The following is a 72,089-nucleotide window of genomic DNA, read 5'->3' on the forward strand; positions in this document are numbered from 1 at the left end:
GGTCAGCGTTTCAGGGTGGCAAAGTTGTTAACAGGTGTGGCTACACACCCTGACCTAAGGTGTGGTTGTTTTGTGTTTTGGACTTTAAGAGGGCCTAGGCAGATAAATCCACTCCCCCTTGAGCAAAGGTGAGAGAATTATAAAAATACTTCTGCTCCTTCTTTTGAATTAAGATGTTTGGCCTAAGGAATGACTGCCTTTAGGATCCTTGGTCTAGGGTCGGTTCACTGCATGAATAACAGAATGTTTTTCTCAATAATTAAGGATTTGATGGATGAAAGTATTGAAGCAAGTAACTATTCTAGTTGTCCTTGGCATTGTGTTAAAACAGTCTTTTGTCTTCTTCCCCACCCCACCCCCGTTATATTGGGGTATAAACATAATGGGAAATTAAATGCAGGCAGATTTACAGTATTTACTGGAACTCCCTGCCAGTACTATCCTATGCTTCTGCTTTATTATTTTCACTTGTGCCTTCATTCTCTTTACTTATTTTTCTAATCCCCATGCCCTTACCCCTGGTAACTGGTATACTTGTCAAAGATGGTCCCTGACAAACACTGGCTATTGGGAAGTCCGGCTATATGTGAGGCTGTGTTCCAGTGGGAGATGTTCTCCATGCAGGATGTAGCAATACTGCTCCTCTCCAAAAGAGCCACCACAGCTGGGCCCTGCTTCATTCTGCTAAGAGAGCTTCAAAGCAGACATGTCCATGGCTGTTCTGTTCCACTTCCCTAAGGGAGTTTCCCAGTAGAGGTGCCCAATGCTTCTCTGTTCCACCACACTAGGGAGTTTCCTAACAGAGATGCCAATTTTTTTCTCAGCTTCAGCCCAAATTGTTACTTCTCTGCTTCACTAGAGTTAATGGGAAATTTTCAGAAATGTTGAAGTCGCTGGTGAAGAGTTGCTACTTCTGCCCTGCTCGTTTAAGGGAGTTTGCCAGCAGAGGTGACCAAAGCTTCTCTGTTCCAATCCACTACAAAGTTTCTTACCACTACGGTGAAGGTCTTCACCCAAAACTCATTCAAGAAATTTATTTGGAAGGGAAGAATCCAGGAGAGGGGCTGTCTCTGCCAGGGCAGAAGCCAACTGAATATGTACAAAACTTATATAGGACTTCTTAGTCACAGAGTATTCCCAGGGAGAAGGTTCTCGGGGTGGGAATTGGTTAGATGTCAATCCCTGATCTTGAACAATGCAGAGATTGGCTGGATTTCATGCTCAGAGGTTGGTAGATCTTGAGCTTAAGGATTAGCTCGTTTTGTGCTCAGTTGGTCAAGGGTAGAGTGTGTTTCTTTGGCTTTTGTTTTAGGGTCAAAGTGTGTTCTGTCACTTGCCCTTTATAGTCTTTTAAGTCTGGTTTCAGGGTCAGGTGTTTCTTTCATTGGCTCTGGATTCAGAAACAAAGTGTATTTCCTTGTCTTGGTTTTAGAGTCAGGATGTATTTCTTTGTCTCCAGTTTCAGAGTCAAAATTATATATTTCACTGGCTCTGATTTCAGAGTCAGGATGTTTTTTTCGCTGGACCATTTACCCTACACATAGGACTTCATAAATTCGTAAATTCATTTTACCATGAGTTTGTAAGTACAAACAGTATAAAAATGACATCATAATGCTTGAAAAGATTGTTAACACTGTCAAATTTATTTCTATAGAAGAAATAGCACTGTGTTGTAGGCAGAAGATCCTTGTTCATTCCTGGCTGCCTAGACCCAAAATAATCACACAGAAACTATATTAATTAAACACTGCTTGGCTTATTAGCTTAGAATTCTTTTTTTTTTTTTTTTTTGGTTTTTGAGACAGGATTTCTCTGTGGCTTTGGAGCCTGTCCTGGAACTAGCTCTTGTAGACCAGGCTGACCTCGAACTCACAGAGATCCGCCTGCCTCTGCCTCCCTAGTGCTGGGATTAAAGTCATGCACCACCACCGCCCAGCTAGCTTAGAATTCTTATTAACTAACTCTGACATCTTAAATTAACCCATTCCTATTATTTTGTATTTTACCACAAGACTTGTGATTTACCAGTAAGATTCCAGGGCATCTGTCTCCAGACTCCAGATACATGGAATCTGACTCCACTTTCTTTTCTCCTCTATCTCTGCTTGGAATTCCTGCCTTGCTCTATTCTTCCCTGCCATAGACCCAAAGCAGCCTTTTTTTTATTAAACAAAGGCAAGAAAATATTTTCACAGCATACAGAGGGGAATACCAAATCACTTTTTAGCTGATTATAAATGTTTTAGCTAGAGATCTGACCAAATACTGTATAATAAGAAGCCCTCTTTTTTATTTCAGGTAGTCAATGTCTACTGTAATATGCAAAGATTTTAAAAGATTGCTGCAAACAAAAATTTTACTCCTATATAAAGCACAAATTTTACCTCACTGAATACATTTATAGGGTTTCTCTGCAGTATGATTTTTTTCTCATGATTTAGATTATTCATACATACAAATGCTTTATCACACTGATTACATTCATAGAGTTTATCCCCAGTGTGTGATCTTTTATGCATTTGAAGAGGACTGTGATGTACAAAGGCTTTACCACACTCATTACATTCATAGGGTTTATCTCCAGTATGTGTTAGTTCATGTCGTTGAAGATGACTATGATAAACAAAGCCTTTACCACACTAATTACATACACAATGTTTCTCTCCAATATGGGTTCTTTCATACCTTTGTAGATTACTGTGACATGCAAAGGCTTTACCACACTGGTTACATTCACAGGGTTTCTCTCCAATATGGCTTCTTTCATGTGTTTGAAGAGTACTGTGATGTGCAAAGATTTTAAAACATTGATTACATTCATAGGGTTTTTCTCCAGTATGAGTTCTTTTATGCTTTCGGAGGTAACTGTGACATGTAAAAGCTTTACCACACTGATTACAATCATAGGGTTTTTCTCCAGTATGGGTCCTTTCATGGCTTTGAAGATCACTGTGATGTGCGAAGGCTTTACCACACTGATTACATTCATAGGGCCTCTCTCCAGTATGGCTTCTTTCATGATTTTGTAGATTACTGTGACATGCAAAAGCTTGACCACACTGGTTACATTCATAGGGATTCCCTCCAGTATGAGTTCTTTTATGCTTTCTGAGGTAACTGTGACATGCAAAGGCTTTACCACACTGATTACATTCATAGGGTTTTTCTCCAGTATGGGTTCTTTGATGCCTTTGAAGATCACTGTGACGTGCGAAGGCTTTACCACACTGATTACATTCATAGGGCCTCTCTGCAGTATGGCTTCTTTCATGCCTTTGAAGATCACTATGACGTGCAAAGGCCTTACGACACTGATTACATTCATAGGGCCTCTCTCCAGTATGGCTTCTTTCATGATTTTGTAGATTACTCTGACGTGCAAAAGCTTTACCACACTGGTTACATTCACAGTGTTTCTCTCCAGTATGGGTTCTTTCATGCCTTTGAAGATCACTGTAACATGCAAAGGCTTTACCACACTGGTTATATTTATAGGGTTTCTCTCCAGTATAGCTTCTTTGATGCCTTTGAAGATGACTGTGACATGTAAAAGCTTTACCACACTGATTACAATCATAGGGTTTTTCTCCAGTATGAGTTCTTTCATGGCTTTGAAGATCACTGTGATGTGCGAAGGCATTACCACACTGATTACATTCATAGGGCCTCTCTCCAGTATGGCTTCTTTCATGATTTTGTAGATTACTGTGACGTGCAAAAGCTTGACCACACTGGTTACATTCATAGGGTTTCCCTCCAGTATGAGTTCTTTTATGCTTTCTGAGGTAACTGTGACATGCAAAGGCTTTACCACACTGATTACATTCATAGGGTTTTTCTCCAGTATGGGTTCTTTGATGCCTTTGAAGATCACTGTGACGTGCGAAGGCTTTACCACACTGATTACATTCATAGGGCCTCTCTGCAGTATGGCTTCTTTCATGCCTTTGAAGATCACTATGACGTGCAAAGGCTTTACTACACTGATTACATTCATAGGGCCTCTCTCCAGTATGGCTTCTTTCATGCCTTTGTAGATGACTGTGATATGCAAAGGCTTTACCACACTGGTTACATTCATAGGGTTTCTCTCTAGTATGGCTTCTTTCATGTGTTTGAAGAGTACTGTTATGTGCAAAGGTTTTAAAACATTGATTACATTCATAGGGTTTTTCTCCAGTATGAGTTCTTTTATGCTTTCGGAGGTAACTGTGACATGCAAAGGCTTTACCACACTGGTTACATTCATAGGGTTTCTCTCCAGTATGGGTTCTTTCATGCCTTTGAAGATCACTGTGACGTGCGAAGGCTTTACCACACTGATTACATTCATAGGGTTTCTCTCCAGTATGGGTTCTTTGATGCCTTTGAAGATCACTGTGAAATGCAAAGGCTTTACCACACTGATTACATTCATAGGGTTTCTTTCCAGTGTATGTCTTTTTATGCATTTGAAGATGACTGTGATGTGAAAAGGCTTGACCACACTCATTTCCTTCATAGGGTTTTAATCTAGTATGTGTTTTTTCAGGCATGTGAAGATGACTGTCACATGTAATGGCTTTAATACATTGAGTATATGCAGAAGTTTTCTCTCTAGTTTGACTTTTTTCATGCCTAAAATGATAATGGTACATGTAAAAGCATTACTACATTTAATACATTGTTGATTTTTTTATCTGTATGAATTAATTTTACAATTTAGTCCTATTTTAAAGAGGAATTATATGTTAACATTTTATTACCATGTTTACAATTTTGTTTTTCCCCATTAAGGCTTGCTTTTCATCTTTGAAGATACATGATTCACATTTACAGAATCTTTTTTCTACATGAGAATTTTCATGTATTTGAAGAGAACTGAAAAAACTCAGAGCTTTACCACCCTTATTGCATTCATGTGTCCTCTACTGTGAGTGATACTACATTTGCTAAGTGAGCTAGGACAAACAGAAATATTTATACAGTCCTAGTACTCATGGTGCTTTTCTGAAATGTGAGATGGTTGATATATTAACAATGAGGCTATAAAACTAGTTACTTGTATACTTTTACATCAAATTCAACAAGTATAGTCAACATGGAGACTGCTACATATCTTCTGTTTGTTCTGAGAGAGAGGTATGCTATATCTTTTCACATCCCTATGCTCATGTGGCTTGTATCCAGAGTAACATATGATATACCTAGTAAAGGAAGAATAACAAATACAAGATTTCCACATTGAGTTCACACTTTATGTCCTCAGAGACTTGTGGCATCTGGATTAAGGCCTCTCCACAACAGCTGCCCCTTGATTCATGACTCTAACTGCCCCCTCACTAAACTTAACACAGTCACAAGTATATGGGTTAAACTACCTTTTCTATGGACTATTAGTGTAATACAGAGTTTTAGAGATATACTTATCAACTTTTCAACATATTTATCTTTTATAATATGAATAATGTGAAATAAACAGACGATTTTACAGTGTAGTTCTCAATGTATTATGATTCAAATGGTAATATAAGTTAAGACATTGTTTCCTTGACTTCTTTCTTAAAAGAATGACTTGTAAATGCAGTTCACCTATCTGAAATTAAGGTATATGATTTTGTGAGAATTTAATAATTATCAATGCATGTTATTATATACACTGCTGCTTTTGTTTAAAACATATAGGATGTATTACAATTCTTCAGAGATATATTTGTATATTTATAAATGAAAATTACCTTTCATGTCTTCTAGAACTTTGACAATGTTCTTCAACATTATGGTCTTCCCAACTGTATCCTAAAATATAGTGCCAGACATTATATATTAAAAATTGTAAAAAAAAATTTAGCTACCATTTGTAGCAAACCTTACAACCATGCCTGATTTATTTACCTCATTCTTCTTTCTCAATCATATTACAAAAGAGCATCCATTAACCAATGAACAGTTGCCCCCTTATTTGAAACATGAAAGACAATTCAGCCATACCTATAGTAGTGAGGTTTCTGTAGGTCTCCACCATCACATCTTTGTAGAGATTCTTCTGTGAAGGATCCAGCAAAGTCCATTCTTCCCAATTGAAGTCGACATGCACATCATCATAGGTCACTGCATTCTAAAATATGCCATACATGTGTACAACCAAAAGCATGATTCTGACAACACTGTAAAGGTATACTTCTTTGACAGTATAGTTATATAATTATGGTGCTCCCCATACTTATTCCATGAAACAGACATCATAATTTAATCACTAAGTCACTTTAGAAGCAAAATGAATAGGAGGCTCACCTCTGTCATTTCTGACCCTTTGAATGAGATATCACCTTACAAGAGAAATGCCTACTAAAAAACAATGAAAGATATGTAAACAGATCAAGAGTACAGAGTACAGATAAGAGAAACTGTATGAAAGATTAATTCCTACCTACAAAAAGAAAAATAAGATGAAAAAGCCAGATGTATTGAATCATACCTCTAATCCTTGTACTCAGAAGGCAGAGGCATGTATATCTATCTTCCTCTGAGTTGAATACCAGCCTAGTCTATGCAATCACTTCTAGGACAGCAAGAAATACATATTAAATATCTGTTTCACATGAAAAATATCAAACAAATATAAAAGAAATAACTCATAGGTTTTTGCTGAAGTTTCTACAAAGAGTTATGCATTCACTTGAACTCTTTATTCATTTACCCAGAAACCTGAAGTGTCCCAATTTTAACTGCAATGTAAATAAGATATTATTAAAAGCACTGTGTGTTTAAAGTTACAAATTGGCAAATGAAAACAATAGCAATGAATATGCTGATTATAAATAATCAACACAGAGCAGGAAAGATAGATCAACAGTAAATAGTCCTCCTGGTCTTGCATACAGGTGGGCTCAAGGACTTACATGGGGGATCATAACTATCCATTGTTCCCAGCATAGGGTTTCTAATACCATCTTTTGATCAATGTAAAGACCAGGTACTCACATGGTGCATATCCATGCATACCGGTAAAATATGTAGAGGTAGGCAGAGTAGACAGGATTGAATTCTGGAAGGAAGAAGGCAGAGTCATAGAGAACCACCATGGAGGTGCCAATATCAGACATGCTGCATCTTTCCCGGTAAGCCACAACCTTGTGGTGATATCCAGATTACTAGAAATGGGTTAAATCAATATATGAGAGTTAGCCGATAAGAGGCTATAGATAATGAACCAGGTAGTGTTTAAATTAATACAGCTTCTGTGTGATTATTTTGGGTGTAAGCTAGCCAGGATGACAAGCAATCCCATCTTCGTCACCAAGAAGGGAACAAAGGGCCACCTTCCTCCTACTACAAAAATATTCATTTTAGTAAATCAATCAGAAGAGATGGAGAGGGGCATTTTATATTCATAACAGGAACAGTTCATCAGGATGAAGTCTCAATCCTGAACATCTATGCCCCTAATATAAAAGCACCCACGTACATAAAAGAAACATTGCTAAAATTCAAGGCAGCCATCAAACCGCACACACTAACAGTAGGAGACTTCAACACTCCTCTCTCACCAATGGACAGGTCAATCAGACAGAAACCTAACAGAGAAATAAGACAATTAATGGAGGTAATGAAACAAATGGACTTAACAGACATCTATAGAACATTCCACCCAAATAGGAAAGAATACACCTTCTTCTCTGCAGCTCATGGAACCTTCTCGAAAATCGACCACATAGTCAGTAACAAAGCAAACATCCACAGTTACAAAAAAGTATTACTAACCACCTGTGTTTTATCAGATCACCATGGATTAAAGTTAGAATTCAACAACAAGGCTATCCCGGAAAGCCTACAAAGTCATGGAAACTGAACAGCCAACTACTGAACCATACCTGGATTAAGGAAGAAATAAAGAAAGAAATTAAATTCTTCCTGGAATTCAATGAAAATAAAGAAACAACATACTCAAACTTATGGGACACTATGAAATCAGTCCTAAGAGGAAAGTTCATAGCACTAAGTGCCCACTTAAAGAAAACGGAAAATGCATACATTGGGGACTTAACAACACACCTGAAAGCGCTAGAAAAAAAGAAGCAGACTCACCTAGGAGGAGTAGGAGACTGGAAATAATCAAACTGAGGGCTGAAATCAATAAAATAAAAACACAGAGAACAATCCAAAGAATCAATGAAACAAAAAGCTGGTTCCTGGAGAAAATCAACAAGATTGACAAACCCCTATCCAAACTAATCAAACGGCAGAGAGAGAATTTGCAAATTAATAAGATCAGAAATGAAAAGGGGGACATAACCACAGACACAGAGGAAATTCAGAGAATCATTAGATCTTACTACAAAAGCCTATATGCCACAAAACTGGAAAATGTAAAGGAAATGGATACTTTCCTAGATAAATATCATTTACCAAAGTTAAATCAGGACCAGGTGAACAATCTAAATAGACCTGTTAGTCGCGAAGAATTAGAAGAGGTTATCAAAAACCTCCCTACCAAAAAAAGCCCAGGACCAGATGGTTTCAATGCGGAATTCTACCAGAACTTCCAAGAAGACCTAATACCTATACTTCTTAATGTATTTCACAATATAGAAACAGAAGGGTCATTACCAAATTCCTTTTATGAAGCTACAGTTACTCTGATACCAAAACCACACAAAGACTCAACCAGGAAAGAGAATTACAGGCTGATCTCACTCATGAATATCGATGCAAAAATCCTCAACAAAATACTGGCAAACCGAATCCAAGAACACATTAGAAAAATTATCCATCATGATCAAGTAGGCTTCATTCCTGAGATGCAGGGCTGGTTCAACATACGAAAATCTATCAATGTAATCCAGCATATAAATAAACTGAACGAAAAAAACCATATGATCATTTCATTAGATGCTGAAAAAGCATTCGACAAAATTCAACATCCATTTATGTTAAAAGTCTTGGAGAGATTAGGGATACAAGGGTCATACCTAAATATAATAAAAGCTATATATAGCAAGCCGACAGCTAACATCAAATTAAACGGAGAGAAACTCAAAGCCATCCCGCTTAACTCAGGAACACGACAAGGCTGTCCACTTTCGCCATACCTCTTCAATATAGTGCTGGAAGTTCTAGCAATAGCAATAAGACAACATAATGGGATCAAGGGGATTTGAATTGGAAAGGAAGAAGTTAAACTTTCGTTATTTGCAGATGATATGATAGTGTACATAAGCGACCCCCAAAACTCCACCAAAGAACTTTTACAGCTGATAAACAGCTTTAGTAATGTGGCAGGATACAAGATCAACTCCAAAAAATCAGTCGCCCTCTTATACACAAAGGATATGGAAGCAGAGAGGGAAATCAGAGAAGCTTCTCCATTCACGATAGCCACAAACAGCATAAAATATCTTGGGGTAAATCTAACCAAGGAAGTGAAAGATCCATTTGACAAGAACTTTAAGGCATTGAAGAAAGAAATTGATGAGGATACCAAAAAATGGATGGACATCCCTTGCTCTTGGATTGGGAGGATCAACATAGTAAAAATGGCAATTCTACCAAAGGCAATTTATAGATTCAATGCAATCCCCATCAAGATCCCATCAAAATTCTTTACAGATCTGGAGAGGACAATAATCAACTTTATATGGAAAAACAAAAAACCCAAGATAGCCAAAACAATCCTATACAATAAAGGATCTTCTGGAGGCATTACCATCCCTGACTTCAAACTCTATTACAGAGCTACAGTAATGAAAACAGGGTGGTACTGGCATAAAAACAGAGAAGTCGACCAATGGAATCGTTTAGAAGACCCGGATTTTATCCCACAAACCTATGAACAACTCATTTTCGATAAAGGAGCTAAAAGTATACAATGGAAGAAAGAAAGCATCTTCAACAAATGGTGCTGGCACAACTGGATGTCAACCTGTAGAAGAATGAAAATAGACCCATATCTATCACCATGCACAAAACTCAAGTCCAAATGGATTAAAGACCTCATTATCAGCCCGAAAACACTGAACCTGATAGAAGAGAAAGTGGGAAATACCCTACAACAGATGGGCACAGGTGATCGCTTCTTAGGTATAACCCCAGAAGCACAGGCATTAAGGACCTCATTGAATAAATGGGACCTCCTGAGACTGAGAAGCTTCTGTAAAGCAAAGGACACTGTCACTAAGACACAAAGGCAACCTACTGACTGGGAGAAGATCTTCACCAACCCCGCAACAGACAAAGGTCTGATCTCCAAAATATATAGAGAACTCAAGAAACTAGACTTTAAAATGCTAATTAACCCAATTAAGAAATGGGGCACTGAACTGAACAGAGAATTCTCAACAGAAGAAGTTCAAATGGCCAAAAGATACTTAAGGTCGTGCTCAATTTACTTAGCAATCAGGGAAATGCAAATCAAAACAACTTTGAGATATCATCTTACACCTGTCAGAATGGCTAAAGTCAAAAACACCAAGGATAGCCTTTGCTGGAGAGGCTGTGGAGGAAGGGGTACCCTTATCCATTGCTAGTGGGAATGCAAACTTGTGCAACCACTCTGGAAAGCAGTGTTTCGGTTTCTCAGGAAATTCGGGATCAACCTACCCCTGGACCCAGCAATACCACTCTTGGGAATTTACCCAAGAGATGCTCTATCACATGTCAAAAGCATTTGTTCAACTATGTTCATAGCAGTATTATTTGTAATAGCCAGAACCTGGAAACAACCTAGATGCCCTTCAATGGAAGAATGGATGAAGAAAGTATGGAATATATACACACTAGAGTACTACGCTGCGGTAAACAACAATGACTTCTCGAATTTTGCATGCAAATGGATGGAAATAGAAAACAGTATCCTGAGTGAGGTATCCCAGACCCAAAAAGAAGAACATGGGGTGTACTCACTCATAATTGGTTTCTAGCCATAAATACGGGTCACGGAGTCTACAATTGGGGAACCTAAAGAAGCTAAGTAAGAAGCTGAACACAAGGAAAAACATATCGTTATCCTCTTGGATAAGGGAAGTAGACAAAATTGCCGGGGAGAAAAGTGGGATCTTGGGGGTGGGGTGGAGAGGGGGTAAGGGGAGATGGGGAGAGAAAAGGTAGAAGGGAAGGAGGGGGGACTTGGGGAAACAGGAGGATCGGGATAAAGGAAGGTTGGATAGGGGAGCACGGACCCACGATTCTTAGTTAAGGGACCCACTTTAGGGTGGGCAGGAGAATTGACCCTAGAGGGGCTCCCAGGTGCCCAAGCTGAGGTCCCCAGTTAGTTCCTTGGGCAGCTGAGGATAGGGAACCTGAAATGACCCCATCCTAGCGCAATACTGACGAACATCTTGCATATCATCCTAGAACTTTCATCTGGCGATGGATGGAGATAGAGACAGAGACCCACACTGGAGCAATGGACTGAGCTCCCAAGGTCCCAATGAGGAGCAGAAGGAGGGAGAACATGAGCAAAGAAGTCGGGACCACGAGGGGTGCACCCACCCACTGAGACAGTGGAGCTGATCTACTGGGAGCTCACCAAGGCCAGCTGGACTATTACCAAAAAAAGCATGGGATAAAACTGAACTCTCTGATCATGACGAACAATGAGGACTGATGAGACGCCAAGGACAATGGCATGCAGTTTTGATCCTACGCAATCTGCTGGCTTGGTGGGAGCCTAGCCAGTTTGGATGTTCATCTTCCTAGATATGGACGGAGGGGGGAGGAACCCTGACTGCTCTTTGGACTGGAGAGGGAGGGGGAGAAGAGTGGGGGGAAGGGGAGAGGGGTGGGAGGAGGGGGAGAAGAGTGGGAGGAGGGGGAGAAGAGTGGGAGGAGGGGGAGGGAAAGGGGAAGCTGGGAGGAGGTGGAAATTTGTTTTTTTTTCTTTATTCTTCTTTTATCAATAAAAAAAAGAAAAAAATATTCATTTTAAAATAAAAATTCAAAACAAACAAAACAGGCAGGAAGAAGTTTATGCACCTGCAATCCAATGACTCAGAAGGCACAGGCAGTATTAATGTCATGAATACATGCCATTCTGGGAAACATAATGAAACCTTCTGACAAATTTTAAAATTCAAGATATGGGCGAAGCTCAGTACAATAGCATATGCTTGATAGGAACCATCATACAACAATATTAAAACAAAAGCCAGGAATGCTGGCCCACTTTTAATCCCAGCACTTGGGAGTCAGAGTCAAAAGATCTCTGAGTTTGAAACCAGCCTGGTATATAGAGCTAGTTTCAGGACAGCTAGGGCTACAAAGACAAACCTTGTCTCTAAAAACAAACAAACAAAAATGAAAACAGTGGGCTATTAAACCACCTAGGCACCAAATAGCAGCTAATTCTACTGAATCTTGTGTGATTTAGTGTTAGAATTTATGATGGTGGGGAAGTTATGACAGCAAAAGAAGAAAGCTGACTGATTAGTTTCAACCACAACATGGTAGGCACAAAAAACAGGAAATGGGTTGAGGCTACAGAAACTCATATTGTGGGATTCCCTTCTGTATGCTGTGATTATCATTAGTTAATACAGAAACTGCTTTGGGCTTAAGCAGAGCTATGGGAAAGAACTTAGCTAGGTGGGGAAAACTAAACTGAATGCTAGGAGAAAGAAGGTGGAGTCAGAGAGAAGTCATGGAGCCCCTCCAGAGACAGATGCTGAGATCTTTACGTAAGCCACAGTCACATAGCAATAAACAGATTAATAGAAATTGGTTAAATTAATATGTAACTGTTAGCCAGTAAGAAACTAGAGCTAATGGGCAAAGCAGTGATTTATTAATACAGTTTCTGTGTGATTATTTCAGGGCTGAGCAGCTGGGAACTAACAAGTGGCTTCCCACAACAAACTGGTGCTTGTGTGGCCAACTAAAATCCACTTAAAATCTTAGAGAGCTTGGAAAAGAATTCTAGACACTAAAAAAATAAAGTTTAGCCACATTTATTTCCCCAAATGGGGTTTGCTTACTGGTGACATGCTGCGGTTCCTTTAAGAGAGTTTTTTCTGATTTCGAGATAACAGGAAAAAACCTGCACCATTTTGAAATGCCAGCTTTCTGGACTGTGCTGCCACCGTGAACTCTTGACTTTCTGGAGGACCAGCTATGGGCTCTGTGAGCAGATTTCTACTGGCAACTTAGATCCCCTATATGCCTGAAAATGGGGCAATGTACGTGGCTCTCAGAGGCAGCAATCATGCCTCTGCCATGTTGACTGGATGGAGCAAGCAGGCAGGCCGTATTTGCTCTACCAATGGCACAGCTTAAGTTCCAAAGTGCTTAGCATTTTAAGAAGTGCTCAAAAACAGTAAAGAATTACAGACACACAATAGGACAGATTCATACATAAAAGACCTCTAAATGAGACATGTTGTGTTTAAAAAATGTACATAGGCTTGGGAGAGAGAAGAAAAACATAGAAAGTTAAAAAAAAAAGTAAATGGTTTATAAAAATGAAACAAAGTCTTTAAAGAGACAGAGTATAGACAATCATAAATTAAAGGAGTAAAGATAATAAAATAAATATTAAAACGTAATAGAATAAAAAAATAAGCCACATAAACATGGACTATATACAGAGTCTCTGGATTATTTATATTATTGTGTTTTCTATAATTATTTTGGCTATAAAGGAGCTAAGTAACCAACATATATATTTTAAAGGTATCATGTCTTCAGGATTTGGGTCTAAGGATTTGTTGCTTTGCAAAAGAGGTTCTCCTTTTTTTCCACAGAGGATGAGAACCTGTGGAATCCCTCTAGACTAATGTGGTTTGATGAAACAAGACCGCCTAAAAGGTCACTATGAACACACCCAAAAAATTACTTCACCAAATAAAGAGCAGGAAGCAGTTTGAAGAGAACTATGCCCATATTCCCAAATACTGTTCATAAATGTTTGTTTGCATTTAAAAGGGAATATGCTATAGAGATTTGCATTGGTATGGATCTTAGTTTATTGATACTAATTTAAGGTCAATTTTATTATATGCATTTCTGCTCTTGATTAAGGCATTGTATTTGTCTAGCTCATTTAAAAATGTAATGTATAATTAAAATATAGGTAAATAGAGAGTCATCTATAATAGTAATAGTAGCATGTTAGTTAGATTTTCTTGATGTATAGAAATGTATTTCAGATAGATAGGGATTATTCAAATCTTTCAGAGACTTTCACAATATTACCTTTAAAATGTTTTAAGAGCTTAAGACTTTTCATGACAATGAGACACATCTGTTCCTGGCAGCAGCAATCTACTTCAAGAGGATAATCAGCATCGAAGAGGCTCCTTATGGAGTTTGTTAGCCATTTGGGCAAGAAACTGCTCTAGGCTGGACTGCTTGATGAACTAGACATGCAGGACTCACAGGGTTCCTGATTCATGAAAGTGTCTGCCAGACATTCTGTAGGACACAGAAGAAGGCAACTGATGGACTTTTCTATTGCAAGGCAGAACAGGTCTTCAAATTTCCTACTTTATGGAAAAATCTGCTTGATAGAATAGACCTGTGAGCTTAAGATTGGATGCCCATAACAACACAAAAGAACTTTGGGTGACTGTCCAGGTAACAAGATGTCTTTGTCATTTCTAGAGTTTTGGAAGTTGCTTACAATATACTTCCTGTTTACCTAGGTAATATTATATCCTTCTGGAGTCTCTGTTGGAGTTGAAGAATTGGGAGGTGATATGGAATTCCTCTCTCTATGCTGTGATTATCATTGTTTAATAAGGGAACTGTTTTGGACCTATAGCAGAGCTATAGGACAGAACTTAGGTGGGGCGGGGGTAACTAAACTGAATGCTGGGAGGAAGAATGCGGAGTCAGAAAGAAGTTATGTAGCCTTGCCAGAGACAGATTCTGGGAACTTTAGCTGGTAAGCCACAGCCACATAGTTTTATACAGATTAATAGAAATGGGTTAAATTAAAATGTAAGAGTTAGCCTTAAATAAGAAGCTGAAGCTAAAAGGCCAGGCAGTGATTTAATTAATACAGTTTCTGTGTGATTATTTCAGGGCTGAGCAGCTGGGAACAAACAAGTAGCCCTCTTTACTATATCATATCACAGCCCCAATGAGAGATTTCATCCAGAGAGGCTCCTCCTACTAATGATTTCACAAGCAATCAAATGAAAGTTACCAAGAGGAGGCACATGTTAAAATACATCTTCTTATCTGGGAGGTTTTCATTCAATCAATTAAATTCTAACCTGGGTCACTAGAGGCTTATGGTCATCTAAGAAGAAAATTTAGTCATTTCAATGATACTCATAGTCTGCAATATCCCCTACACTTTTCAAATGTTAAAAGTCTCTTCTGATGCTCAAAACAATCACTTGACAGTGATTTGTGGACAGAGGTTTCTGTCCTACCTGGTCTCAGTCATTCAATCCCAAAGAAACACACAGAGGTCTACATTAATTATAAACTGGTTGGCCTATTAGCTCAGGCTTTTTATTAACTAATTCTCACATCTCACATTAGTACATAATTTTTGTCTGTGTTAGCCACAGGGTTTGGTACCTTTTATCAGTGAGGCATTCTCATCTTGTTTCCTCTATGTCTGGGTGATGACTGCAGACTTAGCCTTTCCTCTTCTCAGAATTCTCCTGTTCTGGTCACCCCACATATCCTTCCTGCCTGGTTACTGGTAATCTGCATTTTATTAAACTAATACAAGTGACAAATCTTTGCAAGGTACAAGACCAGTGTCCCACAGCAAATAACATCTTGTAAAAATCAGAAAACAAGTTACATCTTTCCAACATACAATGGTATAGAATATAGAATACCATTTACACTCCAAAATAGAGAAATGGAGACATAGTGAGAGAAGATTGAACCAAGGCAAGACTGAAGCATAGCAGGACAAATATCAAATCCTGTAACTCTGTCTCAGATACACAAGGCTTCAGTTTCAAAGGGCTTAGGTGGCCCTATCCCTGCATCTAGTTTTTGTTTTTGTTTTTTTGTTGTTTTTTTTTTTGAGACAGGGTTTTCCTGTAGCTTTAGAGCCTGTCCTGGAACTAGCTCTTGTAGACCAGCTGGCCTCGAACTCATAGACATCTACCTGCTCTGCCTACCGAGTGCTGGGATTAAAGGCATGCACCACTACCACCCAGTCCTGCATCTTTTCATATATCTCTGTGATTAATTTCACTCCCTATATTCAGCTAGTTCTTCACAGAAGATGTTTTATAGTTTAGGCATCTCAATATCTTGTGGTATTAAAATGCAACCTAGGCTGTATCAAAATACCACCCTGGCTGTTTGGAATATTATGTTAAGATGTGTTATATTTGTTTATGTTGTGAAACAATTGTTTCAATGATACAAATATGTGTTGCATTCTTTTATGTTGCATGTGTATAATTCTGTGAAGCTATGATACTGGGCTGGTCTAAAATACCTATTTGGCCTAATGAACAGTCAGTAGCTTGGTAGAAAAGTATAAGAAGGGCTGGCAAGCAGAAACAATAAACAGGAGGAGAAATCTTGGAGGAAAAAAAGGAAGGATGACCAAGAAAAGGAGAGAAAAGCATGGGCCAGTGACTCACATACACAGCAAGCCACAGAATAAGAAGTAAATAAAAATTTATACAGAATAGAGAAAGATAAAAGCCCAGAAGCAAAAGGTAGATGGGACAATTAGTTTAGAAACGCTGGCTAGAAACAAGACAACCTAAGACCAGAAATTTATAATAATAATAATAATAATAAGCCTCAGTGTATGTCACTTTTTGAGAGCTGGGTGGCAGACCTCCAAAAGAGTAAAAACAACAACACCAGGTTTTGTCCTCACAGCTTCATGGTATGAACTCTCACAATCTCTTCACTGGGTTTCTGTCTCTGCCAAACATGGATGCCAGTAACAATGCTGAATTGTAACCACAAACTAAAAACCCAGTACCCTAAATTTTGATTCTTTCTTGTTTCCAGGACCAGCACATGATGAGTGGTCCTGAAAAGCTTAACTTCTTAATTGACAGACACTAACACACTTGGACCACAGGTGTAGCAGATTTTGTATGAAATTGCTTCCTAGGATTAGGAATCACTTTGCTTACTCCTTACATAAATTGAAGGTTTATGTGGATGGAGTCTTACTCCTGGAGCACCTTGCTAGACTTCCATTCCATGGCAAGGGCCTGTCTATAATAGTAATAAACTCCTTGAAAATCCCTGCTTCTTTCAGTAATTGGTTGCCACCTGAAACTACCTTTTCATTTTCATTTATTTCAGCCCCACGTGTTTTCTTTTTACTGTAGACCTGAATGAATCATCAGTAATAACCATCCAACAGATCCAATATTTCATTTAAGGAATCAGCCCATTTACTAAATATCCAGGTAATAGAAAGATTTTGGAGCCAAAATATCAAACAAATGACCTCTAACTTAATCTGTTATGGAGTCTATCATTTCCAACTGAAATCCTATGATCTCAGTCTCTACTTTCTGGCATTCTTCTTAACATTTCTGTCTTCCTGGTCCTATAAGAACAGCCAATTTAGTTCTGGTTACTATTTTCTATATTTTTTTCACCACCTAAATTCTAGATATCTTCTACACTCTTTCAAGAGACATCATTCCCAGGTTCTGCCTAGCAACAATATTACTTTTGGTTTTCCATTTCTTTGTCCTAACTTGCATTTATGTTGCTCTGATTAAATCCTCTAACCAAAACCAGCTCAGACAATGAGTGGGGTAATCTGATTTCATCATTTTCAGAGCTTAGGATAGAAAATCATGTTAATAGTTGAATGCAAAAATCCATGGACAAAGATTGTTTCCTGGCTTTCTCTCTTGCCCAGTCACTCCTTCATTCATGCTAAGATAGCTCCCTTTTGTAGTCCAAGCCCACTTTCTTAGGGATATTGCCACCCTCATTGGAGGAGCCTTCCCACATCAATCATCAACACAATCTCTCCCAGATACAGCAGTCTGTGTTTTTTATGAACCACGCCACTCTGAACACAGTTGAGCAAATGTCCTTGTGGTAGGATCTTTTGTATATATGTCCAAGAGTGGTATAGCTGGGTCTTGAGGTGAATTGACTCACAACTTCCTGAGGACTGCATGTTGATTTCCACATTGGCTGTACAAGTTTGCACTTGTACAATGAATCCCCTTGCTACATGTCCTTGCCAGCATTAGCTGCCCCTTGATTTATGGAGCTTAACAAATCTAACAGGTGTAAGATAAGATCTCAAGTAGTTTTGATATTCATTTTCCTGATGGCTAAAGATTTTGAACATGTCTTCAAGTGTTTCTCAGTCACTTTAGATTCTTTTACTGAGAATTCTCTTTAGAGGTGTTCCCCATTATAGTTGGATTATTTGCTTTGTTCTTGTCTAGTTTCTTGAATTCTATAATACCCTAGGTGAGGAAGCCCATAATCACGTGGAAAAATATGATATTTACTCACTTATAGGTGGATATTAGCAGTTAAGTAAAGTATAATCACAGTAATCACAGTTAATCACAGTACAATCCATAGACACAGACAGGCTAAGTAACAACAGCTCTAGGGGAGATGCATGGATCTCCCTGGTAGGCAGAAATAGAACAGATCTTGTGGGTATACTGGAGGCAGGGGGGATGGGAAGAGGAAGGATCAGGTGAGCGAGGAAGAGACAGATGGGGAGAAGACAGGGAAAGATGATGGGAATAGAGAAGCTTTTAACAGGGGATGTGGAAACTGTAGTGACAACATTCTGGAAACTATAAAGGTGACCCTAGTGACTGTTCCTAGTAATCAAGAATATGGAAGTTGAACTAGCCATTTTCTGTAACCACATAAAGCTCCCAGTGGGACTGGGACACCAAGCCAGCCACAAAATATTCAACCCACTTGTACCATCTGCAAGATATGCTGGGACACTGGTGACTCTGAAATTTCTTAATGGCCAATAAATGACTGGTCTAACTTGAAGCTCATACTGTGAAAGGAAACCCATAACTGAAAACTGCCTAGATGTATGTAGGCCACCTTCCAAATGACCTTCCTCATTCTCTCAGTCCCCATCAACACTATCTCCAAATTCCCTATGGTCTCCTCTCCTTTCATGCCCAAACATTGGGTGAACACTATTTGTAAGATTTCCAGCTTTAACTAGGGATGAGAGCACCTGCTCAACCATAGGCCACATAAAGCAGAAAATTAGAAAGCAAATAGAAACCAAGCAAAATAACACCCATGCAACAAAGACAAACTGAGAGATGAGTACCTAGATCCACAAATTCCTAAAACCCAGATACTTGGACACCAACATAAAAACACAATCAACAACAGCCAGAGCAATAAGTCACTACCAGATTCCAGGTATCCTACTGCTGCAAGCTCTGAATATTCCAATAGAGTTGAAGCACAATTAAGTTAAGACCAACTTTACGAAGATGACAGAAGTCCTTAAAGAAGTAAATGAATCCCTTTTTTAAAAAAGTAGAGAAAGGATAAATGCAGTGTTGGAGAAAACTAATATATCCCTTAAAGAAAACCAAAAAGCAAACAAAGAAACAGTTGGCAGAAATGAAGCTGTTCAAGACCTTAAAATAGAAATAGGAGCAATTGAAAAATATGAACTGAAATAATTATGAAAATCAAAATCTAAATAATCAAATAAGACATACAGAGGCATGCTTCACTAAAAGAATACAAGACATTGAACAGAGAATTTCAGACTTTAAAGGCATGATCAAAGAAATGGACATATGATCAAAGAAAATGTTAAACCAAAAATTTCCTGAAACATAACATCCAGGAAATCTGAAACACTAGAAAAATACCAACCCTAATAATAACAGGAAATGGCGAACTATCTCACCCCAAAAACACAGAAAAAATTTCAAAAAAATTCATAGTCATAATCTTTTCTAACTAAAATGACACAGGAGAATGTAGACCACAGAATCAACTAAGCAGGGCTCTTAGGAGCTCACAGAGGCTGAAATAGCAATCATGGAGCCTGTAGGAGTTTGCCCCAATTCCTCTCTATATGTGTTATCATTTGTAGCTTGCTATTTTTGTGCAACTCCTAACAGTGGGAGTGGAGAATGTCTCTGACTCTTTTGCCTGCTCTTGGAACCCTTTTTCTCCTACTAGATTGACCCATGCAGTCTTTGATATGTGCCTAGTCTAATTTCAATTTGCTATATATGGCTTTATTGATATCTCTTGTGTGTCTGCTCTATTCTGAAGGGAAATGAAGACTGAGTGGATCTGGTGGAGAAGGGAGTAGTGGAGAGGACTGAGAGAAATGGAGAACAGAAAAACTGCAGTTGGGTTATATTATAAGAAAAGTGATGTATGATGTCCTTCTGTATAAGTGTTGCTTTTATTGGTTAATGAATAAAGCTGCTTTGGCAAGGCAGAATATAGCCAGGTTGGAAGAGATATATATAGAGAGTAGGCAGAATGTATGAGAGGCCATGTAGCTGCCAAAGAAGAAAGACGCCCCAGAAACTTATCAGTAGGCCACAGCCTCGTGGTGACACAGAGATTAATAGACGTGGGTTAAAATAAAAGAGAAATTAGCCGGGCGATGGTGGCGCACGCCTTTAATCCCAGCACTCGGGAGGCAGAGGCAGGCGGATCTCTGTGAGTTCGAGACCAGCCTGGTCTACAGAGCTAGTTTCAGGACAGGCTCCAAAGCCACAGAGAAACCCTGTCTCGAAAAAACCAAAAAAAAAAAAAAAAGAGAAATTAATAAAAAGCCTGAGCTAGTAGGCCAAACAGTGCTGTAATTAATATAGTTTCTGTGTGATTATTCAGGTCTGGGTGCCTGGGAAATGAATAAGCAGCCTGTGTTTACAAGAAGAATAAATTTTGAAAAAGAGAGAGAAATGTGGACACAGTGAGGGAAGATTGGTTCATGGTAACACGAAAACTCAGTAGGGCAAACAACAAATCCTTTAGCTGTGCCTCAGACAGGTAGGGATTCGTTTTCAAAGAGCTTAGATAGCACTATTCATGAAAAATCATATATATATATGATTTTGATCTGGGCAAAGCCTCAACTGATGTTCTCTCAAGATGACTCTAATCTACGTCATGTTGACAGCTGAAGCTAATTAAGGTAGAGATGATAATATAGGAGAAGAAGATTTTTTAACACAAAATCAATATATTAACCATATCAAACATGAAGAACTGAAAAACACAGATAGGTCAAGAAATGAGAAAAAGTAAGCCTCTAAGATCAAGAAGAGAAAACAAAAACTGTTTCTCCACAGAAACTTACTAAACCAAGAAATGCTGACGGACCTATGAACACCTGATATTCAATAAAGGAGCTAAAAGTATACAATGGAAGAAAGAAAGCATCTTCAACAAATTGTGCTGGCAAAACTGGATGCCAACCTGTAGAAGAATGAAAATAGACTCATATCTATCACCATGCACAAAACTCAAGTCCAAATGGATTAAAGACCTCAATATCAGTCCAAACACACTGAACCTGATAGAAGAGAAAGTGGGAAGTACTCTACAACACATGGGCACAGGAGATCGCTTCCTACGTATAACCCCAGCAGCACAGACATTAAGGACCTCATTGAATAAATGGGACCTCCTGAGACTGAGAAGCTTCTGTAAAGGAAAGGACACTGTCACTAAGACACAAAGGCAACCCACTGACTCAGAGAAGATCTTTACCAACCCCGCAACTGACAAAGGTCTGATCTCCAAAATATATAAGGATCTCAAGAAACTAGACTGTAAAAGGCTAATTAACCCAATTATAAAATGGGGCACTGAGCTGAACAGAGAATTCTCAACAGAAGAACTTCAAATGGCCAAAAGACACTTAAGGTCATGCTCAACTTCCTTAGTGATCAGGGAAATGCAAATCAAGACAACTTTAAGATACCATCTTACACCTGTCAGAATGGCTAAAATAAAAAACACCAAGGATGGCCTTTGCTGGAGAGGTTGTGGAGCAAGGGGTACACTCATCCATTGCTGGTGGGAATGCAAACTTGTGCAACCACTCTGGAAAGCAGTGTGGCGGTTTCTCAGGAAATTCGGGATCAACCTACCCCTGGACCCAGCAATACCACTCTTGGGAATATACCCAAGAGATGCCCTATCATACTACAAAAGTATTACTTCAACTATGTTCATAGCAGCATTATTTGTAATAGCCAAAACCTGGAAACAACCTAGATGCCCTTCCACGGAAGAATGGATGAAGAAAGTGTGGATTATATACATATTAGAGTACTACTCAGTGGTAAACAAACTATGACTTCTTTTTTTTTTTTTGGTTTTTAGAGACAGGGTTTCTCTGTGATTTTGGAGTCTGTCCTGGAACTAGCTCTTGTAGACCAGGCTGGTCTCGAACTCACAGAGATCTGCCTGCCTCTGCCTCCCGAGTGCTGGGATTAAAGGCGTGAGCCACCACCGCCTGGCAACAATGACTTCTTGAATTTTGCATGCAAATGGATGGAAATAGAAAACATTATCCTGAGTGAGGTAACCCAGACCCAAAAAGATGAACATGGGATGTACTCACTCATAATTGGTTTTTAGCCATAAATATAGGACATTGAGCCTATAATTCGCAATTCTAGAGAAGCTAAATAAGAAGGTGAACACAAAGAAAAACATAGAGTTATCCTCCTGGATATTGGAAGCAGTCAAGATTGCTGGGCAAAAATTTGGGAAGTGGGGGGTGGGGTGGGATGGGGGAAAGGGGAGATGGGGAGAGAAAAGTGAGAAGGGGATGATAGGGAGAACTTGGGGGAATGGGATGGTTGGGATAATGGAAGGAATGGAAGGATGGATATGGGAGCAGGGAAGTATATATCTTAATTAAGGGAGCCATTTAAGGTTGGCAGGAACCTTGACTCTAGAGGGGTTCCCAGGGGTTCAGAAAGATGTACCCAACTAGGTCCTTGGGCAGCTGAGGAGAGATAGCCTGAAATGACCCTATCCTATAGCCATACGAAGGAATATCTTGCACATCAACATAGAACCTTCATCGGCGATGGATGGAGATAGAGACAGAGACCCACATTGGAGCAATGGACTGAGCTCCCAAGCTCCAAATGAGAAACAGAAGGAGGGAGAACATGAGCAAGGAAGTCAAGACCGCGAGGAGGGCACCCACCCACTGAGATGGTGGGGTTGATCTATTGGGAGATCACCAAAGCCAGCTGGACTGGGACTGAAAATGCATGGGATAAAACCAGAGTCCCTGAATATGGTGGACAATGAGGACTGCTGAGAAGCCAAGGACAATGGCACTGAGTTTTGACCCTACTGCATGTACTGGCTTTGTAGGAGCCTAGCTGGTTTGGATGCTCACTTTCCTAGACCTGGATGGAAAGGGGAGGACCTTGGACTACCCACAGTGCAGGGAACCCTGACTGCTCTTTGGACAGGAGAAGGAGAGGGAGGAGAGTGGGGCATGGGGAGTGGAGCAAGGGTGAGGGAAAAGGGAGGTGGGGAGTAGGTGGAAATTTTTAATTAAAAAAAATTTAATAAAAAATTTAAAAAATAAAGATAAAAAATAAATAGTTGTTATATCAAAAGAAAAATATACTTTCTGTAAAAAAAACAGCTAATACAACAATTAAAAATTTATGAAATTCAAATACTAATATTAATGATGAACACATTTTCATTTTCAAGTATTTTACCTATCGTTTGAGCATACTGTTTGGTTTTGCTTTTATTTAGATTTTGCTTTGCTTTGAATAATTTCTTATGAAACTTTAGATTTATTCCCTTGTTAGATAGGTATTTGGTGATATAGTCTGCTATTCTCTCAGTTTTCTTTTCATGGTTAACAAGTTACTTTGTTATGCGGAGTGCTTTTAATTATATGTGGTTTTATTTGTCTATTTTTTCATTCTATTCATTCTACTTCTGAGATTGTAGCTATCAACAATAAAAAGGACATATTCTCAAACCAAAATCATTTGAGATTTGCCCTACATTTTCTTCTAAAAATATAGTTTTGTAATTTCAGGTTTTACATTAAAGTTTTTCATCCATTTTGACCCTACTTTTATGCATATTTTAAAGGAAGAGCCCCAATTCATTATTTACAAATGGATAACCTGTTTCACAATAGTATTTCTGGAAGAGAACATATTTTCCCTTTTGAACTTTTGATAGAATGATAAATTACACTTGACTGTAAGTGTTTGGGTATAGTTTGGGAGATTTCTCCATTATTCTACTAACCTTTGAGTCTATTTTTATGCCAGGATAATAATTTGTTATTATAATGAGTTTGTAATTTGAAATGTAGTTTGAAATGAAATACTTTAAGGTCTTCAGCTTTGGTCTTAAGTTTGCTCTGGTTCTTTGGAATCTTATGGTTGGTCTCCTTTTATCTCTTCTTAATGATGCACGACATTTTTATTTAATAATTATAATCTTCCTCAAAGATTGTAAAATATAGACAAACCACAATAAAAGTCAAATAATTAACAAAATATGTGTTACTCTATTTTCTACTTCTGTAAATAATTGAAATTTATTAAACACTTTTCATCATAAATCTTTCAAAATTATTATTAAATACCAAAATATTTTATTCTTATGATGGTAAACAAAATTTTAAAATCCTATTTTCTTACATATAATCATATATATTATTAATTAATCAACATTAAGATAAGTGAATATTTAAAGCAGACTTTCAGGTCTACAAACTTCAAAGATTGAGCTAAAAAACAAAAGTTAAGTTTAAGCCAAAATTCAGAATATCTCTAGTGGAATCAGATGATAGAATCTTAAATATATTGCAAATTTGTCCAAATCAAAATGACTCAAGTATGTGCATTTGTTTATATGTTACTAGAGCTCATGGATGTGAATCCATTTCACCTTGACCAAAGGTTCTGAATTCAGGGCTATTCTTGCTCCTTCAAGGTTATGATAGGGATTTTGACCCAAGGTGTATCTACCTACAGGATGTTTGACCTAAGGTGTGGTGGCTGTGTGTCCTGCCTAACCAACTTAACTTAGGAGAGAGTGACTTGATGGTACAGGTATTGTAGAGGTAATTAGTTTGTTTCTTGTTTGTATTGGTAAAGAAGTCTTGTCTTCTTCCCCTGCTTTTGGATTGGGGTATATAAAGCATATGGAACATAAATGAGAATTCAGTATTCACTGGGTTACCTTCCCAACTCTATTCTGTGTCTTTGTGTTTCTCTTTCTTTTTTGTTTTTGTCTAACATTTCTAATCCACACGATCCTACCCTGGTGGAACATATAAACTTGTCAAGACTTGACTCCAACAGATGTCACCCTAACATGGGATCCCAACAACCTGTGTGATTGCATGGACAATGATAATGTTCTATACTTTCTATGTGTTATTAAATTTTGCACAGAGGCATATATGCTATGTTGATCTCTAATAAAAATATGACACATTTCCAAAAAAAAGAAATGAGAAAAAGTAAGCCTCTAAGATCCAGAAGAGAAAACTAAAACTGTTTCTCCATAGAAACTTCCTAAACCAAGAAATGCTCAGTGACCTCATAATATAGTAAATTTCCTGAAAAAGATTAATGAAAATCTGTCACTTTATAGAGAAACAACAATAAATTTAGATAATTAATAAAATCAATAATATAGATGGTATCATAGGCAAAACAAGACACAAAGACAGGCCTACAAATACATATCATAGTTCCTTAAATAAGAATGACAAGATACTAACCAAAATTAAATAACAAGAAATCACTGGCCAGCAGTCATCCTGTGTACAACTTCTCTCCTTTGCTGATAATAGACAATGGATTGGGTGAGGAGAGCTGATCCACCATAATTGGAGAAATTTGTATAAAGCTTTCTGATGTTTTAAATTTATAAAGAGTTTTGATTACTAAAAGGATCCCATTCTCTTATAAAAAGAAAATTATATTGATTAACATCACTTAGGCACCATTTTGTTTCTTATGACTGAAGATTGCCTGTAAGTCTGCATCATAGTGGGGAAATAAAAACTTTTTCAAACCAAATGCAAAATAACAAATTTTTAAAGAAATAGTGTATGATTTGTAATATATACCTAAAGCAACTTGTTTTGTTCTAATTGTTTTATGAGTCACAAGGATTTTTGAAAAGAAGCTTATCCCCACATTTTATATATGTTTATTTGTGAGAAAGAATGTCTTCCATGTATATACAGGTGACATATAAGAAAAGAGGGTGTCAGATCCCCTGAATCTAGAGTAGCAGGTGGTTCTGGGACTCCCAACTCAGATATTGGGATATGAACAGGCCTAATAATTTCAAGTCACCAAAAACTCTTAAAATATAAACTGGTATAAGCTACGCAGCACTTAAGCTATAACACTCTGGTTATCCATGGGGGAAAAAAACCTTTACAAACTTATATAGCTACTATGGAAATCACAATGGCAGTTCCTAAGAAAATTTGGAATAGATCTACCTCAGGATTCTGTTGTACCAGTCTTGGGCATATAACCACAGATGATTCATCCTCTAGTTAGTACTTTACTGTTTGGCTCTTTTGGGAGCCCACCACCCAACTCTCAAATAAATCACATGAAGGATTATCCTTACCTTAGCTTGGTTCTAGTCAACTTTTCTTATTTTAAATTATTCTATCTACCTTTGCCTTTGGGATTTTACCTTTATTCTATATACCTTTCTTTACTTTTTACTCTGTGGCTAACTGTGAAGCTGGGTGGCTGGTCCCTGACATTCTCCTCCTCTTTTTGGTCCTCAATCCTTCTCTCTTTCTCCTTTTATTTATTCTCTCTGGCTGGCATCCCAACCTATCCCTCTCCTGCATAGCTATTGGCCATTCAGATCTTTGTTAGACCAATCAGTTGTATTAGGCAAGCAAAGTACATGGCTTCAGAGTTAAAAAATGCAACATAAAAGAATGCAACACACCCTTGCATCATTAAACAAATATTTCACAGCATAAACAAATGTAACACACCTTCAATTAATGTTGTACAACATTTCCCCTTTTGTCTAAATAAAAAATGAAAGGTTACAACTTTTAACTTTCTCCACAGCTGCCATTTCCTCTCCATTAGCATTAAAAAATTAAAGTTAAAAAACTACTATGCAATCTATATCTAGGTGTCTTAATTACCCCTTTCTGTTTATTAAGAATATTTTAGGGGGCCAGATGAAACATTAACTAATTAATCTTTATCAATAAAAATTAGGAGTCAGATATCAGGGGTAAAAACCTGAAAGATAAGAGAAACAGTGGAAGTCTATTGATATAAATTTAATGTCTATTTTGTTAAATGAATGTCTGCTCTTATTTAAGGTATTATATTTGTTCAGTTCATTTATGATAATGTATAGTTAAAAATACAAATTAATAGATAGTCATTTATAATAGATAAACTTGTAGTCATGTTAGTTAAGTTTTCTAGATGTACAGAGATATATTTCATATGGATAGGTATTCTTTAAATCTTTCAAAGACATATAGAATATGGCATTTTAAATGTTTTTAAAATTTATGCCTCTTCATGACAGTGAGACATAAATCCTTCTGGTAGCACCAATTTTTTCAGAGGGGTTGATGGGCATTGAAGGAACTTATTATGGAATTTGCCTTCAATGTGACTAGGCTAGCCATTTGGGCAAGAAACTGCTCTTGACTGGATTGCTTGATGGTATGTTGTATAAACTGAACATGCAGGACCTACAAAAAAGGACTAATAAAGTTGCCTAAAAAAGGTGAGACAGATCCTGCTTCATGAAAGAGTCTGCTAGACATTCTGCAAGACACAGAAAAAAGGTGACTGAGAAAGTGCCAATATAAGTGGAACTGTCTTTGAAATTTTCTGCTTCATGGAAAAGTCTATCAGACACTATGGGCCTCTAGACTGAAGATGTTACAGAAGAACTTTGGGTGACTGTCCAGGCAGCAAGATGTCTTTGTCAATTCTAGAGTTTTGGAAGTGCTTATAATTAGTTAAGTAATTATATATATATATATATATATATATATATATATATATATATATATATATCCTTCTAGAGTCTTTGGTGGAGTTGAAGAAAGACCATTTTATTATTATAAAAGATAGATTAGATATGGGGGACGGGGAGGGAAATGGGAGGCAGTGGCAGGGAAGAGACAGAAATCTTTAATAAATAAATAAATTTAAAAAAAAATAAAAAAAAACTTTAGACTCATAAAGATAAAATACATGATAGAGTATTTTTCTTAATTTGCCAAATGTAAATGGACTAAATATTGTAACTATAATTCTTGCTTGATATGGTTTTGTTATATGTAACCTTGCTATATCAAAGTTAAAACCTTCCTTTTTATGTAGACAAAATTCCCCTCTGTATGCTGTGAATATGTTCTATTCCCGTTGGTTAATAAAGAAACCGCTTTGGGCCTATGGTAGCACAGAATAAAAAAAGGTGAGAATTCCAAGCAGAGATAGAGGAGAAAAGAAGGCAGAGTCAGGGAGAATGCCATGTAGCCACTGAAGGAGACAGATGCTGGATGGAACCTTACTGGTAGGCCATAGCTATGTGGCAATACACAGATAAATTGGGTTAATTTAAGATGTAAAAGTTATTTAATAAGAAGCCTAAGCTATTGGATATGCAGTCTTATAATTAATATAAGTTCTGTATAATTACTATGGGTGTGGATAGTGGGGAAATGACTAAACAACCTCTGTCTATACCAGGATATAATGAAGTTTGCAAGCTATACAGCATACACACAATTAATGTCTCAGTTCAAATGTCCTGTTCCTTGAATACTAAAGAATTGTACAAAGAAGCACAAATCAGCCTGAATGCTTCACTGCATGAGGGAATGCAACAGTCTGTCAGGAACTTGGAGGTATATTGTGACCCAGGAACCATGGGCTTTAACCTGAAAATCCTATGACACATGTCTCTACAGGCAGTTAGGTCAGGCCAACTCCATGGTTCCCTGAAGAGTCTACTGCCCACTAAAATCCTATGACCTTGACCTCCACTATCTGCCATTACTCTCAACATTCCCTTTGTTTATGTCCTACAAAAACAGCTGATTAAGCTCTTTGTCCAGTTTTCTGATCTCTTCGGCATTCTTATAAGAGTCAACATTTCCAGGTCCTTTGCAGCAACAAAATCCCCTTTGAATCCTATTTTTGTTTCAATTTTCTTCTGCTGCTGTTATTAAATTATGCAATCAAAAGCAACTCAGGGGCACAGAGGTGGAGCGGCGGCGGCGCCAGTCACGGCGGAGCAGCGGCGGCGCCAGTCGCGGCGGAGCGACACTGCATTCAGGAAGAGGCTTTGGGAGACCAGCACGGCAGCAGACGCAAGCGGCAGGGTCAGGCATGCAATAAGGAGAGCAGATCACCCTACTACAATCAAATCAAAGAGGTAGGCCTTTGGTTGGCCAGGTCACTGGCAAACAGGGAGCCTGGTCCTGTCCTGAAGACCCTTTGGAGGGGTGAGAGGGTTCTTCGTATGTTGAACCAGCCCTGCATCTCTGGGATGAAGCCTACTTGATCATAATGGATAATTTTTCTAATGTGTTCTTGGATTCGGTTTGCCAGTATTTTGTTGAGGATTTTTGCATCGATATTCATGAGTGAGATTGGCCTGTAATTCTCTTTCCTGGTTGAGTCTTTGTGTGGTTTTGGTATCAAAGTAACTGTAGCTTCATAGAAGGAGTTTGGTAATGACCCTTCTGTTTCTATATTGTGGAATACATTAAGGAGTATAGGAATTAGCTCTTCTTGGAAGTTCTGGTAGAATTCCGCATTGAAACCATCTGGTCCTGGGCTTTTTTTGGTAGGGAGGTTTTTGATAACCTCTTCTAATTCTTCGTGACTAACAGGTCTGTTTAGATTGTTCACCTGGTCCTGGTTTAACTTTGGTATATGGTATTTATCTAAAGAAGTGTCCATTTCTTTTATATTTTCCAATTTTGTGTTATACAGGCTTTTGTAGTAAGATCTAATGATTCTCTGAATTTCCTCTGTGTCTGTGGTTGTGTCCCCCTTTTCATTTCTGATCTTATTTATTTGTGTGTTCTCTCTCTGTCGTTTAATTAGTTTGGATAGGGGTTTGTCGATCTTGTTGACTTTCTCCAAGAACCAGCTTTTTGTTTCATTGATTCTTTGGATTGTTTTCTGTGTTTCTATTTTGTTGATTTCGGCCCTCAGTTTTATTATTTCCAGTCTTCTACTTCTCCTGGGCGCATCTGCTTCTTTTTTTTCTAGAGCTTTCAGGTGTGTTGTTAAGTCCCCAATGTATGCATTTTCCGTTTTCTTTAAGTGGGCACTTAGTGCTATGAACTTTCCTCTTAGCACTGCTTTCATTGTGTCCCATAGGTTTGAGTATGTTGTCTCTTTATTTTCATTAAATTCAAGGAAGACTTTAATTTCTTTCTTAATTTCTTCCTTGACCCAGGTGTGGTTCAGTAGTTGACTGTTCAGTTTCCATGAGTTTGTCGGCTTTCTGTGGGTAGCATTGTTGTTGCCTTCTAACTTTAATCCGTGGTGATCAGATAGGACACAGGTGGACACTGATATTTTTTTGTATCTGTGGAGGTTTCCTTTGTTTCCAAGTATGTGGTCAATTTTTGAGAAGGTTCCATGAGCTGCAGAGAAGAAGGTATATTCTTTCCTATTTGGGTGGAATGTTCTATAGATGTCTGTTAAGTCCATTTGCTTCATTACCTCCAATAATTCTCTTAATTCTCTATTAGGTTTCTGTCTGATTGACCTGTCCCTTGGAGAGAGAGGTGTGTTGAAGTCTCCTACTACTAGTGTGTGTGGTTTGATGTCTGCTTTGAGTTCTAGTAATATTTCTTTTACATAAGTAGGTGCTTTTATATTGGGGGCGTAGATATTCAGAATTGAGACATCATCCTGATGAATTGTTCCTGTTATGAGTATAAAGTGACCATCTCGGTCTCTTCTGATTGATTTTAGTTTGAAGTCAGTTTTGTTAGAAATTAATATGGCCACACCTGCTTTTTTCTTAGGACCATTTGCTTGAAACACCTTTTCCCAACCCTTTACTCTGAGTAGGTGCCTGTCTTTGTGGTTGAGATGTGTTTCTTGCAAACAGCAGAATGTTGGATCCTGTTTTCGTATCCAATCTTTTAGCCTGTGCCTTTTTATAGGTGAGTTGAGCCCATTAATATTAAGTGATATTAATGACCAGTGGTTGTTTACTCCGGTTATTCTTATTGCTTTTGGTAGTAGAGATTGTGTGTCTCCCTTCTTTGAGATGTGCTGGTGAAGGGTCACTAGATGCCTGGGTTATTGTAGGCAGTGTTGGCAGTGTTGGATTCCTTGGGTTGTGATTTTCCTTCTATTACTTTCTGTAGGGCTGGATTTGTGGCTACGTATTGTTTAAATTTATTCTTATCCTGGAATGTCTTGTTTTCTCCATTGATAATGAACGATAGCTTGGCTGGGTATAGTAGTTTGGGTTTGCATCCATGGTCTCTTAGCTTCTGCAGTACATCTATCCAGGACCTTCTGGCTTTCATAGTTTCCATAGAGAAGTCAGGTGTAAGTCTGATCGGTTTACCTTTATAAGTTACTTGCCCTTTTTCCTTTGCAGCTCTTAATATTCTTTCTTTAACCTGTATATTTTGTGTTTTGATTATTATATGGCGAGGAGATGTTTTTCTTTGATCCAGTCTGTTTGGTGTTCTGTATGCTTCTTGAATATTTAAATGAATATCTTTCTTTAAGTTGGGAAAGTTTTCTTCCATAATTTTGTTGAATATATTTTCTGGGCCTTTGAGCTGTGACTCTTCTCCTTCTTCTATTCCTATTATTCTTAAGTTTGGTTTTTTTATTGTGTCCCATATTTCCTGAATGTTTTGTGTTGAGAATTTGTTGGCTTTGCTGTTTTCTTTGATCTGTTGGTTTATTTTCTCTGTGGTGTCCTCAGCATCTGAGATTCTTTCTTCTATCTCTTCTATTCTATTGATTATGCTTGTTTCTGTAGACTCTGCTCGTTGACCTAGATTTTCCATATCCAGCTGGTCCTTAGTTTGTATTTTCTTCCTTGCCTTCATTTCAGTTTTCAATTCTTGAACTGTTTCCATTACCTGTTTGATCATTTTATCTTGGTTTCCCAGGGTATCATGTACATATTTACTCATTTCTTCAAACTTTTTGTTATACTTCTCATCCATTTCTATAAGGGCATTTTTTACATGTTGTTTAAGGGACTCTATTGCGTTCATAAAGTCAATTTTTTCCACTTCTTCTGTGTTAGGTTGCTCAAATACTTCTGTTGTAAGATCCTTGGGTTCTGGTGTTTTCATGTTGTTTTTCAGATTATTGGGTGAGTTCTTGCCTTGGTGTCTGCCCATCTCCTCCTATTAATCCTATCTAATGGGTCTTTAAAAACCGGATCAGGTTTCCCTGCTGGCCCAGGGCTCTGCTTACAAAATGCCCTCGCTCTGTTTCCTGGTTCCTGCCGCAGGCCAAGAACCCTCTCACCCCTCCGAAGGGTCTTCAGGACAGGACCAGGCTCCCCGTTTGCCAGTGACCTGGCCAACCAAAGGCCTACCTCTTTGATTTGATTGTAGTAGGGCGATCAGCTCTCCTTATTGCACGCCTGGCCCTGCCGCTTGCGTCTGCTGCCGCGCTGGTCTCCCAAAGCCTCTTCCTGAATGCGGTGTCACTATGCCGTGTCTGGCAGCCGCTACGCTGCGTCTGTCCGCCGCTACGCCACGTCTGGCTGCCGCTACGCCGCGTCTGGCCGCCGCTACGCCTCTGTGTGTCTGCAAAATCTCATTATCTTTTAGTAAAGAAAAGGATGTCTGTTAGGATAACTTAGACACCATTTTGCTCCCCCTGATTGCTGATTGCCTGTAAGTCTACAATCAAAGTGAGGAAATGAAAATATTTTAAAACAAAATGCAAGATCACAGATTTTTAAAGAATCTGTGGACACCTAGAGCAGCTTGTTTTACTCTAATTGCTTTATAAGTCACAAGCACTTTTGAAAACAAGTTTATTGCTATTTTTTGCATATGTTTGGCAATGAGTGAGAGTATCTTCCATATATAACGTAACATACAAAAAAAGGGTTTCAGATGCCCTGGATCTAAAATGCTAGAGTTATGAGCCTCACAACTTGAGTGTAGGTATCTGAACTCAGGTCACCTCCAAAATGAATATGTGCTGAGCCACCTACCAACATCCATAATACCTTTTATCCAATAAACCAAAAGTCTCTCACAGATTAACAACAAGAGCAACAAAACCTAAATAAAGAAAGAAGTAGGGCCGGGTGGTGGTGGCGCACGCCTGTAATCCCAGCACTCGGGAGGCAGAGGCAGGTGGATCTCTGTGAGTTCGAGACCAGCCTGGTCTACAGAGCTAGTTCCAGGACAGGCTCCAAAACCACAGAGAAACCTTGTCTCGAAAAAAACCAAAAAAAAAAAAGAAAAAGTAAATAAATGATCCTTGGAAACATGGTGCGTCAAAACTAAGATGACGTGTATGGTAAATTTGCACCATAAATGAATACAGTGCAATGGCAATTCCCAACGATTTATAACAGGAAAGCTATTACAAAGCTACATTCACATTGTAAGCACACAGAGTAATCATGGGATCATCAAAAAATAGTACACAGATTGACATAACATGACTTCTTTCTGGGTGGAGGTTGTACATACTTTTAATCTCAGCACTCAGGAGGCAGAGACAGCAGGATCTCTGTCAGTTTGAAGCCAGTCTGGACAACAAAGTGATTTCCAGGATAGGCTCCAAAGTTACAGAGAAACCCTGTCTCAGGAAAAAGAATTACCACAAAGCTGATCAACCTAGAATGTGTATGATATTTGGGAAAGAATAAAGAGGATGGAGAGAAAAGGCCAAGAGCAAAGTCAGGAAAATATAGTCAGCTATTAATCAAAAGACCAAAGGAAACAGTCAGGAAACGTGTGGTCCTGACCAATGTTACCCAGCTACCTATGATTCTATGTGTATGTAAATTAAATAAAGTCTTCACAATTTTTACAAAATTACTTCAATGTGACCCTTAAACTGTTGTTTCTGACCTTCCAGCTACTGTTATTTCTTCCAGAGAGGCCTCATGCTCTAGAGCCCTCTCAGCAAAAAGAGATGATCTCCTGCTAAGGTCATACAGCCCCTTAGACCTCCTTGTGCTTTCAGGTAAACCCAGATCAATCCCAAAACAATATAGAATAACATCTGCTTCCTGTCAAATGGATTTTAGTGCAAGATATAGATTCTGCTCTATCTACCTGCCCAACACCATAAAAACCTAAGAAACCTCTGTAGCACAGAAACTCCCTTTGTCCCATGGAACTAAACATCACTGAATTACACCATTGCAGCTGGTGGTAGCAGAAAGTTAGAAGCATTTTAATCATGTATTGCTAAAAGACAATCAACATCACCATAGTTCTACCAGCTTTTAAACCATTTGAGACATTTATCAGACAAACTTGAAAGTAGACTGCAATATTCAGAACTTCTAGAAACCAGATTATCAGTTTTCAAATTTTTCTTTCCACTGTACACCAAGAGCATGGCTCTGTATGTACACTGGACAATGAGATTACAAGCACAATATCCGACCATGCCAGGGCTGCAGAGTCTCCCTCTCCCCGGGAAATCCATACACGGGGAGGCTCAGAAGACAAGGGGCACTACCCAGGTCATTACACAGAGCAACAGAACCACAGCCTGGCTCATGGTCCATCCAAACCCCAGCAGAAATTACAGCTCTGAACACCCTACACGCACCATGGCATAGGTTGTGGTCTTCCTTACAACTCATTACAACAAAAGTAGAAAAGAATCCTGGAAAGAACCTGCAACCTACCTGCTTGCTAAGATGTCCAGAGTCCCTCATTGGCTAAGGCCAATTTTGCTGGGCCTCAGAATATTTTCAGCTCCCCTAATGGGTGATCAGAGATCACCAGACAGCACAGTACTTCCTATTCTGCCCTTCCAGCCCAGTAGACAGGGTTCTAGACCAGAAAGTTTGTATTTTAGTAGACAGTCATCCACTTTCCTAGCACATATCCCATTCCTCATCCAAAGCACAGGGTCCTTTGAATACACCTTCTATTACACACTCAATGTGCAGTGCAGCCAACCTATCACGTCATACCTGGGAAATCCTGCAGCCAAACATGGGTCACATTTACAACCGTTGTTAAAGAAAAATAGGCCATGAATTAGAAGATAATAAGGGGTCATGGTAAAGCGTGGGGACAGGAAAGAGAATGCGGATATGATATTGTTATAATCTCAAAAAAATATTTTGAAAAGTTGAAATAGGATTCATGGCCATGTGCTTCAGAAACTAGAGATTTATATTAGAGCACATCAAAGATTTCTCAAACCTTTCATCTCTGGAGATATATTTAAAACCAGTAAAATAACAGTCCTGTTAGGCGGGCTACATTTTACTCAGATCTATTTTGGTTGAACTACTATAAATATAGCAATTTAGTTTTATGAGAAGGTCAGTTCTCATAAAACTAAATTAGATTCTTGATTGCCCTGGCCTGTGGACAACAAGAAATGGCCACCAGGACATTTATGGAGCATCTAAAATTGATTACTGAATTCCTAATTAGGTAATTAGTAAATAGCTAAGCATTGCTAATCTCAAATACCGTTGAAGTAGGAAAGTTCTCAACCACTGTCCTGACTTTCACTTCTGCACTGTGAATCTACCAGCTTCAAGCTTGACCTATGTACTCAGTTCTTGCACAGATCCCTCTTCATTTATAAGCAAGCACTAAAAGACTGAGATACTGGAGGTCACTCACTAGCTGGTCTATTTTTGCTTTCTCACAAACCAGTCAAGGCCCTATCCTGAAGGAGTTTTAGGACTATCTACCCAGCACTGGGCAGCAGAGGCAGAATTGGGTGTTTAAAGAAATTATCAATTACATAGCATGAGGCAACAATATTATAAGCTCATAGTCTCCCACACCAGTATGGCAGAGTCTCCCCCTCCCCCAGGGAATCCACACTCAACAAAGCTCAGAGGCCAAGGGCCACTACCCAGATCACCAAACAAACTAACAGAACCTGTCTGGATCATGGTCCATTGCTTTCCAAGCAGCTAATAGCTCAGCCAACCAGCTCTTTCTGGTCTGGGGACAGTGGCCCCTACATTTACCATGGCATGGCTTTGTGGTCCTCCTCACATCTCCATTCAGCAGAACAAGACAATCCTGGAAAGAACCTGTAAGCTACCTCCTATGGTGATACTGACTGTCAAGTAGAGTCCTTCATTAGCTAGAACCACCCAGCTGGGCTTCAAGACATTAGCAGTTAGCCTACTGGATGAACAGAGATCAAATGTCTCAGAGAGCAAAACCCCTCCAGGTTTCCTTCCACACTATGGTGAGACAAGACCCTAATTTATAGTTTAGTAAAATCTTCCATTTTCCCAGAGCAATTCCTGTTCCTCCTCAAAGGCACATCTTCCTATGTGTACATATTCTATTACACACTCAATGTCCAGTGTAGTCAACCCTTTACTTCATAGCTGGGAGGTCTTGTAACCAAACCCAGGTCACATCCAAGCAGTAATTGTTAAACAAAAAGAGGCCATGGATTAGAACACAATAAAGGGTCCATGAGAACAGTTGGAAGCTAGAGACAGATAGTGAAAATAATGTAATTACAATATCAAAAGAATACGGTTAAAAAGTTCAAACAAGCTTCATGGTCATGTGCTCCAGAGACTAGGGATCTGTATTAGCACACCAAGTACAACTCACATCATTTCTCTCGGGGTATACAGTCATGTTAGGCAGGACCACATGCTTTTACCCAGTTCTTCTAGTTTGCTTGAACTACTGTAACTACAGTAATTTGGTTTAATTATGTTTTTATATAGATTCTTGACTGCAGAGTTTATGGTGTGTCACTACTCATTGCTAATGACAACTACTGCCCCAGCAGGAAATCTTTCACCCTTTTTCTTGCCAATCCCCTTTTCTGTTGTGACTTTGCTTGCTTTACAGTTGGTCAGTGAACTAAATTCTTACATCGGTCCTACTCCACTTGTAAATTCACAATAAAATCTAGAGAAGTTGGAGGGTACTCATTCACTGATCTATTTCTCCTTTCCACAGACCAGTCAGGGTCCATCCTGGTTGGAGTTGCAGGACTATCTTTCTAGCACTGGGTAGCAGAGGCAGGATTAGGTGTTCAAAGCAATTCTCAATTACATAGTGTGAGGAAAGCCTGAGCTACAGGAGACACTGATATAAACCAGTTGCTCTCAATTGTCCTAATGTTGTGACCATTTAAAACAGTTCCTCCTGATGTGTTGAACCCCCAACTATAAAATTATTTTCACTACTACTTCATAACTATATTTTTGCTACTGTTATGAATTATAATATAAAATATCCGTGCTTTCTGATGGTCTTAGGCCAGTCCTGTGATAGGATCATTTGATCCCCCAAAGGAAGCTGTGACCAACACGGTTAAGAAACCCTGCTCTAAATTGATATAAATAAATAAACAGCACTTAAGAAAGAATGGAATGAAATTCTTAAACTAGGAAATATTGAAAATATAGCAGTAATTCATCTAAAGAAAATGAATGTTAAAAATGATACCAATGATTGATGCTTTACAATAATAAGAATAATAGAACACTTATCACTAAATTTGAAATGGAGTAGTCCCTTCCCTGAGAGAAAGAGTGCCATTAATAAGAGACTGTATGACTTTGTTCCATGTAAAATGTTAGCTACTAAGTGTTGTGATGTGATGGTGTTACAGTCAATTGCCTGTTTTTCAAACCTTTCAGCTAACTTAACAATGTCAACTAAGATTGTACATATCTGCATAGGAGAGTTCTCTAATCGGAAACTGAATACTTAGTAGTTCAAGCTATCCTCCCTAAATTGTACACCCACCAATTCTGTCTGTCTTCATTCACATGGAAGGAATTAATACCTGCAGGGAAATTACAGAGAAAGTCACTCACCAGGCCCCATCAGTCCTTCTTTATAATGGAGACCCCTGCAGAGCAGTCTGTGACCTAGCCATTATCTAGTCTGTTTCCCCCTACAGTGAACACAGAACAATGTTCCTCCTCTTCTGGTCTGAAGGGAGAAGCCATGCTCCACACACAAATCCTTTCCCTATTCTGCAATGGACAGTCCACTATGTGACTCAAACACAATTTTAGAACTGTGTGGTAATTTTAGAACTGTGTGGTGCTGTAGACATGTAATCCAAGGTTTGGAGTGTTTAGTCAAGAGGAGAACAAGGACAATGCCTTGTGGGGCTAAAGACAGGGTTCAAGCACATCTCAATCAAATTAGGAGACCTTGACTCAAAATAACTTTTCAAAAAGACTAGAAATTAATTATAGAATAAATATACGTTTATGGCACAGCAGGACTTAATGTTAGTTGTGATCCTGTAATGGCCCCTTGAGCAGCATTTAGAACTCAGTTTTTAATGGACGGATGGGCATTTGTGCTGGTTGTAAATCAGGCTTGTCTCCTTTGTGATGGGAATGTAGCTGATTAATCCTGGGGAACAAACTTTTATATTTTATCATACTAATCTCTAACAGGTTAGAATATCATTGCCTTTGGGGCATTTGGGATGCAGCTCTCCCTTACCTAAATTCTATTTTGTGACTTAATGTCTCCTAAGAACTGGAAATTCTATTACCATGAATTCTACTCTTCTACAGTTTAGCAGTGGAGTGCTACTCTATACAAGAAATACTGTTTACAAGCTCCACAGAAATAACTCCAGATGGATCCTAAACCTAAATATTAAAATGTTCCAAGTGAAGAACTTCTGGAAGATACTAAAAGGAACAGAGCTATCTGACTTTGGCAAATCTGTGTCCACTGCGACAATACAAGCACTAAGGGAGCCCACATGTCACAGTGAAGTCAACAACAAGGGTATTTCTTTTTTTTTTTTTCGAGACAGGGTTTCTCTATAGCTTTTGGTTCCTGTCCTGGAACTAGCTCTTGTAGACCAGGCTGGCCTCGAACTCACAGAGATCCGCCTGCCTCTGCCTCCCGAGTGCTGGGATTAAAGGCGTGCGCCACCACCGCCCGGCAACAAGGGTATTTCAAAGCACAGTCCCACTCCCAAATCTCTAAGCAGACGCAGTAAGGATAGTAAGTTACTCAGAGACTGCCAGCCAGCTCAGGAATTTCAAAGATCATGCAGAATCACACAGGATCACACAGACCCTGCTGGGGCATGCAGGACCAGCAGGACCAGGCAGAAACATGATGAACTCTGCATCTAGTCACCGGCTCCCACCCAGCTTAGAGGAAGGATGCACCACACTGTCTCCCATGGCTCAACTAGCCACTTCTCCCGGTCTGAGGATAACCCCAAGCTCACCATGTCATGATTTTCCAGCTTGTCCATGCTCCCTGCTCAGCTCCCTGCACTCACAGTAGAACACACAAAACCACTGACACCGACGCCATCTTCTCTTCGAAGTCAAGCTTGAAAGTGGCCACCCCCGGAAGGATCCTGCACAACTTCTGACTGGCAGCTCACCTGGAGGGCCTGATTGGCTAGTGAGTCCTGAGTGACAAGAGCACTTCCCATAGAGTTATTCTGTGCTTAAAGGCACAGCTCAGCCGGGTGGTGATGGTGGCGGAGTATGACTTTAATTCCAGCCCTTGGGAAGCAGAGGTATGCGAATCTCCTTGAGTTCTAAACCAGCCTGCCTTTTTCAGGACAGGCTCCAAAGGTGCAGAGAAACCCTGCCTCGAAAAACTAAAACTAAATTAAAAAATGAAAGAAAGAAAGAAAGAAAGAAAGAAAGAAAGAAAGAAAGAAATCTGCAAAAGCTAGTTCCAGGAAAGGCTCCAAAGCTACAAAGAAATCCTGTCTTTAAAAACAATAAATTAATTAATTAACTAATGAAATAAAAATTTTTAAAATGAAAATTAAAGACATAGCTCAGTGGTTCCTGGCCCTGCCTTTCATCCCAAAGACCGTTTCTAGATCAGCAGAGATGTGTTTCCATAGCACGAGCCCCTGGCTCTCTACAGGCACTGCCCGTTCTTCTCCTTGACACAATGTGGCTAGCTAGCTTGTGCAGGCCACTGTTATATACTATGTCCCTGTCTCACAGTGGAAGGATGCCAAGAATATTATCAGCCAAAGGGAAATTTAAAGATACAAAAGGAGATGTTTGTTATGTGACACTGAGGTCAGGTGAACTGAAAATAATTTTTACCTGGTTGTCCCAGGGACTTCAGATAACCAGGAAAGAAAAGTAAGAACTAGATCACAGATTAAAAACAGATAATAAGTCTTTCTCCCACCAGAAAGCTGCATGATGCTTCCATTACTTTGGAGTTTCATTCATGAAATTCAGAACAAACAGTTGTCAAATGGATAATAATAAAGATTAGTCTCCAGGGAAAGTTGAATACTTAGAAAATAATAAGACAGGAAAAAAGTGTTCATGAGCACTAATGCCTCACATCTTCCTCAATGGGCAGGTGAAAAAACCCACAGCAGCATTATTCAAAGTTGTCTCCATGAATAGCACTAGTAGAATGAATCTCTCCATGTATATAGAAAGTAGATTTATTAAAATGTCTTACAAGCTGTGGTCCTGGTAATCCAAAAAATGTCTGCAAAACATAGAAATTTGAAGAGTCTAGTAGTTGTTAAGTTCATGAGGCTGGATATCTCAGCTGGTCTTCAGTATATACCAAAATTTCAAGGAAGATGCTCGTAAAGAAATGAGCTTGGTAGCCAGAGCTAGGGAAAGTGGACAAAGAGAGAGCTTCCTTTTTCAGCAATAAAAAGTACAGGAATAAGTTATAGAAATTAAGGGTCCAGTCCAGAAGTGCAAAAATATAAAGTTGTAAGCTAAAACACATTTTGGAAAGGAGAGAGAGAGAAAGAGAGAGTGAGAAAGAGAGAGAGAGCTGCCAGCCACTGTTAACCACTAACAAACACTTTCTGCCTTAAGAGCATGCATCCTGGCAGCCACTGTGTACAGAGCTAAACTTTTAACAGTCATTTGCTGCCTCCCAGCTTTCCCGCTAGGCAAGTGCTGGCACAAAAAAAAAAAAGTTAGCTTCTAGCTATTGCCTCTATGGGACACTCTGCTTGTATTCTAATTTTTAACTGTCCCCTTATGTAACTCTACTCTCTTCTGCCTTACATTCTCTCAGGTGCCGTGAAAAGTGGCTGTGCCAGCCACTAACTTTCACAATCACTCTAAGTTAGCATTCTAATGCTCTATAAACAAAAGTTGTAAAACTAACAATGTAGAGTGACTTTAAGCCTGACCTCAAGGTTGTAAAAGCCCTTTGACACACACCTGGTGCTAGATTTTACTGTAGGAAGAGGCTCCAAACCAACCCCCAGGGCCACAGTTTCAGAAGCAGGCCTCTGGCTGTGATCACAGGTATAGGTGACAAGCTTTTTGTGCCCTGTGGTGTTTTTTTTTCTTTTTCTGGAATAAAGCTTACTTCTGATTTAATAGATTTTGGAGGTCTATCCCACCATTATTGTGTGACCACCAAACACAACAAATATTCCTTATACATGTAGGTGACTACCAGAAAGTGTGATCTAGATTTAAGGCAGATCTTAGTCTTTGTTTGATTGGGGTTTTTTTCTTTATTCTTTTTTGGTGTTTTTGAGAAAGGGTTTTTCTCTGTAGCCCTGGAATTCATTCTGTAGATAAGGCTGGTCTCAAACCTAGAAAAATCTGACTCCTTTAGCCTCCTGAGTACTGGGGTTAGAGGTGTGCACAGCAACCAAGCATCTGAACATGGATATCACTTCAAATGATCCAGATTAAAGACAGGCCTTTAATTTTAAAACCTTTAGAAAAATCCCTCATTGGTATACCCATTGGGTTTTAGTTAATTCCAGATGTAGTCAATTTGACTTCCAAGATTACCATCACAACAGTCAAGATAGAAGAAATAAGAAAAATTGTTACCTCCAGGAGACAGGGAAAGCATGGGAGTTATTTCCAAAACAATGCTTTTCCAAAACAAAGAAAGCATGTGGATTTTACTAAGGGAGTCTACACATTTATGTAGAGTTCTGTCTATTCTTAAGCAGGTTCGGTTAACAAATCCATTTCTGAATATGATGACAATATAAAAGTGGAGATGTTTAGGGACATTCTCACTTCAAAGTCATGTAGAAACATATAAATTATAATAATGATGGAAAGAAATGTCTCTGATATGTTTATCTTGTACCACAAGTGTTAGTATTCAGGCATCTGTACTGGTCTGCCCTTGGGGTGGTGACAAGATATGTCCTCAGCTTCAGTCACCAAGATCACCTCCTGTGCACATTAAAGGTGGGCCTTGCCCACTTCCTCTCTTTCCCTCTCCCTCTCCCTCCATTTCTACCTTTCTCCCCTTTTCTCTTTCTCTTTCTACTTCTTTGCATGTCTGTCTTTTCCCCCCATCTCTCTGCCTCTCTCTTCTCTTCTGCTGCTCCTAAAGACTGGTCTCCCCACTTTTTTCACATTCCCTTTACCCTAATAATAAATCCCTCCTTGAGAGCTCTCATTTTGTGACACTTTTTAAATTTACAACAACAAGGTCTTAGCTGAAAATCAGGTAAACCACACAGTGAAAGAAGATTGCTTTGGAGCCTATGTGACCTGGCAATCTTGATGTTTGATCTAAAAGATAACTGTACCAATGCCACAATTCTCACAGATACAAAAGATAGAGAACATAAATAGAAAATACTTCAAGAAAAGGTCACTTAACAGCACTGTGTACTCTGCTCTTAGATGGACGGTTATGATGAACTCTATTAACCTCAGAATAAAGCTGCTTTCACCTCTTAGCAGGCTGCCTCAGCAGAAGACCACATGTAGGGATAAGTCCCGCCCCTTAGGGGGCGTGTTCGCCTCGGGCTAATGTCTGCCTATAAATTTGGTGAGTGTGCTCCGAGCTGTCTCTTCCAGGGAGACCAGGAAAGTAGAAGAGACAGCTCGGAGCACCTCGCCAAATTTATAGGCAGACATTAGCCCGAGGCCAACACGCCCCCTAAAGGGCGGGACTTATCCCTACAACCACAACTGTTTCCATGCAAGATCAGGAGTTCACTGCTGTCTCAGGACTGTGACATCACTGTAGAGAATTCTATTCTTTCCTTTTCTAACTTTAAAAAATAAATAGTTATATGGGTGTTTTGCCAGCATATATCTGTGCACAGTACCTACAGAGGCCAGAAGAGGGCAGGAGATGCCTGGGCCTGGCGTTACAGCAAATGGTTAGCTACCATGTAGGTTCTGGGAATGAAACCTTGGGATCTGTAACAACACCCAGTGCTCTTAATAGCCAAGTCATCTCTCTAGTCCCTCTTTTTATTTAAAACTTATTTCCATAATGGTGAGGGAGGTTCCTTCTGTCTATGTGTTGATTTTATTGGTTAATGAATGAAGAAAACTGGCTTGGTCTATCGCATGGGAGGAGGAAGGCAGAGTTAGGAGAAGCCATGGAGCTGCCAGAGAGAGATAGTGGTTGGAATCTAGCTGGTAAGCCACAGTCACGTGGCGATACACAGACTAATAAAAATGGGTTAAATTAACATGTAAGAGCTAACCAATAAAAAGCTAGAGCTAATGAGTCAAACAGTGATTTAATTAATACAGTTTTGTGTAATTATTTTTGGTCTAAGCTAGCTGGGTGGCCAGGAACCAAGTAGCAGACTCCATACAATACCATAAAATGATAATTAAAAGATATTGCATCACTTTCCCCTTTTATCTCTTCATTCCCTCCTTTCCCAATCCCTTCCAATTTCTTCCTTGTTAAGTTTGGGTGAATAAGAATGCTGAAACACATGAATACAAACTGAAGAATCCATTTTTGTTGATTGTGCATATATGAATAATTGGCCGATCATGTTGTATTGGATAAACAGTTAGGGAGCTCATCCCTTTCTGAGACTTATTTTCCCAAGTAAAGGAGAATTTTTACTTTTTAATCAGCATCAGGTGTCTGAGCCTGACTAGGTTGCCTTGGACAGTAAAATCAAAAATAGAAAACTTCGGATAGAAAATACCTTACCTGTTAAGAGCACTGAAGATTCTGTCAGAGCATCCAGATTCTATTCCTGGTACATATAGAAGTTCACTACTATCTGTAACTCTAGTACCAGGGGCTCTGACACCATCTTCTGGCCTCCTTGGCCATGATAAGAACAGGAGATGTAGACCATAAAAATTATTTTCAAGCTATCTGTGGTAGTGTATTCTTTTACTGCCAGCAATCTGGACACCAGAGGCAGGAAGATCACTGTGAGTTTTAAAGCCCGTGCTACATAGTCTACACACACACACACACATGCACACACTCAAGCACAAATATGGTCAATCATATGAGCACATGACATTTATCCCACGTGCTGGAAGAGTGAACATTTGACAGTGGGCCACCTGAACTGCCCATCATGAGTTGTGTGTTACTGGGCCCACCAAGTCATAAAGTAGGACATGCACAGCACGTTTCTCTGTGATTATAATGGGAGTCTGGGCAGCCGGGAAACAAACAAGTGGCCTTCCTACAACAGTTAACCATAGAGGGCAGGCAGTGGTGGTACACACATTTAATCCCATCACTTGGGAGGAGGAACAGGAAGAAAAGGAGTTCAAGGCTACACTGGGCTACCTGAGATTGAATCAGTATAAAAGAGAAACAGAGCCAGGTGTTGGTAGCCCAAACCTTTAGTCCCAGGACTAGGAAGATGGAGACAGGAATATAATGCAGGTGGAAACAGGATCTCGGCTGCCCATTCAATCTGATGACAGGATCTGCTCTATTCAGTCTGAGATTTCATAGAGGTAAGAAGTCTCTGATAACTGGCTGCTCTGCTTCTCTGCTCTTTCAGCTTTCACCCTGGATATTCGACTCTGGATTTCATTGATTAAGACTAATAAGGATTCATACTTCATACTGTTGAAGGGAAATTTGTGGAGCAATTGTCTACCCTTTTTGAGGTACTGAGTTCAGTTCCCAGCACTGGGAAAAAGTTCTCTTTTACTAGTAACGCTTTTACTTTGATAAAATAATATTTTCTTTGTTTATTGTGTAGTTATTGCATTTTCTAACACTGATACTATAACTGGTTTTACTCCCTTATGAGTGATTTTAAGAAAATAATAGTCCTTATGTAAAATGTTGATTTTATAGTGTTACTGTGATCTGCTGGCATCTCTTTTGAAAGAATTATGAGGGAATGAAAATATTCAACTTTATTAATAAAAAGCTCTTTCACAGGCAGTCTGGGCCCTTGGCAGCATTGCTGGAAATAATACCATGTGCAGAGACTATGTCTTAGACTACAATATCTTCTCCCCTCTTCTGCTATAGGTTTCTTTCCTCTTTCTGAGTAATATATACATAAGAAGTATTACATTTTGGGAAGCCATGTTGTGTTTTCCTTGTGTTCTTTTGATTCCATGTATTTTCTTATTACTTTGTTAGGGTGATGTCTCTTATTGAAATTATGAAATATTGCATTAGAATTAATGTTTCTCTTCAAGAATGAATAATTTAAGAAAAGAATGAATATTTATTTTGGAGAATAAAGACATCTCTTATCAAGAGTATTATTTTCTTTATAGAGTATTATGATCTTTTATAATTTACTGTGGGTTCATTATACTGGTAGGTTATTTTATTTTATTTTTTAAAAATATTTATTTATTTATTATGTATACAATGTTCTGTCTGTATGCCTACAGGCCAGAAGAGGGCGCCAGACCTCATTACAGATGGTTTTGAGCCACCATGTGGTTGCTGGGAATTGAACTCAGGACCTTTGGAAGAGCAGGCAATGCTCTTAACCACTGAGCCATCTCTCCAGCCCTGATAGGTTATTTTAAAGGCAAACTGCTTGAACATGACTCAGAATGCAGTATGACCTTTATCTAATCTCTGTAAATGGAAGAGTCTCCCTCCAAAATTTGCTAAGGTAAACAATTGTTTGCTTATTGGAAATCATTAGGAAACAAAATGCTGTTAAAGTAATATAGTAACCAATATTAATGTTTATAGAAAGACGATTTTTGTTTAAAATTTTTAGAGTGTTAGAAAATGTGTTTGGGGGCTGAAGAGATGGCTTAGTGTTTAAGAGCACTGCCTGCTCTTGCAGAGGTCCTGAGTTCAATTACCGGCAACCACATGGTAGTTTATAACCATCTGTAATGAGATGTGGTACCCTCTTCTGGTCTGCAGGCATACATGCAGACAGAACACTGAATATATAACAAATAAATAAATAAAATCTTTTTAAAAAAAGAAATTGTATTTTTCTGTAGAGACAATGCTTGTGGTAGTTTTTGTTTTAATATAGGGAAATTTCTAACACCCAGTATGAAGCTCTATATCTTAGAACCATATGAAGCTCTTAGAACCATAGCAGTTTTTGTTGATAACAGAGTCTGTAACAGAATTTCTCACTGTAGTATCTTTGAAAGTTCCTTTACTTCCTTTACTTTCTGTAAGTGTGTACTGTAACAAAGAATTCTAATTTAAGGATTAATACATAGCATTTTTCTTCCTGAAATCATTTTCATTGGGTTCTGACTACCTCAGCTCAGAAAACTGATTAAGTACTGGCCACATTGCCAGAGATCAAAATGTCCTTCAAACGCTTGAAGTGTAAACCACTCTGTAACTCACCGAGTGTCTGCCTGATAGGCTTCTTTAGAGTCTTAATCTTATTTCAGTTTGTTTCTGTTTAGTTTCTAATCATCTCTTTTTTTCTAGGTTTCCTCCCTGTCTGAATGTCCTTCCGTGGCTGCTGTTTGTCAGTGACACTGACGTGTTGGCCAATGCCTGCTGGGCCCTCTCATACTTGTCAGACAGACCCAATGATAAAAGTCAAGCAGTCAACGATGCAGGAGTATGTGGAGACTTGTGGAGCTTCTGATATAAGATGATCTTCAAGAAAGTATGTTTGTGATAAACCACGCCAAAAACAGCTTAGAGGAGGAAGAGGTTTATTTGACTCTCACTTCCAGGTCAAAGTCTATCACTGAGGGAATCGAGGGAAGGAGCAGAAGTAGAAACATCATCTACTAATGGACAACTAGGTTTATTCAAGTTTTTTGATATAATGAATAAAACAATGATAGACTTGGAACTACAAAAATCTCTATGATAGGGTATGGAGTTCTTTGGGTATATGTGCAGGAGCACAATAGGGGTATCATATGGTTGTGTACCTGGCTATTTTCATTACTACAAATAGATAGTGTAATTTGAGTTCTGATGCTGTAATACTGCCAGGAAGGTTCTTGCTCCTTAGGATTGCTTTGGTTACTTGTGGTCTTCTTTTCTTTTTGGTTTCATATGAATTCTTGTGTGTGTGTGTTTTTCTGAAGCTGTGAAACATAAAATGGAAAATTTGTTAGGTATTACATTAATTCTATAAGTTAATTTTAGTAGTATAGCCATTTCCACCACATTCTGTAAATCTAGTAGCATGGCATATGTTTCTATTGTCTAGTATCTTCTGGATTTTCCTTTTTTATTACCTTAAAGTTTTCCTTGTAGAGGTCTTTCACTTCTTTGCCTAAATCAATTCTCAGACACTTAATTTTGGGAGGTTATTTTGAATGGAATATTTTTCATGATTCCTCTGAGAATAGAATGTTGGTATAAATGAATGCCTGTTAGAGTTACACAGTAAGACCCTGTCTCAAAACAACAAAATTAAGACAAAAGAACAAAACCAAATCATAATCATATCTACAAATGGGATAATTTGATTTTTTTTCCTTTCTCATAATTACCCCTTTTAAGTCTTTCTCTTGTTTTAACTAAAACTAAATGCCTACATAAAGAAGCTGGGAATATCCCACACTAGTGAATTAACAGAACATTTGAAAACTTTTCAACAAAAAGAAGCAAATTCACCCAAGAGAACTATATGGCAGGAAATAACCTAATTGAGAGCTGAAATCAACCAAATAGAAACAAAGAAAACAATATGAAGACTCAATGAGACAAAGAGTTGGTTCTTTGAGAAAATCAACAAAATAGACAAACTTTTATCCAAAATAACCAAAAGGCAGAGAGCGAATATACAAATTAACAAAATCAGAAATGAAAGGGGGGACATAACAACAGACATGGAGAAAATACAGAGAATCATCAGGTCATATTTTGAAAACCTGTACTCCAATAAATTGGAAAAATTAAAGGAAATGGACAACTTTCTGGATAAATATTACTTACCAAAATTAAATCAAGACCAGATAAGCAAATTAAACTGACATATAACTGCTGAAGAAATAGAAATAGTCATCAAAAGTCTCTCAACCAAAAAAAAAAAAAAGCCCAGGACCAGATGGTTTTAGCTCAGAATTCTACAAGATTTTCCAATAAGAACTAATACCAATACTCCTCAAATTATTCCACAAAATAGAAACAGAACAAACATTGCCAAATACTTTTTATGAGGCTACAATTATCCTGATATCCAAACCACAGAAAGAAATTACTAAGAAAGAGAATTACAGACAAATCTCGCTCATAAACATTGATGCAAAAATACTCAATAAAATACTGGCAAATCGAAACCAAGAATACATCAGAACCATCATCCATCACGATCAAGACAACTTCATCCCAGAGATCTGTCAATATAATCCACCATATAAACAAGCTGACAAATAAAAACCATATTATCATCTCATTAGATACCAAAAAAGCTTTCAACAAAAAACAACATCCCTTCATAATAAATGTCTTGGAGAGAACAGAGATACAAGGAGCATACCTAACCATAATAAAAGCAATATACAGCAAGCCAACAGGCAAACTCAAACTAAATGAAGTGAAACTCACAGCTAACCCACTGAAATTAAGAACAAGACAAGGTTGTCCATAACCTTCTCCATATCTATGATCTCCATATCTTGAGGTCTTAGCTAGAGCAATAAGACACCAAAAGGAGATCAAGGGGATACAAATCAGAAAAGAAGTCAAACTCTCATTATTGGCTGACGATATGACAGTTTACATAAGCAACCCAAAAAATTCTACCATGGAACTTCTACAAAACATTTTCAGTAATGTAGCAGGATACAAGATAAACTCAAAAACATTAGTAGCCCTCTGATGAGAAAGGTCATTGGTTAAATAAAGAAACTGCCTTGGCCCTGACGGGTTAAAATTTAGATAGGCATGGGGGCTGGAGAGATGGCTCAGCAGTTAAGAGCATGGCCTGCTCTTCCAAAGGTCCTGAGTTCAAATCCCAGCAACCACATGGTGGCTCACAACCATCTATAATGAGGTCTGGTGCCCTCTTCTGGCCTACAGGCACACATGTGGACAGAATATTGTATACATAATAAATAAATAAATATTTTAAAAAAAATTTAGATAGGCAGAGTAAACAGAACAGAATGCTGGGAGGAAGAGGAAGTGAGCTCAGACACCATGCTCCCCTCTCCAGGGCAGATGTGATGAAACTCCAACCCAGGATGGACATAGGCTAGAATCTTCCCGGTAAGTGCATCTTGGGGTGCTACACACATTATTAGAAATGGACTGGTCCAGGTGTGAGAATTGGCCAGTGGGGGCTAGAGGTAATGGGCCAGGCAGCGTTTAAAAGAATATGATTTGTGTGTTGTTGTTTCGGGGCATAAGCTAGCCAGGCAGCCAGGAGTCAGGCTATGAAAAGAGGCCCGCAGCTCTTACTACAGCCTTCCTGTACAGAGATGATAAATGGGGTTAGAAAAAAAGGAGAGAAAAATTACCCTTCACAAGAGCCACAAATAGCATAAAATAGCTCAGAATAACTCTAACCAAACAAGTGGAAGACTTGTATGGCAAGAACTTTAAATCTTTGAAGAAAGAAATTGAATAAGACATCAGAAGATACAATAATCTCCCTTGCTCTTTGGTCAGTAGAATTAACATAGTAAAATGGCAATCTTACCAAAAGCAATCTACAGATTCAATGCAATGCCTATCAAAATCTCAGCAAATTCTTCACAGACCTTGAAAGAATAGTACTTATCTTCACAAGGAAAAGCAAATAACCTGGGATAGCCAAAACAATCCTGTATGATAAAAGAGCTTCTGGAGGCATCATAATCCCTGACTTCAAACTCTACTACAGAGCTACAGTACTGAAAACAGTCTGGTACTGGTACAAAAATAGACAGGAGGACCAATGGAACCAAATCAAAGACACGGATATTAATCCACACACCTTTGAACACCTGATTTTTGACAAAGAAGCAAAAGATATCAAATGGGGAAATAGAAAGCATATTTAACAAAGGATGCTGGCATAACTGGATATCAACATGTAGAAGAATGAAAATAGACCTTTATCTATCACCGTGCACAACACTCTGGTCCAAATGGATGAAAGATCTCAACATAAAGCCAGCCACACTGAACCTTATAGAAAAGAAAGTGGGAAGTGAACTTGAACGCATTGGTACAAGAGGCCACTTTCTAAATAGAACCCCTGCAGCACAGACACTGAGAGAAACAATTAATAAATGGGACCTCCTGAAACTGAAAAGCTTCTGTAAAGCAAAGGACATAGTCAACAAGACAAAACAACAGCTTACAGAATGGGAAAAGATCTTCACTAACCCCACATCAGACAGAGGTGTTATCTCCAAAATATACAAAGCACTCAAGAAATTGCTCATCAAATAATCCAATAAAAAATGGAGTACATACCTAAATAGAGAACTCTCAACAGAGGAATCTAAAATGGCTGAAAGACACTTAAGGAAATGTTCAACACCCTTAGTCATCAGAGAAATGCAAATCAAAACAACTCTGAGATTCCATCTTACACCTGTAAGAATGGCCAAGGTCAAAAACATGGATGACAACTAATGCTGGAGAGGATGTGGGGAAAAGGGAACTCTCCTGCATTGATTGTGGGAATGCAGGCTGGTACAGCCCCTTTGGATGTCAGTGTGGTGATTTCTCAGAAAATTAGGAAACACCATTCCTCAAGACCCAGTAATACCACTTTTGGGTATATATCCAAAGGATGCTCAATCATGCCACAAAGACATGTGCTCAACTGTGTTCAGAGCAGCATTGTTTGTCATAGCCAGAACCTGGAAACAACCTAAATGCCCCTCAACCGAAGAATGGATAAGGAAGATGTGGTACATTTACACAATAGAGTACTACACAGAAGAAAAAGATAATGACATCTTGATCTTGCAGGCAAATGGTTGGAGCTAGAAAACATTATTTTGAGTGAGGTAACTCAGATACAGAAAGACAATTATCACATGTACTCACTCATAAGTAGTTTTTAGACATAAAGCAAAGAAAGCCAGCACACAAATCACAGTGCCATAGAAGCCAGACAATAATGCGGACCCTAAGAGAGACATACATAGATCTAATTTACATGGGAAGTAGAAAAAGACAAGACCTTCTGAGTAAATTGGGAGCATGGGGACAATGTGGGATGGTTGAAGGGGAGCAGAGAGACAGGGTGGGGAGCAGAGAAAAATGTAGGACTCAATAAAAATTAAAAAAGGAAAACATAAATGATCCAGCAGAAGCTGTGATCTCTGTAGGCTTCATTGGTGACGAAAACCTTGCTCTGTGGCATGTGCTATATTGGCTTTTATAAGACAGGATCTCACCTTTTAGTGCTGGTTCTTCTAGAACTCAGAGAAATCTGCCTAGCTCTGTCTCCCAAGTGCCACCACATCCAACAGTGACTTTTGACTGGATTAAAGCCAACCTCTGGGAGGACGCCCACAGCACAGTTCTCTACAGCTGCCATATTGACCTGATGTAATGTCTAGCTGCAGCTGCCAGTGCTCAGGGAAAGGAGAGAAAGGAGCTGTTTCTTGGATCTAGAGCAGTGATTCTCAACCTTCCTAATGCAGAGACTCTTCAATACAGTTTCTCATGTTGTGGTGATTCCTCCCACCATAAAATTATTTTCATTGCTGTTTCATAACTGTAATTTTGCTACTGTTATGAATTGTACTGTAAATATCTGACTGCATGTTATCTTATAATCTACCCCCATGGGGGTAGCAAACCCCAGGTTGAAACCTGTTGGTCTAGTGTCTCCAAATAGGTAAATGTGGAAAGTGACCTTGGTGATGTTTGAAGACCAGATGAATGTGTGTTTCCCTGTACTGGGCTGGACACTTATGATCAAAGTTATATATTTTCTGTTATGTATTTTGTGTGTGTGTGGTCACGAGGGTCTGTTAATTCAGGTGTGTGTATATGTGTCTCTCTGTGTATATGTATGTGTGCAAATGCTGACATTTCTTCATATGCATGCAGAGGCTAGAGTACAAATTGAGGAGCCATTCCCTTATTTTTTGAGACAGGTTTGCTAAGTAAACTGGGCTGGCTAACCACTCTGAGCTGCAAGGACATAACTGTCTCAGCCTCCTTTTACTGGGACACAACTCACTCAGCTCTGTTTGATCTGGCTGCATCTGCCTCTAAGGCTAATATTAAAGGCCATGCCCAGTTCACCAGGCTCTCCATATGGATACTAGGGATCAAGCTCAGAATACAAGTACCCAATAGCAAACACAATATGGACTGAGACATGCTTGTTCCATACACTTATGACTAAAACAACTCTCTTTCAATGGTTTAATTATCTGTGAACAATGTAAATCTAAGGACACTCAGCCAGGACAGGTGGAAAGCATACATTGAGCTTGCTCTCCTAGGGTCTCAGCCTTCAGCATTTGTTCCCTGTGTGAACTTCGTTCCCCATTCCTCCTCCTCCAGAGAGGATATGCTCACTCCTCATCACTTTCCAGCAGTCAGCCACCATGCATAGCCCCTCCATTGTCACCTCCGCAGTCACCACAGCTGGACTAGAGGACCAGAGGAATCCTTCACATGTGAACCCGAGAACCACAGTGGCCGCAGCTGTGTTCATAACACCAGTCTCTGTGCTGATAATCTTCCTCTAGTGGAAACAAAGGTAAATGGCCCAGGAGAGGGCCTCACCTGAGCTATCCCTCTGAGTTTTCACAGTTGTGGGACATGGAGATGGGTAAATGTATTAGTCAGGGTTCTCTAGAGTCACATACATATACATGCTGCATGAAAATAAATTTTTGAAAAGTAGAAAAATACTGAAATATGTAAGGATATTTGTATAATGGTAAATGTTATACAATGACTCCTTACAATGCAAAACAGTCTCAAAGTTCAATGCAATCCTATACAAATCCCAAATGCTTTTTTGTAAAGATAAATGGTTTGACTTCTAAAATCAAAAGGATTATAAGAAACAAATATGGGGACACAGTAGGTGACACCCTAATACCAACATTGGGAAGTGCTCAGGGGGAACTAAGAGTACAAGGTCAACTGAAGTTACATGGAAAATTGAAGATCACCCTGGCTTCCACAAGACCTTGGACACACATAAAACAAAAGCAAAGTGTGGACTGGATTAGGAACCGACTTAAATCCATGGTAAGCAGAAGAGTACAGCATAGGAGCAGAGATGAGCAGATAGTGGAGTGCAGTGGAAAGCACAGAAACACAGACTTGATCCTGCAGGCCCTGGTTTTCAGCCCTTCAATAGGTAAGAACAGCTGAGGCCTGGAGAGCAACAGACTGGGAGGCAGCAGAAGTCTGACTGGAATTCTAAACCTTAGATTGAATCTGCAGGGTTCAACAGCTTGTACTCACAGGGAAAGTCAGAGAGCCTGTTTCCAGGGGGACAATAGAGGCATTGTGAGTGCAAAGCAGGGAGAGCAGGGGAGGGACATGAGTTCAATGCAGCAGAAGGAAGTAAAGGAAGAAGGGCATGGATGAGGGACCATGGAGCTGGGGAGTGTTCCTCTGATGGGTTGTGTTTTGGAGAAGGACCGCTGAGAACTAGCCTCAGATCCTGGTGACTGTCAGACCTGTGCCTGAATGTCTGCTGCAGAGCTGCCCTGGGCCCCTAATGTTTCTGAACACAGAGAACAGCTGAGAGGCAGATAGAAGATCAGCATGACTGCTGCACTGACAATGTTTCTTCTCCTACAGGCCAACAGAATGAAGCCAAAACCCCAGCTAGGTCAGCGACTGTCATCCCATGGAGCAGGCAAGGAGAAGTTTGTTATAAGAGGCATGCAAAGGAGCTAAAGAGACAGTGGAGTTAGAAAGCCCTTGTACATGGGCAGGAGGACTTGAGTTTAATTGGGAGCACACACATTATAAATTTGTAGTCCCAGTTCTGGACAAATAAGTGACATTCAGAGTCATGGTGATTTCTGTCCAGCTAGAATAGCATTATTGCTGAGTTCCAGGCCAATAAGAGACCATGTCTTAAAAAATAATGTAGATTCTTCAAGGGCATAAATCATGGATATGGTATTTTCCAAGTTCATTTTGAATAAAGCATTTGAAAATAACATATTAAAGGATAAAAGAAGAGTGGGGAGCAGAGGGATAGCTCCATGGGAAAAGGTGTCTGCAGCCAAGCCCAATGATGTGAGTTCATTTTGGGGACCCAAATTGTGGAAGTAGAAAACAGACTATGGAAAACAGTCCTCTCCTTCTTAAGCACAGCACTGTCTGTGAGTCCCCAGCTAACAGAACTCCATGAGCCAAAATCTCTCACCAGGGTAGTGAGTTTCCATCAAAATGGGGCTTGCTGACTACACATCAGGCATCTCACCAGCTTCCTTGTTTCCTGCCTCAGGATCAGAGAGCTGGGCTGCAGGCCTGTGCTGTGAGACACACATCCTTGGACAGATACAAGGGGAGAACCCCCACATCAGCCATGTGAACTCTGATTTCCTCTCCTCAGAACCCAGGTCAGTCTGTCTGTGTCTGGTCCTGAGATCCCAACTCTGCTGTTTCCTCTCTGTCCATGGAGTTAATAACACTTTTTAACAAATGTCTCCCTCCCAACAATGCATCTCATGTCTCTCTTAGTACCCCACATGAAATCTTAGAGAATATCAGACTGTGTCCAGAAGCAGGGACACTGAGAGTGGCAGGGACCATGGACCACAGTGAGAACCACTGCCTGAAAATTCTGGTTCCCCCTTACTCCACAGACAGCGTCATCTCAGCTACAGGCCCCAAGTCCTCCATGCTCCTCATCAGGTGACAGACCATGGCTTGCTTGAGTTCATATTCAGTTTCCTTTCCTCACAGGCCCATCTACAAACACTCTCTTTCCTTATTTCCTGCCATGATGATATTCTGACATCTGGGGTCTCCTCTAGGACAAGACTTCCTTCCCAAGTCCAGTCTATCTTAACACTTAATAGTCAGTTTCTACCAAAGGGCCCACTGGGACATAAGGACAGCATCCATACTGACCAATAAGGACAGCCAGAGGTGGTGCATGGGCATGTGGCAGTGTGGCTGTAGTTGGCCCCCATGTGCCCATAGGGAGTGGCACTCTTAGGAGGCATAGCTTTGTTGGAATAGGTGAGGCCTTGTTGGAGGAAGTGAGTCATCATGGGGGTTGTTTTTAGGTCTCTTATGATCAGGCTACACTTATGGTAGATGAAGTTCACTTCCTGATGCCTGTGGATCCAGATGGATGACACTCAGCTCCTGCTCTGGCTCCATGTCTGCCTCAATGCAACCATATCCCACCATGGACTAAATCTATGAAACTGTAAGCAACCCCAAATTAATTATTTCCTTTTTAAGAGTTGCCATGCTCATGGTCTCTCTTGGCAGCAATAGAAACCCTAAGACAGACATGCAGGATTCAGATTTAGCAATCACAGCCCTGCATAGTTGGAGCTTTTATTCCCTCAATGACAAGCCTCTAATTTATATCAATTTGGGTTCTTTGCTGAGTCAGTGGGAAATTGTCCCCTCCTGATCAGACTAGCTGAAGATAGGAGAGACGGAGAAGTCACCAAGGCTTCTCCTGACTAAAGTAGAGTCTTCTGGGGCAGCTGCAAGATGTCTGCTGTGGTGTTACTAGATCCAACCCTCTGAGGCTGAACTTAGCATCAGCTGTGGTCACAGTAACCTTGGTAGCTGGGGTAGTGACTCCTCTGAGCACCCATGAAGTGTTCATACAAGCAGACTGCCATGATGACTGTCTGTCCAGTCATCTGAAGAAAGGTCCATTCACCATCTCCTCCGTCTAGGTAGCTGGGAACAGAGAAGAGGCCTCATGGATGGTACTCCAACAGTCATGTGACTTGTCATACAAGTTTCCATTATTCAAAAGGGAGGAACAACAAAGGGGCCTATAACAAAGCATTGAACAAAACCAACATTCTCAACAACATTTAGGTCAAATTCCCTCAGGATGAAGGGAACATGGCTGTTTGAATGGGAGCAGACATGGGGTCTAGCCGGGCTGCCACTCTCTAGGATTTGTGTTCCCCAGCCAGGATTCCGGACATGGTGCCACAAGCCTGTAATCCCAAGGACTGACAGGTAGAGATAGCAAGATTATGAATTGGAAGCTATCATTTGGTACCTGTAGAGTATGAAGCCAACCTGGGCTCCATGAGACTCTGTCTTGAGACCAACAAACCAAAGCTAACCAAAACTCCAAACAGTAGAGAGGTCATGGAGGCAGGTCATCCACTAGTTCACTTTGGTTGAAGACAGAGAACTTGAAGATGTAACCAGTTTTTCTTTAGATCACTGAAATACATTTTGTGACTATTAATAGTTTCATTTAAGCAGTATATAAAGTTGAAGAGGAGATTGAGTTTCTCAGTTTCTGTGACCTCAAACTCAATGACATATGATTTCCTTCCTCTGCCTTGGCTACCTGCAGAATCTGGGGGATTTCATATCACAGGAGTAGGTGACAGCCCTCGTTACCCTGCCACTCACTGGACTTTAGGACATAGTAGAGAGTCTCTTCTGGTGGCTTTCCTCTACAGGGATGGAGAAAGGTGCTCCTGCTGAGATTGAGCAGCAGATGACAGAGATGAAGATGATTGTGTCATCCTAAGGGAGAAAGAAGGGTTCAGATGGGTCCAGGGCAACTATACTATTGTGAAGTTCTAATTGCAGCCTAAGTATTCAGTCTACACCACCAGCCTCCATCCTTCCACCCACTCCAGCATCTCCTCACCTCTCTTCAGGACCCACTCTGGGCAGCTACTCTTGATTCCTTCTGGGCTGTCTTAGTTGTCACTAGGGAAAAGAATTGAAGGAGTGGGAAAGTAGGTGGTGGGACATATTAGTGGACAGATGGGTGTTTTTCATCTATGAGTTATCTGCTGGGTTAGGGCCCATCTGCCCTTCACTGTGTGTTATTTGAGGGAAGTTTTTGGAGTTGGATGGGTCAGAGAGAAATAGGAAGGGTTGTGCCTGTTCTCTGCCACCATTGTCATGGGAAAACACAGCTGGGTATAAAATCAGAGTCTGAATGTTGGGGATACCATCAGGAACTGAAGTCTGAAGAGTCACAGAGACTGGCCTCGGGAGGCCATGCTTACTCAGGATGAGGACTGGGTAAACATGTGGTGGCACATCAGCTATGGATGTCTCCTTGCATATGTCTGTGTCTGTATTCAGGAGCATATGTGTGCAAGCGTGTGTGCACCAATGTGGAGGTCAGTGGACAACCTTAGGTGTTACTACTCAGGACACATTCCACTTGGATTTGTTTGTTTGTTTGGTTTATTTTTTTGAGACAAGATCTGTATAGCCATTGCTGGCCTGGAGCTGGATATATAGACTAGGCTAGCCTTTAACTCACTAAGATCTACTCATGTTTGCCTCTGACTCTGCCTCTGCCTCCCCAAAGGAATGAAAGGCATGCACAACCATGCCTAGCTCACTTTGTTTTAACTTTTAAAATTATGCTTATTTATTCTGTGGGTTCAGGGCACACTTGTGGTATAGCCTGAGCAGCAGGCAGGTTCTAACACTGCAGTCTGATACTTCCCATTTTTACATGTATGTAAAAGCCCCATCTGTGCACACTACAGCCTCAGGATGCTCTTCCAAAAAAAGTACCCCTCCCCTGTGAAAGCATCATGGCTGCATGGCCCAGTCATTGCTACTAGAGGAGACTGGGTTCTAACTGCAAGAGTCTGATTATAGCATCCTGGACAGAAATCACATCCCATAGCAGTGTCCCTATGGGGATCCAGTTGAGTCCAGGTCTTGAAACTGAACAGAGCCCATGACTTGGGACTGAGGGGCCAGCAGGTGGCAGCAGTGAGGCTGAACACAAGGCAAAGCTGTGTTCCTGAAGAGCCAACCAGAGCCTGCTGTATAAAAATGCTGGAGACCAACAACTGACATAATACAGGGTCATGGGGGGGGGGGCAGCCCCTTCTTGAGAAACTTAGCCAACAAGTAACCTTTCCTACAGATCCTAGACTGTAAAGCAAGGCCAGGTGAAACCCAGAGGTGAATACTCATGACCAAGAGGGCCCCCTCTCAGTCCCACTAAGACTAAAGACAAGGCTCATCTGGTGGCATGCTTACCAGCCTGACACGCACAGAACCCTAGGTTCTATTTCCAGCAGGGGACAAAGGGGCATGATGGGGTGCACCTGTCACCTAGCACATGGGAGGGCAAGAGGAGGATCTGTAGGAATTCAAAGTCATCCTTTGCTACATAACAAGTTCAAGGCCCAGCCTGGGCTACATGAGACCACATCCAATAAAGTGGGACTTTCTGAAAGGTACAATAGGCCCTGTCCCCTCTCCTGACTGATGGACTATTTGGGCCTAAATGATCCCAAAGTTTCTATGCTCTGCATCCAGGACAGGGTGGATGGATATAGAAGTGTATCCATGTGCAGTTGGCTGTGAGGCCATGAGAATGAGTCCATGACCAAGAGAGCTCAGGTCATGGGATATGAGGACCATGGAAATTGTGAGAAAGCCAGAGAAAGCAGATATGACAGAGGGCAGTCTGAATAGCCACTTGCAGAGAAGCATGGAGAAGACAATCAATGCCAGGAAATCTAAGGGAATGGGAAGCCACCTCTGCCCTTGTCACTCAGAGAGAATGATGCCACTTCCTCCGGTACAATCACATTTTCCTGCCTTTCAGGGAACTGATGGCACCTTGTCAAGGAAAAGGGTAGGGATGACCCTCCTACAGAACCAGCCCTTAGGCCACCACAGCCACCGCTCCATCTCTCATGAACCTACTCAGTTGTGTCCACTCTCAGAGATGTCCCAGGCAGTATGTCATGAGAGACACATTGCTGTTGTGAGCCTTTTTTGCCCACTTCATCCCAAGAAGGCTCTAAAACAGGCACAGCTAGAAGAAACCACTCAAGTATTTTGTGGGAACAGCCTCCCAGGGGGCCAGCAGCAGATCTGTAGCCTTTGAGGAGAGTTCAGAGGCTGCACCAAGCAGGCAGCCAGAAGTCAGTGTGGAGTGGAGCAATACAAAAACTCGATATTACTGAAATGGAGTTACCTACCATGTGCCAGTCATGTGACATGTGCCAGGGCATCTCTGATACTTGGTTTCCTCTTCGGAGTGTCTGTTAAGGTTGGTGGGAGGCAGTAAGGTTCCTTCAGAAACTGGAGTAGCTATGAAGTCACTGTTGAGGCGAGGGAAACGATCACCCAAGAAGCCCAGAGAGGTTACAGACTCAGCAGCAGCAAGCATTCAGGGCTAAAGTGTCCACAGGGCAGTGGTTTTCTGAGGGGGGTAGGGCCCGGGTCTACCCTTGTTCTTGGGGTTCATCTTGAGGACAGTCTCTGGTCACCCAGCTAAAACATTCTATGTGTTTCTGTGCTCCCTCTGCCCTGCCTGGTGATTGGCTGTAGGGCATTGTTGACTCCATCTTTGGCGTGGTAATTTCCCACCTGCCTGGGTGGAAATCCTTGTGCAGCAGCAAGGTATATAAGGATTTCCCCAAGGTTAAATGAATGGCATTTGGCTGATCTCCTTTCAAATGACCCAGGTCTCCATGTGTGTTCTTTCAATCTCCAGGCCCTTGCCCAACTCGCATACGGTACAGTGGTGCGAGAACTGTACAGAGGGGGTAACACAGAATTGGGTGTTACAATTGGAGGTCTCTCTGGGATCATCAGCAACTGCAGTCGGAGACCCATCTGTGAGATCGGGAAGTAGGGATCCCTGAGAGGTCGCCCACAGAAGGCTGGCCAGCAGGTAAGAAATTGAGTGGTGAGGGTGTATTAGTAATGGGTGCAAGTAATTCTGTTTTGGTATTGATGGCTGACTAAAGGGCCAATTGATAGTGCTTTTAGAGAAGCAAGGCAAGGAAGGCACCGGTATTAAAATAAGATAGCACAAGAGTTCCTTAAGACAATTTTCTTTTGTGTAAGGTAGTTTGTTGCCAATTTTTTGAGAGAGTTTCTACACGCAGGGGGCTTTAATATTACTAACTTGGAGCAGGTAACGGTAAAAGTATTAAAAGTGTGAGTGCCAGAAGGATTTTCCATAGTGATATTTTCACTGTGGCATTTAGTCAGAGATGCTCTTCTCAGTGATGATATAAAGTAAAAGAGCAATTAGAGAATTTGAACAAAACCTTTGAGGAGATTCAGGATGCAGAATCTGTGAGTTCTATTAAGAGTTTTGAGGAGCAGGAAGTTTAAGAGTACTGAAAAATATAAAAGAGAAAGAAAAACCTTTTTAAAAAAAAGATTGCACTGTTAAAAAATTTAGTAAAAGAAGAAAGGCAGCTTTACAGAGCCTGTCTTTTGGGAGGAGATTGTCATGGAAGGTAAAATGCAGGAGGATTGTAATGCCTTGACATGTTAACTGGTACAGGACAGTATGCTGGTTTAGCAGCACAGATCACTTATGATCCTGCTGTTTACACTCAGCTGCAGTAAACCCTGGAAAGCTTTACTTAACCAAGGGGCAGGAGAACAGCTTTCTAAGATCCTTCAAGGGCCTTCAAGAACCTTATTCTGAGTTTGTTGACCCGATGGGAAGTCACATTTTTGGGGATGTGGACTCAGCTATACCAATCATAAAGCAATTGGCCTATTAAAAATACTAACAGATTTTGGCAAGAGGTTTTACACCCCCATAGAAATGGAAATTTAAATGACTTTATCCGGTTACACATGTGATGGATCAGGTAATTGTTTCTGCCCTTGGAGGGGTCAAGGTGGAGCTAGATCAAGAAATTGTTTTCAATGCAAAAGGTCAGGACGCATAAAAAACTGCCCTGCAGGTTAATCAGCCCAGATAAAAAGCCAGATGTGATGGTGCACACCTTTATCCCAGCTCTGGAGACAGAGACTGGCAAAACTGAGTTCAAGGCCAGCCTGGTCTACAGAGTGAGCTCCTAGAACAGCTAAAAACAGGATGCATAGTGGCATCCACTTCTCCTTGGAATACTCCTATCTTTGTTATTTAAAAAAGTCTCGTAAATGGAAGTTGCTGTGAGATCTTAGAGCAGTAAATGGTTGTATGGACATTCTGCAGGGGAATCCAGACCCAACCTCCTTTTAAGAGTTGATGCCTCAGGCAATCCAATGTATTACTTTAATTGAAGAAAAGCTTGCCTCTGCTCATATTCATTATATTGACTTTAGTCAGCCACTGCTGTTGATAATTTTCCCTCTCAACATAGTCCTACTGGAGTTTTTTGGCAGAAAGATCCCATCCTATGGGTACATGAACATGTGTCACCTGTAAAAATTGTTATCTCATATCCATGAGCTGTGCTACATGTTATTCAGAAAGGGTATAAACTTAGTTTACCAACTTTAAAATGTTACCTGATAAGATTATTACACCATATACCCAGGCAAAAATAACTTGGCAACAGAATTTTGCTAAAGATTGGACCTTGTTTTTATAAGTTGGTTACCTTTTTCAAAAATCATCCAGTATGCTTACTAAAGGGTCTTTCACTGGGACAGCTGTGGTAGCCTCCCCTCCTGATTTTGATATTCAGCCTGTTAATGCTAAATCAGCTCAGGTGGCTGAATTGGTTGCTGTCCAGATGGCCTAGAGAAATATCCTGATATTCCATTTAACCATTTTACTAACAGTCAGTATATAAGCAAAATTCTTGCACCTTTGGAAACTGCAGCTTACATTGCCTCTGTATCTTGAGTCCAGATGCAGTTATTGGCTATTCAAACTTTGCTTTGGGCCCGATCTGTTCCCATTTACGTAGGACATTTGCAGGCTCATACTGACCTTCCTGGTCCCTTGAGCGAGGGGAATGCATTGTCTAATCAGTTTACTCACCAAATTTGTGCAGTTAGTCAAGAATCTTATGAAGCTGCAGAAAAAAACTCATCATTTTCATCTCAATGCTGGGTCTTTAAGACTTCATTTTAAGATATCTTGAGAGAAGGCCACTGATATTCTTTAAAAAATGCTCTCTGTGTACAGAACTTTTAACTGTTCCCCATTTGGGAGTTAATCCTCATGGGCTTGCTCCTAATCATTTATGACAAATGGATGTTACCCATGTTCCTTCTTTTGGGCACATACAATATGTTCACGTAACTGTGGATACATATTCTCATCTTATTTTTGCCTCGGCTCATACAGAAAAAAATTACGGGATGTTAGAAGTCACTGTCTCCAGGCTTTTGCATACACGGGACTTCCAAAAACTGTAAAAACTAATAATGGGCCAGCCTACACCAAAACAGGCTTTGCTAAGTTTTGCTCTGAGTTCTCCATTTCTCATAAGACAAAAATACCCTATAATCTTCAAGGACAAGCTATAGTGGAGCGAGCACATTGTACGCTCAAAGCCTATTTGCATAAAACAAAAAGGAGGAATATGGTTCCAACCCCAGAGACCATTTGTCTTTTATTTTATACATTTTAAATTTCTGGACTGTTGATGCTCAATCTCATACAGCTGCTGACTGGCATTGGCGGCCAGACTCTTCCAGGATGCCTCATGTCAAATGGAAGAATCTAGCAGACAGCACCTGGTATGGTCCAGATCCTGTACTGGTGTGGGGAAGAGGGCTGTTTGTGTTTTCCCACAGGATGCTGACAATCCAATATGGGTACCTGAGCATCTGGTGCATGCTGTCTTACAAATTAGGTGTATGATATCTGAGGAAGGAACAACTAAAGTTAATCTGTGACACACACAGATACACATGCACGTACCACTATGTGTTTGCAAAAATTTAATAAAAATAAATATTTAGAAAATAAAATATAAAATTAAGAACCAAATAATAATCAACTATCATTAATTGCATTGTCAATTCTCAGGGTGCCAGCGATAAATGGGTTTATGCCCTCCAAGTTGGACCCACCTGCCTCTCCCTGGCCAACCACTCCTCATCTTAACCCCTGTGCTGGTTCAGGATAAAGTCCACAGCCAGAACTGGCCAGGCCACCTTACATCTGTGTTTCCTGTGCCCCCTACATATTTCCCTAAGTGAACTTTTCTGAGATTTCTGTTCTTCTCAGCCTCCTCCCTCTTCCTTCTTTCCTAATTTCTCCTGGACCTTGAGATAACCTGTTAGGTGCTTGACAGAAAGATCAATTTAAAGCAGCTGTGCCTGTCTGTGCTTCAGTCAGACACACGATGTTGTTCTTCTTTAGAAGGACTTCAGATGGTCCCCAAGGCCACATGCATGTGAGACCAGGGCTCTGTCATTGAGTTATACCTCATGGTCACCATGGGTTCTTCCATCAGTATTTTTTAAATTAATTCATTAACTGAATATTCCTGCCCATTGTTTTTAAAGTGTTAAAATAAATGATAAAAAAGACATTTTCTTTCCATTATATTTTTAAAATTAATTCATTAACTGAATATTCCCGCCCACTGTTTTTAAAATGTTAAAATCAATGATAAAAAGACATTTTTTCCATTTTTAAAGATGAGTCTCATATAGCCCAGGCTGGCCTCAAACTTGCTCTGTAGCTGAGGATGATCTTGAACTCCTAATTCTCCAGCCTCCACTTCGCAAGTGCTGAGATCACAAGGGTGTGTCTCCACTCCTGTGTGCAGTGCTTAAGATGGGACTCAGAGCCTCATGCATGATAGGCAAGCACTCTATCAACTGAGCTACATCCAAAGACCCCCCAAAAGAAATGTGTTTATCTGATCAAAATCCCCACATTTAGTGTAAAGAAATCACAACCAGAGAAATATTTGCAACAAGTATTGAGAAAGAATCCTGCAGTTGGTTTATTATTTTTCATATAATTTTATTTTTGTAGTCAAATTCAATAATATGTTCCTTTGCAAGTTTTTCTCTTTTATGTCTAAGCAAAAAGACCCCTGATGACACCCCCCTCTCTCTTTCTCTTAATGAAAATAGATTCTTCTCCCCCCCCCACATTGTCCATCTTTCCTTTCCACTAGATCCACCCCACTCCACTCCCGTTTGGTCTTCTGAAAAGAGCAGACCTCCAAGAAACCACAGCCAAACAGAACAAAGTGAGATGCAATAAGACAAGGCAAAAGCCCTTCTATTGTGATAGGCTAGACAAGACAACCCAATAGGAGGAAGAGTCCCATAAGCAAGTTAAAGAGCCAGAGACACACCACTCCCACTGTAGGAGTCCCCCATAAACACCAAACTAGCAGCTATAACGTATACTTAGGTGCAAATCCAGATCTGGTTTTTAGATACTCTTGTAGAACAGCATGCATTTCTGGCCTGTCTATCCCATCCTGCTCCACTGTCTTCATTTTTAGTTATACTTACTGTTTGTGTGTGCACAGGCATGTGGGCATGGGTGTTTCAATGGGATGCTGAGAGGACTTTTGGAGTTGAATTCTTTCCTTCCAACTTGCTTTGAAGCAGGGTCTCCCCCTGTTGTGTCTCCTTACCACAGAGTGCAAGATGGCTGCTGAGACAGCCTCCCTGTGATTCTCCCACCTCTGCCTCCTGTCTCCCCAAAGCAGTGCTGCAGTTGCAGATGCTCATGACATCTGGCTTTTTATGTTGGTTCTGAGGGATCAAACCTCACAGAAGATGTTTTATCTAGTAACTCTGGTTAATTTTTTTATTAATTTTTAATTTATGTGTATGTTATTGTCAGTGTGGTTACATATTTAGAAGCAAGTGTCTGTGTGGACATACATGTGGAGGCCAGGTAACAACCTTGGAAACCTTTCCCTGGACCCTTTATGCCTTTTCTTCTTTCTTCCTTTTTTTCTTTCTTGCTTTCTTTCTTTCTTTCTTTCTTTCTTTTTTTCTGTGGTCTTTCTCTGTCCTGGAACTCACCAAGTAGGCCAAACCAGCTGGCAGTGAGCCCAGGGATTTGCCCGTGTTCCCTCTGCAGTGCTGGGATTACAAGTGCATGGCGACAGGCACCAGTCCCTCCAGATGTGACTCAGGCCTTTGTGCTTAAAAGGTGTCCTAGATGGAGTTCCCATTGCTATGATAAACACTATGACTAAAGCACTCAGGGAGGAAAAGGCTTATTTCATTACACATCCCAATCACAATCCATCATCAATGGAGCTCAGGGCAGCAATTCTAGGCAGGAACCTGGAAGAGGAACTGAAGCAGAAGCCATAGAGGAGGGCTACTTACTGGCTTGCTTTTTGTGGCTTTCTCAGCCTGCTTTGATCATAGCATCCAGGACCACCAGCCCAGACATGGTACCACTCACAGTGAGCTGGGTTCTCCCACATCAATCAAATTAAGAAAATGTTCTACAGACTTGCCTATGAGCAATCTGATGGATGCATTTTCTCAGTTGAGGTTCCCCTTCTCAGATACCTACAGCTTTGTCAAATTGACAAAATAACTAACAAGGCAAGTGCTTTCTGGACTGAGCCATTCCCTCAGTAGCTGACCTGCCTTTTCTCCTCTCAGGACTACACTTTCTTAGTGACTCTAACCTTATCCATGACAGTGGCTGAAGTGACTCTTTCCTTCTCAGTCATTACTCAACCACTATGCTTCCAACAACTTTATTTTTTTGTTTTGTTCTTTTGAGACATTCTGGGAAAGAAGGTGAAATATACGTATAGATATATGCACCTACATTCACACACACACATACATATATATGTTTGGCTACACTCCCTGTTAAGATTGGGACAACAAAGAAATTCGTTATATAAGAAATGTCTGGAAATGAATAGTAATGGTGCCTGCTCGGCAAAATGAATGTGCTGTAAGCCACTGGACCACATATTGCAGAGTCCAAATGATATATCGTATGTTACATCCATTTATACCTGAGACAGGGTCTTACTATGTAGCCCTAGCTGGCTCAGAACCTGCTATGTAGACTAGATGAACCTTGAACTCACAGAGATCCGTCTGTCTCTGCCTCTCGAATGCTGGGGTTACAGGTGTGCTCCACCACAGTCAATTTTAAAGTGATTTTTAGGTTGGGTGGTGCAAACCTGTGATCCCAGTGGAAGGTGGAGGCAAAGAGATCAGGAGTCTATGGTCATTAGCTACACAGCAAGTTCAACACCAGTCTGGGCTGCATGGACTTCAACTTTAAATAAATGTTAAGAGCACTGGCTTTGTGATTGTGAGGACCAAAGTTCAAATCCCATCACCCATGGAGGAAGCTAGGTGTCCCTGCATATGCTGTGACACTAAGGAGGTGGAGGCAGGAGGATTGCAGAGTTTGTTGGCTTTCAGTCTAGCTGATACTTGAGCCCCCATATCACAGAGAGATGTTGCTCCTGAGGAAAAGATAGAGAATGTTACAAGAGGACTCACAAGCCTCTTCTGTCCCCAAAATCATATTCAGGTGCTCAACTCTATCCTGTGTGTGTGTGTGTATGCTCATTGCTTGTTTGCATGTATGTACACTCAGCAGACACATACTACAGACATACATAAAAGAAATGGCTAAAAGATTTTTAGTAGTATTTGATTAACTATTTCACACATTTTACAATGTATTTTCATTTTATCTACACCAAAAGCGAGCAGCATCTTCAGCAATAGATTCTTAACATCTAGTTATGTAGAGAACCAAGAGCAATGGCAATAGTCTGTGTGGTATTGTGGGCTCTGAGCCATGCTCACCAATAAGGCATAGGGAGGCAAGCCATTTCTGGCACTGAGATTTTGATTCAATAACTCACATCCAAGGAGCATCTTTGTCCACCCTGGCAGGCTACTTCTGTTCTAACAAGGACTGTTACTAGAAAATGACTGTTTAGATCTGTGTGACTTAGAGATTGCTCTTTGTAAGGGATGACATGAGCGTCTGAGGACATTCCTACCAGGAAGTAAAGTTGTCATTGTTCACCCAGTTCTCAGCATCAGCATCTGTTCCCTTCTTTCTGTGTGAGGTTCAAAGAGCTATTCCTCATCCTGCATCCCCCAAAAGAGAAAAGATACCCATGCCCTTCTGTCCATTCCCCCAATCCAACAAGAACCCACTTGTTACTTGAGTGTAGGATCCCAGCCTGAGCCATGGCAGCTCTAACAATCCAGTCTTGGCCACTTGTCCTCAACAGGACAATTAGAGAGGCAGATCACAGTGAAAAACAGAGGAAAGAGGCTTTCTCAGCTTACAGGAGCCTTAAAGTTCTTGCCTTTAAGATTTCTCCATTCAGGCTTCAATTAAAGATGCCAGGATGAGCTAAAGGGGGCCTAAAACTCTGAGGGTAAAGATCTAGGGGAAAGAAGTCTACTCCTAACAGGTTCCGTTTATCCATATTTTTTTATTCTTCAATCCATTATTTCTCATGGTTCCTCTTGTTCTCCCTTGTTCCTTGTTCTATGTTGTTCTCAGTTCTACCTGTTACAAATGTTCCCAGACATATATATCCTTAAAACCAGCAATTCCTCAGCCCTGGCAGGTTCCAGGGCCAGATTCTTTTGCCCCATAGAAAGTCAGATAAAGGTTTTCACACACACACACACACACAGAGAGAGAGAGAGAGAGAGAGAGAGAGAGAGAGAGAGAGAGAGAGAGAGAGTCTGTATATGAACTCCTTAATGGGGAAAGTTGGTTAAGAGAATTAAATCAGAGAATTCTATTGGGAAGGTTAGTGTACTACACTACATTTTTAGGTGGTAGAAAGAGCTAAAAGGTTTATTTTCAGTAAAATTATGAACAGGGCACAGATTGTTTAAATCAGACTACCACTTCCCAGTATGCATAGAGGCTACCAGGTAACCTACATAAACAGTCAGGGAGAAGCTGATGACCCTTGATCAGATAGCACACACACCAGACGCTGCAGTCTTTATAGTCTAGGTCAGGAGTTAGACTTAGTGCTCTAAACCAAGAAGACAGCCAGGCCTCTAAATTAATGCTTCTGGGCTATGCTGTTATCAGTTGTTGTGATTGTGGGTGTTGTGGGTCTTTCTCTGGATTGCAGAAAATTATTTCTTCTGCTGTCCTTGAGGGTCCTGAACTAAAGTCATCAGTGAACTGAGGTGGAGGTGAGCAAAAGGAGTTAAGAATCTTTGAAGTGGGGTAAAAGCAGAGCAGCAGCATGGGCAGGTAATGCTCTATGCCTGGACCCTAAGCACTGACCAAATGCCTGCTGATAAAGATAATTGCAGGAAAGTAAAGATCTGTGCTTACCTTGGAGAGAGGAAAAAATCCTGGCCGTGGGAAACTGTTCTGAACTAGGGAATTAACTCCCAAATATGTAACAGAAGGGAAGCCAGCTATAGCGAAAAATCTACAGCAAAGGACAGCCACCTTATTCACAAGACAAGAACACCAAAAGCCTTGCCTTTGGGCTTAGCCTTTAATGGATCCCTTGGTTCTGATAAGTTGCTCATGAAAAGATGACTGGGCAGTTCTATGTAATGTAGCAGCTTGCAGCACTCAGCTTGGCCAGATTGGGAAGAGGAACAAGGAGGTCCAGTGACAACCCCCCAAATCCATATTTGGGATTTGACACATCTGACAGTAGGTTTAGGCTTAAATAGAAGGCAAGACATATGCATAGCTAAGCAATCTCAGGTCTGGTGTAGCTCCACCCACTGTGAGCCATCATCCTCTGTCTCCAGTCTCTCCTGCAAGTTGATCTGAGGGGTTATCAGAACTGTGTAAACTCTCTGGGAGATCAGTTCTTTCACTGACTGGCTCCAAGCTTTGCCTTTTCCTTCTCCCAGCTTCTTCAGAATTTTTTGGTGATGCCAGTTCCTTGGAATCCATTGCTTCAGTATCTGATGGCAAAGATTCTGAGAAGCATCTTTAGAATATCTTCATTCCTACTGGGAAAGTTCTATGCTGACTTCCTTTATCTCTTCCTAGACCCCAGGTCCACCTCTCCAAGCCCCATCCTACAACTTCTGTATGCAGCAAAAATGCTCTCATGGCCACAGAAGGTCAGATGAGTGAAGACAATTACATCCTGAATCTGGGAACCAGAGTTGGGTTGGCAGTGGCTGCTGCTGTACTCCTGAATGGGGTTTTGGGATTGCTGGTGTTCCTCAGGTGGAAGAGCAGGAACAGTAAGTGGTCCAAGACTGCACCCCAGCACAATTCCTCATGTGTTTTCACAGGAAAATCTACATCAGAGTCATCGAAGGGGATTGCTGACAGCACAGATCCTAGGACTCAGGTAATGGCTCAGTCAGTAAAGTGCTTGCCATGCAAGCTTGCTTATCTATCACCACAATCCTTGTAATCCCAGTGCTGAGCAGGAGGAGACAAGATCACCCCCGAGGCTGAGGGCTACTCATACTAGCCTAATTGTTGACCCCCAGGTCCTAGTAAGAGATTCTGCCTTTAAAAACAACAAGGTGGACAGCTTTTGAGTAGTAATAGCTAAGGGTGGCATTCGGCCTCCCCAAGGCAGATCCCTGATGGCCTCCTCTAGAGTTCAGAGTCAGGTTCTGAGGCTTCCGCTTAGAGTAGCTGGGGTCTTTTGTTGCTGATGTTTCAGTTTAGTTTTGCTGGAGTCGTGCACTGCTAACCCCACTGGAAATTTGCTCTAAGCCGGTTCCCCAAGTGAGAACTCTGAGGGTTCAGTCTGTGAAGCGCACAGTCCAGTCACAGCTCAGTTCTTCTCTGTTGACTCAGTCATTTCATCATCAGTCCACCCCTTTTACAGAGGAGAAAGGGCCTGCCTAGGAGAAAGCCAGGGGAGGGAAAAGCAGAAGGGACCGGAAGTACCCTCAGCTCAGAAGTATTGCTCTACTTCCCAAAGTTTGACTTGAAACTGGAGAATTCCAAGTAGATGAATTTCCAGCTTCACAGTAACTGTGGGTGATGGGGGAGGCATCCCAAAGATTGACTGTTCATTTCAGAGAGAGCTGTGGTGTTGACAGACACAGTCAGAGCAGAGACAAGTGGGTAGGGGAGCTCTCAGAGGAAGAAAAATTGCATACAATGTCAAAGAATAAATAATGACAGCGAGATGCAGTGAGATGGCTCAGGAGGTCAAGACACTGGAAATGCTACAACACACAGGACCAAAGGAAAGAACTGACTCTCGTATGTTGTTCTCTAACACACACACACCATGGCCTGTGCACACTCACACACATGGTGAATAAATAAATATAATACAATTAAAAATTAAAACAATGACAGCCACTGTGATCCACACCTCAGTCTGTGCACCTGGGAAGGGGAGGCAGGAGAATCTTGACTACATGAGAATTTATCTCAAACTCTCTCCCTTCCACAGAATAGCCAAGAAAGTGCTGGAAGTCATGTAGGACTCTCTCTGGCCTTCCAGGAAAGGGAATCCATGTCAGGAACTCTTGAGTAGTGTGGTGCTGGCGAAGGGGCCAGGAGATGACAAGAGGGAACCTTGTAAGTCAAGTCCCCAAGCCTCTGATACCAGTGGCAAATGAAGTGGCCACCTCAGCACCCTGTTATGATGACATCAGCATGTGTGAAAGTTCTCAGGGTTTAAGAGTGTCACTGAGACTGGTTACTGGGGAGAAAGGTGTTTACTAAGAGTTACCAATGCCACAGACAGTCAGAAAGGTAGTGGCATGTCAGCATGGCACTGGGGCTATAAGGTTTCAGGCCCCGCCAACATGGCATCCTTCTGAGAATAGTGGTGGTTTTACTGCACAAGCCTAAACCAGGAAGGAGGGAGGAAAGGGAGCAGGATGTGTGGCCACTAATGCCCTCTGACATAAGTCACTCCCCAGCTGAGAAACCCTGGGCCTGCATGGAAGTATGTCAGCTGGAGAGTCACAGTGTCTCAGTAGTGTATCTGTGAGACCTGAAGGGTAGTGCTGCAGCCTGAGCAGCTGCTGGACTCTAACCTTGCAGTCGTAGGGTGTAGAGGACAGACTGGACGTGGGCCTGGCTGCATCAGTTTACCACTGGGGCTGCACGTGGAGACAAATGGCCAGGACCAGGAACATTTTGAGGCAAAAGCTTTCAAACTCTGTGATTAGCCCCGTGTGGTAGTGCATGTCTGTAAGTCAGTGTGTGGAAGGTGCAGGCAGGAAGATCAACATTCAAAGTCATCCTTGGGTGCAGAAGATCTCAAACAAACAAAGATGAGTGATTAGACTGGTACTGGTGCCAGAGAACAGGAACAAGTCTCATTTGTTGGAAAACACTTTGATGAAACCACCATGCCATATGGGGACTGAAGGAGGAAGTCTGTCTGAGCATGTGCAATGGCAGTTACTTTTCCACTGTTGGGATAAAACATCATGATCAAAAGTACCTTGTGGAAGGAAGAGTTCATTCTGGCTTGCGTCTCCAAAGGAAGGTTAATAATGGTGGGGCAGCTGAAACAGAACACTGAGCAGTTGCATCTCAACCACATGCAGAAAACACAGAGAGAAAACGGAAGTGAGGTGGGAAACACATTGTCAAAACACACCCCCAGTGACACGCACCTCTTCCAGAAGACTGCCCCTCCTAAATCCTCCATAACCTCCCCAATATGAGCAAGGGTACAAACAGGTGAGCCTGTGGCAAAGATTCTTCATTCAAACTTGCACAGGGGTAGACTGAGCCTCTCAGGCAGAAATATATTTGAAGTGCCTGTGTGGATCTGACAGAGCTGTCAAAAAGACAAGATAAAACAAAACATGTATTTATAAGTCAAAAGAGAAAAGATAGACAGATGGTTCAGGAGTTAGGAACAGGTGCTGCTCTTGCAGAGACCCAAGTTCAGTTTCTCCCATAGCTCCTTCTTTCAGTCTAAGATCCCTGCTCCCAAAGACATCCTCGCACACCAGGTCCCCAATGCTACGGAGCTCAGGCAAAAGAAACTGGCAAAACAGTGTGAGCTGCCCAGGGACGTGCGCAAGGCACAGGCCCGGCTCCTCAGCCCTCCTGCACCAAAGGCCAAACTCAGGCTACAAGACATTGTTTAGCAGCTCAGCATCAAGC

At 40.4% G+C, this 72,089-nt stretch overlaps 1 protein-coding gene across 1 annotated transcript; it reads right to left on the reverse strand.

Moving 5' to 3' along the window:
• Nucleotides 1–2,494: 2,494 nt before the first annotated feature.
• On the reverse strand, nucleotides 2,495–39,417 carry LOC142836952 (uncharacterized). The gene is made up of 4 exons (XM_075951709.1): nucleotides 39,336–39,417; nucleotides 5,974–6,100; nucleotides 5,721–5,781; nucleotides 2,495–4,620 (listed from the first exon to the last, which is right to left on the reverse strand). The coding sequence occupies exons 1-4, from the start codon at nucleotides 39,360–39,362 to the stop codon at nucleotides 2,643–2,645; spliced, it is 2,193 nt and encodes a 730-aa protein (XP_075807824.1). The 5' UTR covers nucleotides 39,363–39,417; the 3' UTR covers nucleotides 2,495–2,642.
• Nucleotides 39,418–72,089: the final 32,672 nt, after the last annotated feature.

The sequence above is a fragment of the Microtus pennsylvanicus genome, chromosome 17, assembly GCF_037038515.1.
Source record: "Microtus pennsylvanicus isolate mMicPen1 chromosome 17, mMicPen1.hap1, whole genome shotgun sequence".
Taxonomy (NCBI): domain Eukaryota; kingdom Metazoa; phylum Chordata; class Mammalia; order Rodentia; family Cricetidae; genus Microtus; species Microtus pennsylvanicus.

Bases quoted from the DNA above. Each gene is read 5' to 3' on its own strand.
- LOC142836952 (XM_075951709.1), bottom strand. From the start codon at position 39,362: ATGGACAAGCTGGAAAATCATGACATG. The intron at 6,101-39,335 runs GTGAGCTTGGGG...GGCATATTTTAG, and splicing joins AGCTGGAAAATCATGACATG to AATGCAGTGACCTATGATGA. The intron at 4,621-5,720 runs GTAATTTTCATT...TTATCATTTTAG, and splicing joins AGTTCTAGAAGACATGAAAG to GCATGAAAAAAGTCAAACTA.